The sequence below is a fragment of the Schistocerca americana genome, unplaced genomic scaffold (assembly GCF_021461395.2).
Source record: "Schistocerca americana isolate TAMUIC-IGC-003095 unplaced genomic scaffold, iqSchAmer2.1 HiC_scaffold_13, whole genome shotgun sequence".
Lineage (NCBI taxonomy): Eukaryota > Metazoa > Arthropoda > Insecta > Orthoptera > Acrididae > Schistocerca > Schistocerca americana.
In genome coordinates, this window is record NW_025725371.1 from 10,825,070 (window position 1) to 10,897,158 (window position 72,089).

The following is a 72,089-nucleotide window of genomic DNA, read 5'->3' on the forward strand; positions in this document are numbered from 1 at the left end:
TCGCATCGGAGTCAAATACAAAAGGCACAATGCCGCCTTAAGTACAAGAATAGAGACTCTCCTTACAGTCGGTGCTTTGAGCATTCCCTTTGAGACCAGTATTAGTTTCCGATACACCACTGCAGGTTCAATGTATTCCTTGGAACTTCACATTGACGATGAAACACAGAAATCGCATCGGAGTCAAATACAAAAGGCACAATGCCGCCTTAAGTACAAGAATAGAGACTCTTCTAACAGTCGGTGCTTTGAGCATTCCCTGTGAGACCAGTATTAGTTTCCGATACACCTCTGCAGGTTCAGTTTATTCCTTGGACCTTCACATTGACGATGATACACAGAAATGGCATCGGAATAAAATACAAAAGGCACAATGCCCCCTTAAGTACACGAATAGAGACTCTTCTTACAGTCGGTGCTTTGAGCATTCCCTGTGAGACCAGTATTAGTTTCCGCTACACCTCAGCAGGTTCAGTTTATTCCTTGGACCTTCACATTGACGATGAAACACAGAAATGGCATCGGAATGAAATACAAAAGGCACAATGCCGCCGTAAGTACAAGAATAGAGACTCTTCTTACAGTCGGTGCTTTGAGCATTCCCTGTGAGACCAGTATTAGTTTCCGCCACACCTCAGCAGGTTCAGTTTATTCCTTGGACCTTCACATTGACGATGAAGCACAGAAATGGCATCGGAATTAAATACAAAAGGCACAATGGTGCCATAAGTACAAGAATAGAGACTCTTCTTACAGTCTGTGCTTTGAGCATTCCCTGTGAGAACAGTATTAGTTTCCGATACACCACTGCAGGTTCAATGTATTCCTTGGAACTTCACATTGACGATGAAACACAGAAATCGCATCGGAATTTAATACAAAAGGCACAATGCCGCCTTAAGTACAAGAATAGAGACTCTTCTTACAGTCGGTGCTTTGAGCATTCCCTGTGAGACCAGTATTAGATTCCGCTACACCTCTGCAGGTTCAGTTTATTCCTTGGACCTTCACATTGACGATGAAACAAAAAAATGGCATCGTAATTAAATACAAAAGGCACAATGCCGCCTTAAGTACAAGAATAGAGATTCTTCTTACAGTCGGTGCTTTGAGCATTCCCTGTGAGACCAGTATTAGTTTCCGCTACACCTCAGCAGGTTCAGTTTTTTTCCTTGGACCTTCACATTGACGATGAAACACAGAAATGGCATCGGAATTAAATACAAAAGGCACAATGCCGCCTTATGTACAAGAATAGAGACTCTTCTTACAGTCGGTGCTATGAGCATTCCCTGTGAGACCAGTATTAGTTTCCGCTACACCTCTGCAGGTTCAATGTATTCCTTGGACCATCACATTGACGATGATACACAGAAATCGCATCGGAATTAAATACAAAAGGCACAATGCCGCCTTATGTACAAGAATAGAGACTCTTCTTACAGTCGGTGCTTTGAACATTCCCTTTGAGACCAGTATTAGTTTCCGATACACCACTGCAGATTCAATGTATTCCTTGGAACTTCACATTGACGATGAAACACAGAAATCGCATCGGAGTCAAATACAAAAGGCACAATGCCGCCTTAAGTACAAGAATAGAGACTCTTCTTACAGTCGGTGCTTTGAGCATTCCCTGTGAGACCAGTATTAGTTTCCGATACACCTCTGCAGGTTCAGTTTATTCCTTGGACCTTCACATTGACGATGAAACACAGAAATGGCATCGGAATAAAATACAAAAGGCACAATGCCGCCTTAAGTACAAGAATAGAGATTCTTCTTACAATCGGTGCTTTGAGCATTCCCTGTTAGGCCAGTATTAGTTTCCGATGCACCACTGCAGGTTCAATGTATTCCTTGGACTTTCACATTGACGATGAAACACAGAAATGGCATCGGAATTAAATACAAAAGGCACAATGCCGCCTTAAGTACAAGAATAGAGCCTCTTCTTACAGTCGGTGCTTTGAGCATTCCCTGTGAGACCAGTATTAGTTTCCGATACACCACTGCAGGTTCAATGTATTCCTTGGAACTTCACATTGACGATGAAACACAGAAATCGCATCGGAATTAAATACAAAAGGCACAATGCCCCCTTAAGTACAAGAATAGAGACTCTTCTTACAGTCCGTGCTATGAGCATTCCCTGTGAGACCAGTATTAGTTTCCGCCACACCTCTGCAGGTTCAGTTTATTCCTTGGACCTTCACATTGACGATGAAACACAGAAATAGCATCGGAATTAAATTCAAATGGCACAATGCCGCCTTAAGTACTGGAATAGAGACTCTTCTTACAGTCGGGACTGAGCATTCTCTGTCAGACCAGTATTAGTTTCCCCTACACCTCTGCAGGTTCAATGTATTCCTTGGACCTTCACATTGACGATGATACACAGAAATTACATCGGAATTAAATACAAAAGGAACAATGCCGCCTTAAGTACAAGAATAGAGATTCTTCTTACAGCCGGTGCTTTGAGCATTCCCTGTGAGACCAGTAATAGTATCCGATACACCACTGCAGGTTCAATCTATTCCTTGGACATACACATTGACGATGAAACACAGAAATTACATCGGAATTAAATACAAAAGGAACAATGCCGCCTTAAGTACAAGAATAGAGATTCTTCTTACAGTCGGTGCTTTGAGCATTCCCTGTGAGACCAGTATTAGTTTCCGCTACACCTCAGCAGGTTCAGTTTTTTTCCTTAGACCTTCACAATGACGATGGAACACAGAAATGGCAACGGAATTAAATACAAAAGGCACAATGCCGCCTTAAGTACAAGAATAGAGACTCTTCTTACAGTCGGTGCTTTGAGCATTCCCTGTGAGACCAGTATTAGTTTCCGATAAACCACTGCAGGTTGAATGTATTCCTTGGAACTTCACATTGACGATGAAACACAGAAATCGCATCGGAATTAAATACAAATGGCACAATGCCGCCTTAAGTACAAGAATAGAGACTCTTCTTACAGTCGGTGCTTTGAATATTCCCTGTAAGACCAGTATTAGTTTCCGCTACACCTCTGCAGGTTCAGTTTATTCCTTGGACCTTCACATTGACGATGAAACACAGAAATGGCATCGGAATTAAATACAAATGGCACAATGCCGCCTTAAGTACAAGAATAGAGACTCTTCTTACAGTCGGTGTTTTGAGCATTCCCTGTGAGACCAGTATTAGTTTCCGATACACCACTGCAGATTCAATGTATTCCTTGGACCTTCGCATTGATGATGAAACACAGAAATCGCATCGGAATTAAATACAAAAGGCACAATGCCGCCTTAAGTACAAGAATAGAGACTCTTCTTACAGTCGGTGATTTGAGCATTCCCTGTGAGACCAGTATTAGTTTCCGCTACACCTCTGCAGGTTCAGTTTATTCCTTGGACCTTCACATTGACGATGAAACACAGAAATGGCATCGTCATTAAATACAAAAGGCACAATGCCGCCTTAGGTACAAGAATAGAGACTCTTCTTACAGTCGGTGCTTTGGGCATTCCCTGTGAGACCAGTATTAGTTTCCGATACACCACTGCAGGTTGAATGTATTCCTTGGATCTTCACATTGACAATGAAACACAGAAATCGCATCGGAATTAAATACAAAACGCACAATGCCGCCATAAGTACAGAGATAGAGACTCTTCTTATAGTCGGTGCTTTGAGCATTCCCTGTGAGACCAGTATTAGTTTCCGCTACACCTCTGCAGGTTCAATGTATTCCTTGGACCATCACATTGATGATGATACACAGAAATCGCATCGGAATTAAATACAAAAGGCACAATGCTGCCATAAGTACAAGAATAGAGACTCTCCTTACAGTCGGTGCTTTGAGCATTCCCTTTGAGACCAGTATTAGTTTCCGATACACCACTGCAGGTTCAATCTATTCCTTGGAACTTCACATTGCCGATGAAACACAGAAATCGCATCGGAGTCAGATACAAAAGGCACAATGCCGCCTTAAGTACAAGAATAGAGACTCTTCTAACAAACGGTGCTTTGAGCATTAGCTGTGAGACCAGTATTAGTTTCCGATACACCTCTGCAGGTTCAGTTTATTCCTTGGACCTTCACATTGACGATGATACACAGAAATGGCATCGGAATAAAATACAAAAGGCACAATGCCCCCTTAAGTACACGAATAGAGACTCTTCTTACAGTCGGTGCCTTGAGCATTCCCTGTGAGACCAGTATTAGTTTCCGCTACACCTCAGCAGGTTCAGTTTATTCCTTGGACCTTCACATTGACGATGAAGCACAGAAATGGCATCGGAATTAAATACAAAAGGCACAATGGTGCCATAAGTACAAGAATAGAGACTCTTCTTACAGTCTGTGCTTTGAGCATTCCCTGTGAGACCAGTATTAGTTTCCGATACACCACTGCAGGTTCAATGTATTCTTTGGAACTTCACATTGACGATGAAACACAGAAATCGCATCGGAATTAAATACAAAACGCACAATGCCGCCTTAAGTACAAGAATAGAGACTCTTCTTACAGTCGGTGCTTTGAGCATTCCCTGTGAGACCAGTATTAGATTCCGCTACACCTCTGCAGGTTCAGTTTATTCCTTGGACCTTCACATTGACGATGAAACAAAAAAATGGCATCGTAATTAAATACAAAAGGCACAATGCCGCCTTAAGTACAAGAATAGAGATTCTTCTTACAGTCGGTGCTTTGAGCATTCCCTGTGAGACCAGTATTAGTTTCCGCTACACCTCAGCAGGTTCAGTTTTTTTCCTTGGACCTTCACATTGACGATGAAACACAGAAATGGCATCGGAATTAAATACAAAAGGCACAATGCCGCCTTATGTACAAGAATAGAGACTCTTCTTACAGTCGGTGCTTTGAGCATTCCCTGTGAGACCAGTATTAGTTTCCGCTACACCTCTGCAGGTTCAATGTATTCCTTGGACCATCACATTGACGATGATACACAGAAATCGCATCGGAATTAAATACAAAAGGCACAATGCTGCCTTATGTACAAGAATAGAGACTCTTCCTACAGTCGGTGCTTTGAGCATTCCCTTTGAGACCAGTATTAGTTTCCGATACACCACTGCAGGTTCAATGTATTCCTTGGAACTTCACATTGACGATGAAACACAGAAATCGCATCGGAGTCAAATACAAAAGGCACAATGCCGCCTTAAGTACAAGAATAGAGACTCTTCTTACAGTCGGTGCTTTGAGCATTCCCTGTGAGACAAGTATTAGTTTCCGATACACCTCTGCAGGTTCAGTTTATTCCTTGGACCTTCACATTGACGATGAAACACAGAAATGGCATCGGAATAAAATACAAAAGGCACAATGCCGCCTTAAGTACAAGAATAGAGACTCTTCTTACAATCGGTGCTTTGAGCATTCCCTGTTAGGCCAGTATTAGTTTCCGATGCACCACTGCAGGTTCAATGTATTCCTTGGACTTTCACATTGACGATGAAACACAGAAATGGCATCGGAATTAAATACAAAAGGCACAATGCCGCCCTAAGTACAAGAATAGAGCCTCTTCTTACAGTCGGTGCTTTGAGCATTCCCTGTGAGACCAGTATTAGTTTCCGATACACCACTGCAGGTTCAATGTATTCCTTGGAACTTCACATTGACGATGAAACACAGAAATCGCATCGGAATTAAATACAAAAGGCACAATGCCCCCTTAAGTACAAGAATAGAGACACTTCTTACAGTCTGTGCTATGAGCATTCCCTGTGAGACCAGTATTAGTTTCCGCCACACCTCTGCAGGTTCAGTTTATTCCTTGGACCTTCACATTGACGATGAAACACAGAAATAGCATCGGAATTAAATTCAAATGGCACAATGCCGCCTTAAGTACTGGAATAGAGACTCTTCTTACAGTCGGGACTGAGCATTCTCTGTCAGACCAGTATTAGTTTCCCCTACACCTCTGCAGTTTCAATGTATTCCTTGGACCTTCACATTGACGATGATACACAGAAATTACATCGGAATTAAATACAAAAGGAACAATGCCGCCTTAAGTACAAGAATAGAGATTCTTCTTACAGTCGGTGCTTTGAGCATTCCCTGTGAGACCAGTAATAGTATCCGATACACCACTGCAGGTTCAATCTATTCCTTGGACATACACATTGACGATGAAACACAGAAATTACATCGGAATTAAATACAAAAGGAACAATGCCGCCTTAAGTACAAGAATAGAGATTCTTCTTACAGTCGGTGCTTTGAGCATTCCCTGTGAGACCAGTATTAGTTTCCGCTACACCTCAGCAGGTTCAGTTTTTTTCCTTAGACCTTCACAATGACGATGGAACACAGAAATGGCAACGGAATTAAATACAAAAGGCACAATGCCGCCTTAAGTACAAGAATAGAGACTCTTCTTACAGTCGGTGCTTTGAGCATTCCCTGTGAGACCAGTATTAGTTTCCGATAAACCACTGCAGGTTGAATGTATTCCTTGGAACTTCACATTGACGATGAAACACAGAAATCGCATCGGAATTAAATACAAATGGCACAATGCCGCCTTAAAAACAAGAATAGAGACTCTTCTTACAGTCGGTGCTTTGAATATTCCCTGTAAGACCAGTATTAGTTTCCGCTACACCTCTGCAGGTTCAGTTTATTCCTTGGACCTTCACATTGACGATGAAACACAGAAATGGCATCGGAATTAAATACAAATGGCACAATGCCGCCTTAAGTACAAGAATAGAGACTCTTCTTACAGTCGGTGTTTTGAGCATTCCCTGTGAGACCAGTATTAGTTTCCGATACACCACTGCAGATTCAATGTATTCCTTGGACCTTCGCATTGATGATGAAACACAGAAATCGCATCGGAATTAAATACAAAAGGCACAATGCCGCCTTAAGTACAAGAATAGGGACTCATCTCACAGTCGGTGATTTGAGCATTCCCTGTGAGACCAGTATTAGTTTCCGCTACACCTCTGCAGGTTCAGTTTATTCCTTGGACCTTCACATTGACGATGAAACACAGAAATGGCATCGTCATTAAATACAAAAGGCACAATGCCGCCTTAGGTACAAGAATAGAGACTCTTCTTACAGTCGGTGCTTTGGGCATTCCCTGTGAGACCAGTATTAGTTTCCGATACACCACTGCAGGTTGAATGTATTCCTTGGATCTTCACATTGACAATGAAACACAGAAATCGCATCGGAATTAAATACAAAACGCACAATGCCGCCATAAGTACAGAAATAGAGACTCTTCTTATAGTCGGTGCTTTGAGCATTCCCTGTGAGACCAGTATGCGTTTCCGCTACACCTCTGCAGGTTCAATGTATTCCTTGGACCATCACATTGATGATGATACACAGAAATCGCATCGGAGTTAAATACAAAAGGCACAATGCCGCCTTAAGTACAAGAATAGAGACTCTCCTTACAGTCGGTGCTTTGAGCATTCCCTTTGAGACCAGTATTAGTTTCCGATACACCACTGCAGGTTCAATGTATTCCTTGGAACTTCACATTGACGATGAAACACAGAAATCGCATCGGAGTCAAATACAAAAGGCACAATGCCGCCTTAAGTACAAGAATAGAGACTCTTCTAACAAACGGTGCTTTGAGCATTCCCTGTGAGACCAGTATTAGTTTCCGATACACCTCTGCAGGTTCAGTTTATTCCTTGGACCTTCACATTGACGATGATACACAGAAATGGCATCGGAATAAAATACAAAAGGCACAATGCCCCCTTAAGTACACGAATAGAGACTCTTCTTACAGTCGGTGCTTTGAGCATTCCCTGTGAGACCAGTATTAGTTTCCGCTACACCTCAGCAGGTTCAGTTTATTCCTTGGACCTTCACATTGACGATGAAACACAGAAATGGCATCGGAATGAAATACAAAAGGCACAATGCGCCTTAAGTACAAGAATAGAGACTCTTCTTACAGTCTGTGCTTTGAGCATTCCCTGTGAGACCAGTATTAGTTTCCGATACACCACTGCAGGTTCAATGTATTCCTTGGAACTTCACATTGACGATGAAACACAGAAATCGCATCGGAATTAAATACAAAAGGCACAATGCCGCCTTAAGTACAAGAATAGAGACTCTTCTCACAGTCGGTGCTTTGAGCATTCCCTGTGAGACCAGTATTAGATTCCGCTACACCTCTGCAGGTTCAGTTTATTCCTTGGACCTTCACATTGACGATGAAACAAAAAAATGGCATCGTAATTAAATACAAAAGGCACAATGCCGCCTTAAGTACAAGAATAGAGATTCTTCTTACAGTCGGTGCTTTGAGCATTCCCTGTGAGACCAGTATTAGTTTCCGCTACACCTCAGCAGGTTCAGTTTTTTTCCTTGGACCTTCACATTGACGATGAAACACAGAAATGGCATCGGAATTAATTACAAAAGGCACAATGCCGCCTTATGTACAAGAATAGAGACTCTTCTTACAGTCGGTGCTTTGAGCATTCCCTGTGAGACCAGTATTAGTTTCCGCTACACCTCTGCAGGTTCAATGTATTCCTTGGACCATCACATTGACGATGATACACAGAAATCGCATCGGAATTAAATACAAAAGGCACAATGCCGCCTTATGTACAAGAATAGAGACTCTTCTTACAGTCGGTGCTTTGAGCATTCCCTTTGAGACCAGTATTAGTTTCCGATACACCACTGCAGGTTCAATGTATTCCTTGGAACTTCACATTGACGATGAAACACAGAAATCGCATCGGAGTCAAATACAAAAGGCACAATGCCGCCTTAAGTACAAGAATAGAGACTCTTCTTACATTCGGTGCTTTGAGCATTCCCTGTGAGACCAGTATTAGTTTCCGATACACCTCTGCAGGTTCAGTTTATTCCTTGGACCTTCACATTGACGATGAAACACAGAAATGGCATCGGAATAAAATACAAAAGGCACAATGCCGCCTTAAGTACAAGAATAGAGACTCTTCTTACAATCGGTGCTTTGAGCATTCCCTGTTAGGCCAGTATTAGTTTCCGATGCACCACTGCAGGTTCAATGTATTCCTTGGACTTTCACATTGACGATGAAACACAGAAATGGCATCGGAATTAAATACAAAAGGCACAATGCCGCCTTAAGTACAAGAATAGAGCCTCTTCTTACAGTCGGTGCTTTGAGCATTCCCTGTGAGACCAGTATTAGTTTCCGATACACCACTGCAGGTTCAATGTATTCCTTGGAACTTCACATTGACGATGAAACACAGAAATCGCATCGGAATTAAATACAAAAGGCACAATGCCCCCTTAAGTACAAGAATAGAGACTCTTCTTACAGTCCGTGCTATGAGCATTCCCTGTGAGACCAGTATTAGTTTCCGCCACACCTCTGCAGGTTCAGTTTATTCCTTGGACCTTCACATTGACGATGAAACACAGAAATCGCATCGGAGTCAAATACAAAAGGCACAATGCCGCCTTAAGTACAAGAATAGAGACTCTTCTAACAAACGGTGCTTTGAGCATTCCCTGTGAGACCAGTATAGTTTCCGATACACCTCTGCAGGTTCAGTTTATTCCTTGGACCTTCACATTGACGATGATACACAGAAATGGCATCGGAATAAAATACAAAAGGCACAATGCCCCCTTAAGTACACGAATAGAGACTCTTCTTACAGTCGGTGCTTTGAGCATTCCCTGTGAGACCAGTATTAGTTTCCGCTACACCTCAGCAGGTTCAGTTTATTCCTTGGACCTTCACATTGACGATGAAACACAGAAATGGCATCGGAATGAAATACAAAAGGCACAATGCGCCTTAAGTACAAGAATAGAGACTCTTCTTACAGTCGGTGCTTTGAGCATTAGCTGTGAGACCAGTATTTGTTTCCGCTACACGTCTGCAGGTTCTTTTAATTCCTTGGACCTTCACATTGACGATGAAACACAGAAATCCCATCGGAATTAAATACAAAAGGCACAATGCCGCCTTAAGTACAAGAATAGAGACTCTTCTTACAGTCGGTGCTTTGAGCATTCCCTGTGAGACCAGTATTAGTTTCCGCCACACCTCAGCAGGTTCAGATTATTCCTTGGACCTTCACATTGACGATGAAACAAAAAAATGGCATCGTAATTAAATACAAAAGGCACAATGCCGCCTTAAGTACAAGAATAGAGATTCTTCTTACAGTCGGTGCTTTGAGCATTCCCTGTGAGACCAGTATTAGTTTCCGCTACACCTCAGCAGGTTCAGTTTTTTTCCTTGGACCTTCACATTGACGATGAAACACAGAAATGGCATCGGAATTAAATACAAAAGGCACAATGCCGCCTTATGTACAAGAATAGAGACTCTTCTTACAGTCGGTGCTTTGAGCATTCCCTGTGAGACCAGTATTAGTTTCCGCTACACCTCAGCAGGTTCAGTTTATTCCTTGGACCTTCACATTGACGATGAAACACAGAAATGGCATCGGAATGAAATACAAAAGGCACAATGCGCCTTAAGTACAAGAATAGAGACTCTTCTTACAGTCGGTGCTTTGAGCATTAGCTGTGAGACCAGTATTTGTTTCCGCTACACGTCTGCAGGTTCTTTTAATTCCTTGGACCTTCACATTGACGATGAAACACAGAAATCCCATCGGAATTAAATACAAAAGGCACAATGCCGCCTTAAGTACAAGTATAGAGACTCTTCTTACAGTCGGTGCTTTGAGCATTCCCTGTGAGACCAGTATTAGTTTCCGCCACACCTCAGCAGGTTCAGATTATTCCTTGGACCTTCACATTGACGATGAAGCACAGAAATGGCATCGGAATTAAATACAAAAGGCACAATGGTGCCATAAGTACAAGAATAGAGACTCTTCTTACAGTCTGTGCTTTGAGCATTCCCTGTGAGACCAGTATTAGTTTCCGATACACCACTGCAGGTTCAATGTATTCCTTGGAACTTCACATTGACGATGAAACACAGAAATCGCATCGGAATTAAATACAAAAGGCACAATGCCGCCTTAAGTACAAGAATAGAGACTCTTCTTACAGTCGGTGCTTTGAGCATTCCCTGTGAGACCAGTATTAGATTCCGCTACACCTCTGCAGGTTCAGTTTATTCCTTGGACCTTCACATTGACGATGAAACAAAAAAATGGCATCGTAATTAAATACAAAAGGCACAATGCCGCCTTAAGTACAAGAATAGAGATTCTTCTTACAGTCGGTGCTTTGAGCATTCCCTGTGAGACCAGTATTAGTTTCCGCTACACCTCAGCAGGTTCAGTTTTTTTCCTTGGACCTTCACATTGACGATGAAACACAGAAATGGCATCGGAATTAAATACAAAAGGCACAATGCCGCCTTATGTACAAGAATAGAGACTCTTCTTACAGTCGGTGCTTTGAGCATTCCCTGTGCGACCAGTATTAGTTTCCGCTACACCTCTGCAGGTTCAATGTATTCCTTGGACCATCACATTGACGATGATACACAGAAATCGCATCGGAATTAAATACAAAAGGCACAATGCCGCCTTATGTACAAGAATAGAGACTCTTCTTACAGTCGGTGCTTTGAGCATTCCCTTTGAGACCAGTATTAGTTTCCGATACACCACTGCAGGTTCAATGTATTCCTTGGAACTTCACATTGACGATGAAACACAGAAATCGCATCGGAGTCAAATACAAAAGGCACAATGCCGCCTTAAGTACAAGAATAGAGACTCTTCTTACAGTCGGTGCTTTGAGCATTCCCTGTGAGACCAGTATTAGTTTCCGATACACCTCTGCAGGTTCAGTTTATTCCTTGGACCTTCACATTGACGATGAAACACAGAAATGGCATCGGAATAAAATACAAAAGGCACAATGCCGCCTTAAGTACAAGAATAGAGACTCTTCTTACAATCGGTGCTTTGAGCATTCCCTGTTAGGCCAGTATTAGTTTCCGATGCACCACTGCAGGTTCAATGTATTCCTTGGACTTTCACATTGACGATGAAACACAGAAATGGCATCGGAATTAAATACAAAAGGCACAATGCCGCCTTAAGTACAAGAATAGAGCCTCTTCTTACAGTCGGTGCTTTGAGCATTCCCTGTGAGACCAGTATTAGTTTCCGATACACCACTGCAGGTTCAATGTATTCCTTGGAACTTCACATTGACGATGAAACACAGAAATCGCATCGGAATTAAATACAAAAGGCACAATGCCCCCTTAAGTACAAGAATAGAGACTCTTCTTACAGTCCGTGCTATGAGCATTCCCTGTGAGACCAGTATTAGTTTCCGCCACACCTCTGCAGGTTCAGTTTATTCCTTGGACCTTCACATTGACGATGAAACACAGAAATAGCATCGGAATTAAATTCAAATGGCACAATGCCGCCTTAAGTACTGGAATAGAGACTCTTCTTACAGTCGGGACTGAGCATTCTCTGTCAGACCAGTATTAGTTTCCCCTACACCTCTGCAGGTTCAATGTATTCCTTGGACCTTCACATTGACGATGATACACAGAAATCGCATTGGAATTAAATACAAATGGCACAATGCCGCCTTAAGTACAAGAATAGAGACTCTTCTTACAGTCGGTGCTTTGAGCATTCCCTTTGAGACCAGTATTAGTTTCCGATTCACCACTGCAGGTTCAATGTATTCCTTGGAATTTCACATTGACGATGAAACACAGAAATCGCATGGGAATCAAATACAAAAGGCACAAAGCCGCCTTAAGTAAAAGAATAGAGACTCTTCTTACAGTCGGTGTTTTGAGCATTCCCTGTGAGACCAGTATTAGTTTCCGCTACACCTCTGCAGGTTCAGTTTATTCCTTGGACCTTTACATTGACGATGAAACACAGAAATGGCATCGGAATTAATACAAAAGGCACAATGCGCCTTAAGTACAAGAATAGAGACTCTTCTTATAGTCGGTGCTTTGAGCATTCCCTGTGAGACCAGTATTAGTTTCCGCTACACCTCTGCAGGTTCTTTTTATTCCTTGGACCTTCAAATTGTCGATGAAACACAGAAATCCCATCGGAATTAAATACAAAAGGCACAATGCCGCCTTAAGTACAAGAATAGAGACTCTTCTTACAGTCGGTGCTTTGAGCATTGACTGTGAGACCAGTATTAGTTTCCGCTACACCTCTGCAGGTTCAGTTTATTCCTTGGACCTTCACATTGATGATGAAACGAAGAAATGGCATCGGAATTAAATACAAAAGGCACAATGCCGCCTTAAGTACAAGAATAGAGACTCTTCTTACAGTCGGTGCTTTGAGCATTCCCTGTGAGACCAGTATTAGTTTCCGATACACCACTGCAGGTTCAATGTATTCCTTGGAACTTCACATTGACGATGAAACACAGAAATCGCATCGGAATTAAATACAAAAGGCACAATGCCGCCTTAAGTACAAGAATAGAGACTCTTCTTGCAGTCGGTGCTTTGAGCATTCCCTGTGAGACCAGTATTAATTTCCGCTACACCTCTGCAGGTTCAGTTTATTCCTTGGACCTTCACATTGACGATGAAACACAGAAATGGCATCGGAATTAAATACAAAAGGCACAATGCCGCCTTAAGTACAAGAATAGTGACTCTTCTTACACCGGTGCTTTGAGCATTCCCTGTGGGACCAGTATTAGTTTCCGATACACCACTGCTGGTTCAATGTATTCCTTGGACCTTCGCATTGACGATGAAACACAGAAACCGCATCGGAATTAAATACAAAAGACACAATGCCGCCTTAAGTACAAGAATAGAGACTCTTCTTACAGTCGGTGATTTAAGCATTCCCTGTGAGACCAGTATTAGTTTCCGCTACACCTCTGCAGGTTCAGTTTATTCCTTGGACCTTCACATTGACGATAAAACACAGAAATGGCATCGGAATTAAATACAAAAGGCACAATGCCGAGTTAAGTACAAGAATAGAGACTCTTCTTACAGTCGGTGCTTTGAGCATTCCCTGTGAGACCAGTATTAGTTTCCGCTACACCTCTGCAGGTTCAGTTTATTCTTTGGACCTTGACATAGACGATGAAACACAGAAATGGCATCGGAATTAAATACAAAAGGCACAATGCCGCCTTAAGTACAAGAATAGAGACTCTTCTTACAGTCGGTGCTTTGAGCATTCCCTGTGAGACCAGTATTAGTTTCCGATACACCACTGCCGGTTCAATGTATTCCTTGGAACTTCAAATTGACGATGAAACACAGAAATCGCTCGGAATTAAATACAAAAGCACAATGCCGATTTATGTACAAGAATAGAGAATCTTCTTACAGTCGGTGCTTTGAGCATTCCCTGTGAGACCAGTATTAGTTTCCGATACTCCTCTGCAGGTTCACTTTACGCCTTGGACCTTCACATTGACGATGAAACACAGAAATGGCATCGGAATTAAATACAAATGGCACAATGCCGCCTTAAGTACAAGAATAGAGACTCATTTAACAGTCGGTGCTTTGAGCATTCCCTGTGAGACCAGTATTAGTATCCGATACACCACAGCAGATTCAATGTATTCCTTGGAACTTCACATTGACGATGAAACACAGAAATCGCATGGGAATCAAATACAAAAGGCACAATGCCTCCTTAAGTACAAGAATAGTGACTCTTCTTACAGTCGGTGCTTTGAGCATTCCCTGTGAGACCAGTATTAGTTTCCGATACTCCTCTGCAGGTTCACTTTATTCCTTGGACCTTCAAATTGACGATGAAACTCAGAAATGGCATCGGAATTAAATACAAAAAGCACAATGCCGCCTTAAGTACAAGAATAGAGACTCTTCTTACCGTCGGTGCTTTGAGCATTCCCTGTGAGACCAGTATTAGTTTCCGCTACACCACTGCAGGTTCAGTTTATTCCTTAGACATACACATTGACGATGAAACACCGAAATGGCATCGTAATTAAATACAAAAGGCACAATACCGCCTTAAGTACAAGGTTGGAGACTCTTCTCACAGTCGGTGCTTTGAGCATTCCCTGTGAGACCCGTATTAGTTTCCGCCACACCTCTGCAGGTGCAGTTTATTCCTTGGACCTTCACATTGACGATGAAACACAGAAATGGCATCGGAATTAAATACAAAAGGCACAATGCCGCCTTAAGTACAAGAATAGAGACTCTTCTTACAGTCAGTGCTTTGAGCATTCCCTGTGAGACCAGTATTAGTTTCCGCTACACCACTGCAGGTTCAATGTATTCCTTGGAACTTCACACTGACGATGAAACACAGAAATCGCATCGGAATCAAATACAAAAGGCACAATGCCGCCTTAAGTACAAGAATAGAGACTCTTCTTACAGTCGGTGCTTTGAGCATTCCCTGTGAGACCAGTATTAGTTTCCGATACACCACTGCAGGTTCAATGTATTCCTTGGACCTTCACATTGACGATGAAACACAGAAATCGCATCGGAATTAAATACAAAACGCACAATGCCGCCTTAAGTACAAGAATAGAGACTCTTCTTACAGTCGATGCTTTGAGCATTCCCTGTGAGACCAGTATTAGTTTCCGCTACACCTCTGCAGGTTCAATGTATTCCTTGGACCTTCACATTGACGATGATACACAGAAATCGCATCGGAATTAAGTACAAAAGGCTCAATGCCGCCTTAAGTACAAGAATAGAGACTCTCCTTACAGTCGGTGCTTTGAGCATTCCCTGTGAGACCAGTATTAGTTTCCGCTACACCTCTGCAGGTTCAGTATATTCCTTGGACCTTCACATTGACGATGAAACACAGAAATCGCATCGGAATTAAATACAAAAGGCACAATGCCACCTTAAGTACAAGAATAGAGACTCTTCTTACAGTCGGTGCTTTGAGCATTCCCTGTGAGACCAGTATTAGTTTCCGCTACACCTCTGCAGGTTCAATGCATTCCTTGGAACTTCACATTGACGATGAAACACAGAAATGGCATCGGAAATAAATACAAAAAGCACAATGAAGCCTTAAGTACAAGAATAGAGACTCTTCTAACAGTCGGTGCTTTGAGCATTCCCTGTGAGACCAGTATTAGTTTCCGATACACCACTGCAGGTTCAATGTATTCCTTGGACCTTCACATTGACAATGAAACACAGAAATGGCATCGTAATTAAATACAAAAGGCACAATGCCGCCTTAAGTACAAGAATAGAGACTCTTTTTACAGTCGGTGCTTTGGGCATTCCTTGTAAGACCAGTATTAGTTTCCGATACACCACTGCAGGTTCAATGTATTCTATGGACTTTCACATTGACGATGAAACACAGAAATGGCATCGGAATTAAATACAAAAGACACAATACCGCCTTAAGTACAAGAATAGAGACTCTTCTTACAGTCGGTGCTATGAGCATTCCCTGTGAGACCAGTATTAGTTTCCGCCACACCTCTGCAGGTTCAGTTTATTCCTTGGACCTTCACATTGACGATGAAACACAGAAATAGCATCGGAATTAAATACAAATGGCACAATGCCGCCTTAAGTACTGGAATAGAGACTCTTCTTACAGTCGGGACTTTGAGCATTCTCTGTCAGACCAGTATTAGTTTCCCCTACACCTCTGCAGGTTCAATGTATTCCTTGGACCTTCACATTGACGATGATACACAGAATTCACATCGGAATTAAATACAAATGGCACAATGCCGCCTTAAGTACAAGAATAGAGACTCTTCTTACAGTCGGTGCTTTGAGCATTCCCTTTGAGACCAGTATTAGTTTCCGATTCACCACTGCAGGTTCAATGTATTCCTTGGAATTTCACATTGACAACGAAACACAGAAATCGCATGGGAATCAAATACAAAAGGCACAAAACCGCCTTAAGTAAAAGAATAGAGACTCTTCTTACAGTCGGTGTTTTGAGCATTCCCTGTGAGACCAGTATTAGTTTCCGCTACACCTCTGCAGGTTCAGTTTATTCCTTGGACCTTCACATTGACGATGAAACACAGAAATGGCATCGGAATTAAATACAAAAGGCACAATGCGCCTTAAGTACAAGAATAGAGACTCTTCTTATAGTCGGTGCTTTGAGCATTCCCTATGAGACCAGTATTAGTTTCCGCTACACCTCTGCAGGTTCTTTTTATTCCTTGGACCTTCACATTGTCGATGAAACACAGAAATCCCATCGGAATTAAATACAAAAGGCACAATGCCGCCTTAAGTACAAGAATAGAGACTCTTCTTACAGTCGGTGCTTTGAGCATTCCCTGTGAGACCAGTATTTGTTTCCGCTACACCTCTGCAGGTTCAGTTTATTCCTTGGACCTTCACATTGATGATGAAACGAAGAAATGGCATCGGAATTAAATACAAAAGGCACAATGCCGCCTTAAGTACAAGAATAGAGACTCTTCTTACAGTCGGTGCTTTGAGCATTCCCTGTGAGACCAGTATTAGTTTCCGATACACCACTGCAGGTTCAATGTATTCCTTGGAACTTCACATTGACGATGAAACACAGAAATCGCATCGGAATTAAATACAAAAGGCACAATGCCGCCTTAAGTACAAGAACAGAGACTCTTCTTGCAGTCGGTGCTTTGAGCATTCCCTGTGAGACCAGTATTAATTTCCGCTACACCTCTGCAGGTTCAGTTTATTCCTTGGACCTTCACATTGACGATGAAACACAGAAATGGCATCGGAATTAAATACAAAAGGCACAATGCCGCCTTAAGTACAAGAATAGAGACTCTTCTTACACCGGTGCTTTGAGCATTCCCTGTGAGACCAGTATTAGTTTCCGATACACCACTGCTGGTTCAATGTATTCCTTGGACCTTCGCATTGACGATGAAACACAGAAACCGCATCGGAATTAAATACAAAAGACACAATGCCGCCTTAAGTACAAGAATAGAGACTCTTCTTACAGTCGGTGATTTGAGCATTCCCTGTGAGACCAGTATTAGTTTCCGCTACACCTCTGCAGGTTCAGTTTATTCCTTGGACCTTCACATTGACGATAAAACACAGAAATGGCATCGGAATTAAATACAAAAGGCACAATGCCGCCTTAAGTACAAGAATAGAGACTCTTCTCACAGTCGGTGCTTTGAGCATTCCCTGTGAGACCAGTATTAGTTTCCGCTACACCTCTGCAGGTTCAGTTTATTCTTTGGACCTTCACATAGACGATGAAACACAGAAATGGCATCGGAATTAAATACAAAAGGCACAATGCCGCCTTAAGTACAAGAATAGAGACTCTTCTTACAGTCGGTGCTTTGAGCATTCCCTGTGAGACCAGTATTAGTTTCCGATACGCCACTGCCGGTTCAATGTATTCCTTGGAACTTCAAATTGACGATGAAACACAGAAATCGCTCGGAATTAAATACAAAACCACAATGCCCATTTATGTACAAGAATAGAGAATCTTCTTACAGTCGGTGCTTTGAGCATTCCCTGTGAGACCAGTATTAGTTTCCGATACTCCTCTGCAGGTTCACTTTACTCCTTGGCCTTCACATTGACGATGAAACACAGAAATGGCATCGGAATTAAATACAAATGGCACAATGCCGCCTTAAGTACAAGAATAGCGACTCATTTAACAGTCGGTGCTTTGAGCATTCCCTGTGAGACCAGTATTAGTATCCGATACACCACAGCAGGTTCAATGTATTCCTTGGAACTTCACATTGACGATGAAACACAGAAATCGCATGGGAATCAAATACAAAAGGCACAATGCCTCCTTAAGTACAAGAATAGTGACTCTTCTTACAGTCGGTGCTTTGAGCATTCCCTGTGAGACCAGTATTAGTTTCCGATACTCCTCTGCAGGTTCACTTTATTCCTTGGACCTTCAAATTGACGATGAAGCACAGAAATGGCATCGGAATTAAATACAAAAGGCACAATGCCGCCTTAAGTACAAGAATAGAGACTCATCTTACAGTCGGTGCTTTGAGCATTCCCTGTGAGACCAGTATTAGTTTCCGCTACAACTCTGCAGGTTCAGATTATTCCTTGGACCTTCACATTGACGATGAAACACAGAAATGGCATCGGAAGTAAATACAAAAAGCACAATGCCGCCTTAAGTACAAGAATAGAGACTCTTCTTACCGTCGGTGCTTTGAGCATTCCCTGTGAGACCAGTATTAGTTTCCGCTACACCACTGCAGGTTCAGTTTATTCCTTAGACCTTCACATTGACGATGAATAACCGAAATGGCATCGTAATTAAATACAAAAGGCACAATGCCGCCTTAAGTACAAGAATGGAGACTCTTCTCACAGTCGGTGCTTTGAGCATTCCCTGTGAGACCCGTATTAGTTTCCGCCACACCTCTGCAGGTGCAGTTTATTCCTTGGACCTTCACATTGACGATGAAACACAGAAATGGCATCGGAATTAAATACAAAAGGCACAATGCCGCCTTAAGTACAAGAATAGAGACTCTTCTTACAGTCAGTGCTTTGAGCATTCCCTGTGAGACCAGTATTAGTTTCCGCTACACCACTGCAGGTTCAATGTATTCCTTGGAACTTCACACTGACGATGAAACACAGAAATCGCATCGGAATCAAATACAAAAGGCACAATGCCGCCTTAAGTACAAGAATAGAGACTCATCTTACAGTCGGTGCTTTGAGCATTCCCTGTGAGACCACTATTAGTTTCCGATACACCACTGCAGGTTCAATGTATTCCTTGGACCTTCACATTGACGATGAAACACAGAAATCGCATCGGAATTAAATACAAAACGCACAATGCCGCCTTAAGTACAAGAATAGAGACTCTTCTTACAGTCGATGCTTTGAGCATTCCCTGTGAGACCAGTATTAGTTTCCGCTACACCTCTGCAGGTTCAATGTATTCCTTGGACCTTCACATTGACGATGATACACAGAAATCGCATCGGAATTAAGTACAAAATTCTCAATGCCGCCTTAAGTACAAGAATAGAGACTCTCCTTACAGTCGGTGCTTTGAGCATTCCCTGTGAGACCAGTATTAGTTTCCGCTACACCTCTGCAGGTTCAGTATATTCCTTGGACCTTCACATTGACGATGAAACACAGAAATGGCATCGGAATTAAATACAAAAAGCACAATGAAGCCTTAAGTACAAGAATAGAGACTCTTCTAACTGTCGGTGCTTTGAGCATTCCCTGTGAGACCAGTATTAGTTTCCGATACACCACTGCAGGTCAATGTATTCCTTGGACCTTCACATTGACAATGAAACACAGAAATGGCGTCGTAATTAAATACAAAAGGCACAATGCCGCCTTAAGTACAAGAATAGAGACTCTTTTTACAGTCGGTGCTTTGGGCATTCCTTGTAAGACCAGTATTAGTTTCCGATACACCACTGCAGGTTCAATGTATTCTATGGACTTTCACATTGACGATGAAACACAGAAATGGCATCGGAATTAAATACAAAAGACACAATACCGCCTTAAGTACAAGAATAGTGACTCTTCTTGCAGTCGGTGCTTTGAGCATTCCATGTGAGACCAGTATTAGTTTCCGATACACCACTGCAGGTTCAATGTATTCCTTGCACCTTCGCATTGACGATGAAACACAGAAATCGCATCGGAATGAAATACAAAAGGCACAATGCCGCCTTACGTACAAGAATAGAGACTCTTCTTGCAGTCGGTGCTTTGAGCATTCCCTGTGAGACCAGTATTAGTGTCCGATACACCACTGCAGGTTCAATGTATTCCTTGGACCTTCACATTGACGATGAAACACAGAAATCGCATCGGAATTAAATACAAAACGCACAATGCCGCCTTATGTACAAGAATAGAGACTCTTCTTACAGTCGGTGATTTAAGCATTCCCTGTGAGACCAGTATTAGTTAACGCTACACCTCTGCAGGTTCAATGAATTCCTTGGACCTTCACATTGACGATGATACACAGAAATCGCATCGGAAATAAGTACAAAAGGCACAATGCCGCCTTAAGTACAAGAATAGAGACTCTTCTTACAGTCGGTGCTTTGAACATTCCCTGTGAGACCAGTATTAGTTACCGCTACACCTCTGCAGGTTCAATGTATTCCTTGGACCTTCACATTGACGATGATACACAGAAATCGCATCGGAAATAAGTACAAAAGGCACATTGCCGCCTTAAGTACAAGAATAGAGACTCTTCTTACAGCCGGTGATTTGAGCATTCCCTGTGAGCCCAGTATTAGTTTCCGATACACCACTGCAGGTTCAATGTATTCCTTGGACCGTCACATTGACGATGAAACACAGAAATGGCATCGGAATTAAATACAAAAGGCACAATGCCGCCTTAAGTACAAGTATAGAGACTCTTCTTACAGTCGGTGCTTTGAGCATTCCATGTGAGACCAGTATTAGTTTCCGATACACCACTGCAGGTTCAATGTATTCCTTGGAACTTCACACTGACGATGAAACACAAAAATCGCAACGGAATCAAATACAAAAGGCACAATGCCGTCTTACGTACAAGAATAGAGACTCTTCTTACAGTCGGTGCTTTGAGCATTCCCTGTGAGACCAGTATTAGTTTCCGATACACCTCTGCAGGTACAGTTTATTCCTTGGACCTTCACATTGACGATGAAACACAGAAATCGCATCGAAATTAAATACAAAAGGCACAATGCCGCCTTAAGTACAAGAATAGAGACTCTTCTTACAGTCGGTGCTTTCAGCATTCCCTGTGAGACCAGTATTAGTTTCCGCTACACCACTGCAGGTTCAATGTATTCCTTGGAACTTCACACTGACGATGAAACACAGAAATCGCATCGGAATCAAATACAAAAGGCACAATGCCGCCTTAAGTACAAGAATAGAGACTCTTCTTACAGTCGGTGCTTTGAGCATTCCCTGTGAGACCAGTATTAGTTTCCGATACACCACTGCAGGTTCAATGTATTCCTTGGACCTTCACATTGACGATGAAACACAGAAATCGCATCGGAATTAAATACAAAACGCACAATGCCGCCTTAAGTACAAGAATAGAGACTCTTCTTACAGTCGATGCTTTGAGCATTCCCTGTGAGACCAGTATTAGTTTCCGCTACACCTCTGCTGGTTCAATGTATTCCTTGGACCTTCACATTGACGATGATACACAGAAATCGCATCGGAATTAAGTACAAAAGGCTCAATGCCGCCTTAAGTACAAGAATAGAGACTCTCCTTACAGTCGGTGCTTTGAGCATTCCCTGTGAGACCAGTATTAGTTTCCGCTACACCTCTGCAGGTTCAGTATATTCCTTGGACCTTCACATTGACGATGAAACACAGAAATCGCATCGGAATTAAATACAAAAGGCACAATGCCACCTTAAGTACAAGAATAGAGACTCTTCTTACAGTCGGTGCTTTGAGCATTCCCTGTGAGACCAGTATTAGTTTCCGCTACACCTCTGCAGGTTCAATGCATTCCTTGGAACTTCACATTGACGATGAAACACAGAAATGGCATCGGAATTAAATACAAAAAGCACAATGAAGCCTTAAGTACAAGAATAGAGACTCTTCTAACAGTCGGTGCTTTGAGCATTCCCTGTGAGACCAGTATTAGTTTCCGATACACCACTGCAGGTTCAATGTATTCCTTGGACCTTCACATTGACAATGAAACACAGAAATGGCATCGTAATTAAATACAAAAGGCACAATGCCGCCTTAAGTACAAGAATAGAGACACTTTTTACAGTCGGTGCTTTGGGCATTCCTTGTAAGACCAGTATTAGTTTCCGATACACCACTGCAGGTTCAATGTATTCTATGGACTTTCACATTGACGATGAAACACAGAAATGGCATCGGAATTAAATACAAAAGTCACAATACCGCCTTAAGTACAAGAATAGAGACTCTTCTTACAGTCGGTGCTATGAGCATTCCCTGTGAGACCAGTATTAGTTTCCGCTACACCTCTGCAGGTTCAGTTTATTCCTTGGACCTTCACATTGACGATGAAACACAGAAATGGCATCGGAATTAAATACAAAAGGCACAATGCGCCTTAAGTACAAGAATAGAGACTCTTCTTATAGTCGGTGCTTTGAGCATTCCCTGTGAGACCAGTATTAGTTTCCGCTACACCTCTGCAGGTTCTTTTTATTCCTTGGACCTTCACATTGTCGATGAAACACAGAAATCCCATCGGAATTAAATACAAAAGGCACAATGCCGCCTTAAGTACAAGAATAGAGACTCTTCTTACAGTCGGTGCTTTGAGCATTCCCTGTGAGACCAGTATTAGTTTCCGCTACACCTCTGCAGGTTCAGTTTATTCCTTGGACCTTCACATTGATGATGAAACGAAGAAATGGCATCGGAATTAAATACAAAAGGCACAATGCCGCCTTAAGTACAAGAATAGAGACTCTTCTTACAGTCGATGCTTTGAGCATTCCCTGTGAGACCAGTATTAGTTTCCGCTACACCTCTGCAGGTTCAATGTATTCCTTGGACCTTCACATTGACGATGATACACAGAAATCGCATCGGAATTAAGTACAAAATTCTCAATGCCGCCTTAAGTACAAGAATAGAGACTCTCCTTACAGTCGGTGCTTTGAGCATTCCCTGTGAGACCAGTATTAGTTTCCGCTACACCTCTGCAGGTTCAGTATATTCCTTGGACCTTCACATTGACGATGAAACACAGAAATGGCATCGGAATTAAATACAAAAAGCACAATGAAGCCTTAAGTACAAGAATAGAGACTCTTCTAACTGTCGGTGCTTTGAGCATTCCCTGTGAGACCAGTATTAGTTTCCGATACACCACTGCAGGTCAATGTATTCCTTGGACCTTCACATTGACAATGAAACACAGAAATGGCGTCGTAATTAAATACAAAAGGCACAATGCCGCCTTAAGTACAAGAATAGAGACTCTTTTTACAGTCGGTGCTTTGGGCATTCCTTGTAAGACCAGTATTAGTTTCCGATACACCACTGCAGGTTCAATGTATTCTATGGACTTTCACATTGACGATGAAACACAGAAATGGCATCGGAATTAAATACAAAAGACACAATACCGCCTTAAGTACAAGAATAGTGACTCTTCTTGCAGTCGGTGCTTTGAGCATTCCATGTGAGACCAGTATTAGTTTCCGATACACCACTGCAGGTTCAATGTATTCCTTGCACCTTCGCATTGACGATGAAACACAGAAATCGCATCGGAATGAAATACAAAAGGCACAATGCCGCCTTACGTACAAGAATAGAGACTCTTCTTGCAGTCGGTGCTTTGAGCATTCCCTGTGAGACCAGTATTAGTGTCCGATACACCACTGCAGGTTCAATGTATTCCTTGGACCTTCACATTGACGATGAAACACAGAAATCGCATCGGAATTAAATACAAAACGCACAATGCCGCCTTATGTACAAGAATAGAGACTCTTCTTACAGTCGGTGATTTAAGCATTCCCTGTGAGACCAGTATTAGTTAACGCTACACCTCTGCAGGTTCAATGAATTCCTTGGACCTTCACATTGACGATGATACACAGAAATCGCATCGGAAATAAGTACAAAAGGCACAATGCCGCCTTAAGTACAAGAATAGAGACTCTTCTTACAGTCGGTGCTTTGAACATTCCCTGTGAGACCAGTATTAGTTACCGCTACACCTCTGCAGGTTCAATGTATTCCTTGGACCTTCACATTGACGATGATACACAGAAATCGCATCGGAAATAAGTACAAAAGGCACATTGCCGCCTTAAGTACAAGAATAGAGACTCTTCTTACAGCCGGTGATTTGAGCATTCCCTGTGAGCCCAGTATTAGTTTCCGATACACCACTGCAGGTTCAATGTATTCCTTGGACCGTCACATTGACGATGAAACACAGAAATGGCATCGGAATTAAATACAAAAGGCACAATGCCGCCTTAAGTACAAGTATAGAGACTCTTCTTACAGTCGGTGCTTTGAGCATTCCATGTGAGACCAGTATTAGTTTCCGATACACCACTGCAGGTTCAATGTATTCCTTGGAACTTCACACTGACGATGAAACACAAAAATCGCAACGGAATCAAATACAAAAGGCACAATGCCGTCTTACGTACAAGAATAGAGACTCTTCTTACAGTCGGTGCTTTGAGCATTCCCTGTGAGACCAGTATTAGTTTCCGATACACCTCTGCAGGTACAGTTTATTCCTTGGACCTTCACATTGACGATGAAACACAGAAATCGCATCGAAATTAAATACAAAAGGCACAATGCCGCCTTAAGTACAAGAATAGAGACTCTTCTTACAGTCGGTGCTTTCAGCATTCCCTGTGAGACCAGTATTAGTTTCCGCTACACCACTGCAGGTTCAATGTATTCCTTGGAACTTCACACTGACGATGAAACACAGAAATCGCATCGGAATCAAATACAAAAGGCACAATGCCGCCTTAAGTACAAGAATAGAGACTCTTCTTACAGTCGGTGCTTTGAGCATTCCCTGTGAGACCAGTATTAGTTTCCGATACACCACTGCAGGTTCAATGTATTCCTTGGACCTTCACATTGACGATGAAACACAGAAATCGCATCGGAATTAAATACAAAACGCACAATGCCGCCTTAAGTACAAGAATAGAGACTCTTCTTACAGTCGATGCTTTGAGCATTCCCTGTGAGACCAGTATTAGTTTCCGCTACACCTCTGCTGGTTCAATGTATTCCTTGGACCTTCACATTGACGATGATACACAGAAATCGCATCGGAATTAAGTACAAAAGGCTCAATGCCGCCTTAAGTACAAGAATAGAGACTCTCCTTACAGTCGGTGCTTTGAGCATTCCCTGTGAGACCAGTATTAGTTTCCGCTACACCTCTGCAGGTTCAGTATATTCCTTGGACCTTCACATTGACGATGAAACACAGAAATCGCATCGGAATTAAATACAAAAGGCACAATGCCACCTTAAGTACAAGAATAGAGACTCTTCTTACAGTCGGTGCTTTGAGCATTCCCTGTGAGACCAGTATTAGTTTCCGCTACACCTCTGCAGGTTCAATGCATTCCTTGGAACTTCACATTGACGATGAAACACAGAAATGGCATCGGAATTAAATACAAAAAGCACAATGAAGCCTTAAGTACAAGAATAGAGACTCTTCTAACAGTCGGTGCTTTGAGCATTCCCTGTGAGACCAGTATTAGTTTCCGATACACCACTGCAGGTTCAATGTATTCCTTGGACCTTCACATTGACAATGAAACACAGAAATGGCATCGTAATTAAATACAAAAGGCACAATGCCGCCTTAAGTACAAGAATAGAGACACTTTTTACAGTCGGTGCTTTGGGCATTCCTTGTAAGACCAGTATTAGTTTCCGATACACCACTGCAGGTTCAATGTATTCTATGGACTTTCACATTGACGATGAAACACAGAAATGGCATCGGAATTAAATACAAAAGTCACAATACCGCCTTAAGTACAAGAATAGAGACTCTTCTTACAGTCGGTGCTATGAGCATTCCCTGTGAGACCAGTATTAGTTTCCGCTACACCTCTGCAGGTTCAGTTTATTCCTTGGACCTTCACATTGACGATGAAACACAGAAATGGCATCGGAATTAAATACAAAAGGCACAATGCGCCTTAAGTACAAGAATAGAGACTCTTCTTATAGTCGGTGCTTTGAGCATTCCCTGTGAGACCAGTATTAGTTTCCGCTACACCTCTGCAGGTTCTTTTTATTCCTTGGACCTTCACATTGTCGATGAAACACAGAAATCCCATCGGAATTAAATACAAAAGGCACAATGCCGCCTTAAGTACAAGAATAGAGACTCTTCTTACAGTCGGTGCTTTGAGCATTCCCTGTGAGACCAGTATTAGTTTCCGCTACACCTCTGCAGGTTCAGTTTATTCCTTGGACCTTCACATTGATGATGAAACGAAGAAATGGCATCGGAATTAAATACAAAAGGCACAATGCCGCCTTAAGTACAAGAATAGAGACTCTTCTTACAGTCGGTGCTTTGAGCATTCCCTGTGAGACCAGTATTAGTTTCCGATACACCACTGCAGGTTCAATGTATTCCTTGGAACTTCACATTGACGATGAAACACAGAAATCGCATCGGAATTAAATACAAAAGGCACAATGCCGCCTTAAGTACAAGAATAGAGACTCTTCTTGCAGTCGGTGCTTTGAGCATTCCCTGTGAGACCAGTATTAATTTCCGCTACACCTCTGCAGGTTCAGTTTATTCCTTGGACCTTCACATTGACGATGAAACACAGAAATGGCATCGGAATTAAATACAAAAGGCACAATGCCGCCTTAAGTACAAGAATAGAGACTCTTCTTACACCGGTGCTTTGAGCATTCCCTGTCAGACCAGTATTAGTTTCCGATACACCACTGCTGGTTCAATGTATTCCTTGGACCGTCGCATTGACGATGAAACACAGAAACCGCATCGGAATTAAATACAAAAGACACAATGCCGCCTTAAGTACAAGAATAGAGACTCTTCTTACAGTCGGTGATTTGAGCATTCCCTGTGAGACCAATATTAGTTACCGCTACACCTCTGCAGGTTCAGTTTATTCCTTGGACCTTCACATTGACGATAAAACACAGAAATGGCATCGGAATTAAATACAAAAGGCACAATGCCGCCTTAAGTACAAGAATAGAGACTCTTCTTACAGTCGGTGCTTTGTGCATTCCCTGTGAGACCAGTATTAGTTTCCGCTACACCTCTGCAGGTTCAGTTTATTCTTTGGACCTTCACATAGACGATGAAACACAGAAATGGCATCGGAATTAAATACAAAAGGCACAATGCCGCCTTAAGTACAAGAATAGAGACTCTTCTTGCAGTCGGTGCTTTGAGCATTCCCTGTGAGACCAGTATTAGTTTCCGATACACCACTGCCGGTTCAATGTATTCCTTGGAACTTCAAATTGACGATGAAACACAGAAATCGCTCGGAATTAAATACAAAACCACAATGCCCATTTATGTACAAGAATAGAGAATCTTCTTACAGTCGGTGCTTTGAGCATTCCCTGTGAGACCAGTATTAGTTTCCGATACTCCTCTGCAGGTTCACTTTACTCCTTGGCCTTCACATTGACGATGAAACACATAAATGGCATCGGAATTAAATACAAATGGCACAATGCCGCCTTAAGTACAAGAATAGCGACTCATTTAACAGTCGGTGCTTTGAGCATTCCCTGTGAGACCAGTATTAGTATCCGATACACCACAGCAGGTTCAATGTATTCCTTGGAACTTCACATTGACGATGAAACACAGAAATCGCATGGGAATCAAATACAAAAGGCACAATGCCTCCTTAAGTACAAGAATAGTGACTCTTCTTACAGTCGGTGCTTTGAGCATTCCCTGTGAGACCAGTATTAGTTTCCGATACTCCTCTGCAGGTTCACTTTATTCCTTGGACCTTCAAATTGACGATGAAGCACAGAAATGGCATCGGAATTAAATACAAAAGGCACAATGCCGCCTTAAGTACAAGAATAGAGACTCATCTTACAGTCGGTGCTTTGAGCATTCCCTGTGAGACCAGTATTAGTTTCCGCTACAACTCTGCAGGTTCAGATTATTCCTTGGACCTTCACATTGACGATGAAACACAGAAATGGCATCGGAAGTAAATACAAAAAGCACAATGCCGCCTTAAGTACAAGAATAGAGACTCTTCTTACCGTCGGTGCTTTGAGCATTCCCTGTGAGACCAGTACTAGTTTCCGCTACACCACTGCAGGTTCAGTTTATTCCTTAGACCTTCACATTGACGATGAATAACCGAAATGGCATCGTAATTAAATACAAAAGGCACAATGCCGCCTTAAGTACAAGAATGGAGACTCTTCTCACAGTCGGTGCTTTGAGCATTCCCTGTGAGACCCGTATTAGTTTCCGCCACACCTCTGCAGGTGCAGTTTATTCCTTGGACCTTCACATTGACGATGAAACACAGAAATGGCATCGGAATTAAATACAAAAGGCACAATGCCGCCTTAAGTACAAGAATAGAGACTCTTCTTACAGTCAGTGCTTTGAGCATTCCCTGTGAGACCAGTATTAGTTTCCGCTACACCACTGCAGGTTCAATGTATTCCTTGGAACTTCACACTGACGATGAAACACAGAAATCGCATCGGAATCAAATACAAAAGGCACAATGCCGCCTTAAGTACAAGAATAGAGACTCTTCTTACAGTCGGTGCTTTGAGCATTCCCTGTGAGACCAGTATTAGTTTCCGATACACCACTGCTGGTTCAATGTATTCCTTGGACCTTCACATTGACGATGAAACACAGAAATCGCATCGGAATTAAATACAAAACGCACAATGCCGCCTTAAGTACAAGAATAGAGACTCTTCTTACAGTCGATGCTTTGAGCATTCCCTGTGAGACCAGTATTAGTTTCCGCTACACCTCTGCAGGTTCAATGTATTCCTTGGACCTTCACATTGACGATGATACACAGAAATCGCATCGGAATTAAGTACAAAAGGCTCAATGCCGCCTTAAGTACAAGAATAGAGACTCTCCTTACAGTCGGTGCTTTGAGCATTCCCTGTGAGACCAGTATTAGTTTCCGCTACACCTCTGCAGGTTCAGTATATTCCTTGGACCTTCACATTGACGATGAAACACAGAAATGGCATCGGAATTAAATACAAAAAGCACAATGAAGCCTTAAGTACAAGAATAGAGACTCTTCTAACTGCCGGTGCTTTGAGCATTCCCTGTGAGACCAGTATTAGTTTCCGATACACCACTGCAGGTCAATGTATTCCTTGGACCTTCACATTGACAATGAAACACAGAAATGGCATCGTAATTAAATACAAAAGGCACAATGCCGCCTTAAGTACAAGAATAGAGACTCTTTTTACAGTCGGTGCTTTGGGCATTCCTTGTAAGACCAGTATTAGTTTCCGCTACACCTCTGCAGGTTCAATGTATTCCTTGGACCTTCACATTGACGATGATACACAGAAATCGCATCGGAATTAAGTACAAAAGGCACAATGCCGCCTTAAGTACAAGAATAGAGACTCTTCTTGCAGTCGGTGCTTTGAGCATTCCCTGTGAGACCAGTATCAGTTTCCGATACACCACTGCAGGTTCAATGTATTACTTGGACCTTCACATTGACGATGAAACACAGAAATCGCATCGGCATTAAATACCAAACGCTAAATGCCGCCTTATGTACAAGAATAGAGACTCTTCTTACAGTCGGTGCTTTGAGCATTCCCTGTGAGACCAGTATTAGTTACCGCTACACCTCTGCAGGTTCAATGTATTCCTTGGACCTTCACATTGACGATGATACACAGAAATCGCATCGGAAATAAGTACAAAAGGCACATTGCCGCCTTAAGTACAAGAATAGAGACTCTTCTTACAGCCGGTGATTTGAGCATTCCCTGTGAGCCCAGTATTAGTTTCCGATACACCACTGCAGGTTCAATGTATTCCTTGGACCGTCACATTGACGATGAAACACAGAAATGGCATCGGAATTAAATACGAAAGGCACAATGCCGCCTTAAGTACAAGTATAGAGACTCTTCTTACAGTCGGTGCTTTGAGCATTCCATGTGAGACCAGTATTAGTTTCCGATACACCACTGCAGGTTCAATGTATTCCTTGGAACTTCACACTGACGATGAAACACAAAAATCGCATCGGAATCAAATACAAAAGGCACAATGCCGCCTTACGTACAAGAATAGAGACTCTTCTTACAGTCGGTGCTTTGAGCATTCCCTGTGAGACCAGTATTAGTTTCCGATACACCTCTGCAGTTTCAGTTTATTCCTTGGACCTTCACATTGACGATGAAACAAAGAAATTGCATCGAAATTAAATACAAAAGGCACAATGCCGCCTTAAGTACAAGAATAGAGACTCTTCTTACAGTCGGTGCTTTCAGCATTCCCTGTGAGACCAGTATTAGTTTCCGATACACCACTGCAGGTTCAATGTATTCCTTGGACCTTCACATTGACGATGAAACACAGAAATCGCATCGGAATTAAATACAAAACGCACAATGCCGCCTTAAGTACAAGAATAGAGACTCTTCTTACAGTCGATGCTTTGAGCATTCCCTGTGAGACCAGTATTAGTTTCCGCTACACCTCTGCAGGTTCAATGTATTCCTTGGACCTTCACATTTAAGATGATACACAGAAATCGCATCGGAATTAAGTACAAAAGGCACAATGCCGCCTTAAGTACAAGAATAGAGACTCTCCTTACAGCCGGTGCTTTGAGCATTCCCTGTGAGACCAGTATTAGTTTCCGCTACACCTCTGCAGGTTCAGTATATTCCTTGGACCTTCACATTGACGATGAAACACAGAAATCGCATCGGCATTAAATACAAAAGGCACAATGCCACCTTAAGTACAAGAATAGAGACTCTTCTTACAGTCGGTGCTTTGAGCATTCATTGTGAGACCAGTATTACTTTCCGCTACACCTCTGCAGGTTCAATGTATTCCTTGGAACTTCACATTGACGATGAAACACAGAAATGGCATCGGAATTAAATACAAAAAGCACAATGAAGCCTTAAGTACAAGAATAGAGACTCTTCTAACAGTCGGTGCTTTGAGCATTCCCTGTGAGACCAGTATTAGTTTCCGATACACCACTGCAGGTTCAATGTATTCCTTGGACCTTCACATTGACAATGAAACACAGATATGGCATCGGAATTAAATACAAAAAGCACAATGCCGCCTTAAGTACAAGAATAGAGACTCTTCTTGCAGTCGGTGCTTTGAGCATTCCATGTGAGACCAGTATTAGTTTCCGATACACCACTGCAGGTTCAATGTATCCCTTGGACCTTCGCATTGACGATGAATCACAGAAATCGCATCGGAATTAAATACAAAAGGCACAATGCCGCCTTAAGTACAAGAATAGAGACTCATCTTACAGTCGGTGCTTTGAGCATTCCCTGTCAGACCAGTATTAGTTTCCGATACTCCTCTGCAGGTTCAGTTTATTCCTTGGACCTTCACATTGACGATGAAACACAGACATGGCATCGGAATTAAGTACAAAACGCACAATGCCGCCTTAAGTACAAGAATAGAGCCTCTTCTTACAGTCGGTGCTTTGAGCATTCCCTGTGAGACCAGTATTAGTTTCCGATACACCACTGCAGGTTCAATGTATTCCATGGACCTTCACATTGACGATGAAACACAGAAATCGCATCGGAATTAAATACAAAAGGCACAATGCCGCCTTAAGTACAAGAATAGAGACTCTTCTTACAGTCGGTGCTTTGAGCATTCCCTGTGAGACAAGTATTAGTTTCCGATACACCTCTGCAGGTTCAGATTATTCCTTGGACCTTCACATTGACGATGAAACACAGAAATGGCATCGGAAGTAAATACAAAAGGCACAATGCCGCCTTAAGTACAAGAATAGAGACTCTTCTTACCGTCGGTGCTTTGAACATTCCCTGTGAGACCAGTATTAGTTTCCGCTACACCACTGCAGGTTCAGTTTATTCCTTAGACCTTCACATTGACGATGAAACACCGAAATGGCATCGGCATTAAATACAAAAGGCACAGTGCCGCCTTAAGTACAAGAATGGAGACTCTTCTTACAGTCGGTGCTTTGAGCATTCCCTGTGAGACCCGTATTAGTTTCCGCTACACCTCTGCAGGTGCATTTTATTCCTTGGACCTTCACATTGACGATGAAACACAGAAATGGCATCGGAATTAAATACAAAAGGCACAATGCCGCCTTAAGTACAATGATAGAGACTCTTCTTACAGTCGGTGCTTTGAGCATTCCCTGTGAGACCAGTATTAGTTTCCGATACACCACTGCAGGTTCAATGTATTCCTTGGAACTTCACACTGACGATGAAACACAGAAATCGCATCGGAATGAAATACAAAAGGCACAATGCCGCCTTAAGTACAAGAATAGAGACTCTTCTTGCAGTCGGTGCTTTGAGCATTCCCTGTGAGACCAGTATTAGTTTCCGATACACCACTGCAGATTCAATGTATTCCTTGGACCTTCACATTGACGATGAAACACAGAAATCGCATCGGAATCAAATACAATTGGCGCAATGCCGCCTTAAGTACTAGGATAGAGACTCTTCTTACAGTCGGTGCTTTGAGCATTCCCTGTGAGACCAGTATTAGTTACCGCTACACCTCTGCAGGTTCAATGTATTCCTTGGGCCTTCACATTGACGATGATACACAGAAATCGCATCGGAAATAAGTACAAAAGGCACAATGCCGCCTTACATACAAGAATTGAGACTCTTCTTACAGTCGGTGCTTTGAACATTCCCTGTGAGACCAGTATTAGTTTCCGCTACACCTCTGCAGGTTCAGTATGTTCCTTGGACCTTCACATTGACGATGAAACACAGAAATGGCATCGGAATTAAATACAAAAGGCACAATGCCGCCTTAAGTACAAGAATAGAGACTCTACTTACAGTCGATGCTTTGAGCATTCCCTGTGAGACCAGTATTAGTTTCCGCTACACCTCTGCAGGTTCAGTTTATTCCTTGGACCTTCACATTGACGATGAAACACAGAAATGGCATCGGAATTAAATACAAAAGGCACCATGCCGCCTTCAGTACAAGAATAGTGACTCTTCTTACAGTCGTTGCTTTGAGCATTCCCTGTGAGACCAGTATTAGTTTTCGATACACCACTGCAGGTTCCATGTATTACTTGGAACTTCACACTGACGATGAAACACAGAAATCGCATCGGAATCAAATACAAATGGCGCAATGCCGCCTTAAGTACTAGGATAGAGACTCTTCTTACAGTCGGTGCTTTGAGCATTCCCTGTGAGACCAGTATTAGTTTCCGATGCACCACTGCAGGTTCAATGTATTCCTTGGAACTTCACACTGACGATGAAACACAAAAATCGCATCGAAATGAAATACAAAAGGCACAATGCCGCCTTAAGTACAAGAAGAGAGACTCTTCTTGCAGTCGGTGCTTTGAGCATTCCCTGTGAGACCAGTATTAGTTTCCGATACACCACTGCAGGTTCAATGTATTCCTTGGACCTTCACATTGACGATGAAACACAGAAATCGCATCGGAATTAAATACAAAACGCACAATGCCGCCTTATGTACAAGAATAGAGACTCTTCTTTCAGTCGGTGCTTTGAGCATTCCCTGTGAGACCAGTATTAGTTACCGCTACACCTCTGCAGGTTCAATGTATTCCTTGGGCCTTCACATTGACGATGATACACAGAAATCGCATCGGAAATAAGTACAAAAGGCACAATGCCGCCTTAAGTACAAGAATAGAGACTCTTCTTACAGTCGGTGCTTTGAGCATTCCCTGTCAGACCAGTATTACTTTCCGCTACACATCTGCAGGTTCAGTATATTCCTTGGACCTTCACATTGACGATGAAACACAGAAATGGCATCGGAATTAAATACAAAAGGCACAATGCCGCCTTAAGTACAAGAATAGAGACTCTTCTTACAGTCGATGCTTTGAGCATTACCTGTGAGACCAGTATTAGTTTCCGCTACAGCTCTGCAGGTTCAGTTTATTCCTTGGACCTTCACATTGACGATGAAACACAGAAATGGCATCGGAATTAAATACAAAAGGAACAATACCGCCTTAAGTACAAGAATAGAGACTCTTCTTACAGGCGGTGCTTTGAGCATTCCCTGTGAGACCAGTATTAGTTTCTGATACACCACTGCAGGTTCCATGTATTCCTTGGACCTTCGCATTGACGATGAATCACAGAAATCGCATCGCAATTAAATACAAAATGCACAATGCCGCCTTAAGTACAAGAATAGAGACTCTTCTTACAGTCGGTGCTTTGAGCATTCCCTGTGAGACCAGTATTAGTTTCCGGTACACCTCTGCAGGTTCAGTTTATTCCTAGGACCTTCACATTGACGATAAAACACAGAAATGGCATCGGAATTAAATACAAAACGCACAATGCCGCCTTAAGTACAAGAATAGAGACTCGTCTTACAGTCGGTGCTTTGAGCATTCCCTGTGAGACCAGTATTAGTTTCCGATACACCACTGAAGGTTCAATGTATTCCTTGGACCTTCACATTGACGATGAAACTCAGAAATCGCATCGGAATTAAATACAAAAGGCACAATGCCGCCTGAAGTACAAGAATAGAGACTCTTCTTACAGTCGGTGCTTTGAGCATTCCCTGTGAGACCAGTATTAGTTTCCGCTACACCTCTGCAGGTTCAGATTATTCCTTGGACCTTCACATTGACGATGAAACACAAAAATGGCATCGGAAGTAAATACAAAAGGCACAATGCCGCCTTAAGTACGAGAATGGAGACTCTTCTTACCGTCGGTGCTTTGAGCATTCCCTGTGAGACCAGTATTAGTTTCCGCTACACCACTGCAGGTTCAGTTTATTCCTTAGACCTTCACATTGACGATGAAACACAGAAATGGCATCGGAATTAAATACAAAAGGCACAATGCCGCCTTAAGTACAAGAATGGAGACTCTTCTTACAGTCGGTGCTTTGAGCATTCCCTGTGAGACCCGTATTAGTTTCCGCTACACCTCTGCAGGTGCAGTTTATTCCTTGGACCTTCACATTGACGATGAAACACAGAAATGGCATCGGAATTACATACAAAAGGCACAATGCCGCCTTAAGTACAAGAATAGAGACTCTTCTTACAGTCGGTGCTTTGAGCATTCCCTGTGAGACCAGTATTAGTTTCCGATACACCACTGCAGGTTCAATGTATTGCTTGGACCTTCGCATTGACGATGAAAGACAGAAATCGCATCGGAATTAAATACAAAAGGCACAATGCCGCCTTAAGTACAAGAATAGAGACTCATCTTACAGTCGGTGCTTTGAGCATTCCCTGTCAGACCAGTATTAGATTCCGATACTCCTCTGCAGGTTCAGTTTATTCCTTGGACCTTCACATTGACGATGAAACACAGAAATGGCATCGGAATTAAATACAAAACGCACAATGCCGCCTTAAATACAAGAATAGAGCCTCTTCTTACAGTCGGTGCTTTGAGCATTCCCTGTGAGACAAGTATTAGTTTCCGATACACCTCTGCAGGTTCAGATTATTCCTTGGACCTTCACATTGACGATGAAACACAGAAATGGCATCGGAAGTAAATACAAAAGGCACAATGCCGCCTTAAGTACAAGAATAGAGACTCTTCTTACCGTCGGTGCTTTGAACATTCCCTGTGAGACCAGTATTAGTTTCCGCTACACCACTGCAGGTTTAGTTTATTACTTAGACCTTCACATTGACGATGAAACACCGAAATGGCATCGGAATTAAATACAAAAGGCACAGTGCCGCCTTAAGTACAAGAATGGAGACTCTTCTTACAGTCGGTGCTTTGAGCATTCCCTGTGAGACCCGTATTAGTTTCCGCTACACCTCTGCAGGTGCAGTTTATTCCTTGGACCTTCACATTGACGATGAAACACAAAAATGGCATCGGAATTAAATACAAAAGGCACAATGCCGCCTTAAGTACAAGGATAGAGACTCTTCTTACAGTCGGTGCTTTGAGCATTCCCTGTGAGACCAGTATTAGTTTCCGATACACCACTGCAGGTTCAATGTATTCCTTGGAACTTCACACTGACGATGAAACACAGAAATCGCATCGGAATGAAATACAAAAAGCACAATGCCGCCTTAAGTACAAGAATAGAGACTTATCTTGCAGTCGGTGCTTTGAGCATTCCCTGTGAGACCAGTATTAGTTTCCGATACACCACTGCAGGTTCAATGTATTCCTTGGACCTTCACATTGACGATGATACACAGAAATCGCATCGGAAATAAGTACAAAAGGCACAATGCCGCCTTAAGTACAAGAATAGAGACTCTTCTTACAGTCGGTGCTTTGAACATTCCCTGTGAGACCAGTATTAGTTTCCGCTACTCCTCTGCAGGTTCAATGCATTCCTTGGACCTTCACATTGACGATGAAACACAGAAATGGCATCGGAATTAAATACAAAAGGCACAATGCCGCCTTAAGTACAAGAATAGAGACTCTTCTTACAGTCGATGCTTTGAGCATTCCCTGTGAGACCAGTATTAGTTTCCGCTATACCTCTGCAGGTTCAGTATATTCCTTGGACCTTCACATTGACGATGAAACACAGAAATGGCATCGGAATTAAATACAAAAGGCACCATGCCGCCTTAAGTACAAGAATAGAGACTCTTCTTACAGTCGGTGCTTTAAGCATTCCCTGTGAGACCAGTATTAGTTTCCGATACACCACTGCAGGTTCCATGTATTCCTTGGAACTTCACACTGACGATGAAACACAGAAATCGCATCGGAATCAAATACAAAAGGCGCAATGACGCCTTAAGTACTAGGATAGAGACTCTTCTTACAGTCGGTGCTTTGAGCATTCCCTGTGAGACCAGTATTAGTTTCCGATACACCACTGCAGGTTCAATGTATTCCTTGGAACTTCACTCTGACGATGAAACACAAAAATCGCATCGGAATGAAATACAAAAGGCACAATGCCGCCTTAAGTACAAGAATAGAGACTCTTCTCACAGTCGGTGCTTTGAGCATTCCCTGTGAGACCAGTATTAGTTTCCGATACACCACTGCAGGTTCAATGTATTCCTTGGACCTTCACATTCACGATGAAACACAGAAATCGCATCGGAATTAAATACAAAACGCACAATGCCGCCTTATGTACAAGAATAGAGACTCTTCTTTCAGTCGGTGCTTTGAGCATTCCCTGTGAGACCAGTATTAGTTACCGCTACACCTCTGCAGGTTCAATGTATTCCTTGGCCTTCACATTGACGATGATACACAGAAATCGCATCGGAAATAAGTACAAAAGGCACAATGCCGCCTTAAGTACAAGAATGGAGACTCTTCTTACAGTCGGTGCTTTGAGCATTCCCTGTCAGACCAGTATTAGTTTCCGCTACACATCTGCAGGTTCAGTATATTCCTTGGACCTTCACATTGACGATGAAACACAGAAATGGCATCGGAATTAAATACAAAAGGCACAATGCCGCCTTAAGTACAAGAATAGAGACTCTTCTTACAGTCGATGCTTTGAGCATTCCCTGTGAGACCAGTATTAGTTTCCGCTACACCTCTGCAGGTTCAGTTTATTCCTTGGACCTTCACATTGACGATGAAACACAGAAATGGCATCGGAATTAAATACAAAAGGCACAATGCCGCCTTAAGTACAAGAATGGAGACTCTTCTTACAGTCGGTGCTTTGAGCATTCCCTGTGAGACCCATATTAGTTTCCGCTACACCTCTGCAGGTGCAGTTTATTCCTTGGACCTTCACATTGACGATGAAACACAGAAATGGCATCGGAATTAAATACAAAAGGCACAATGCCGCCTTAAGTACAAGAATAGAGACTCTTCTTACAGTCGGTGCTTTGAGCATTCCCTGTGAGACCAGTATTAGTTTCCGGTACACCTCTGCAGGTTCAGTTTATTCCTTGGACCTTCACATTGACGATGAAACACAGAAATGGCATCGGAATTAAATACAAAAGGCACAATGCCGCCTTAAGTACAAGAATAGAGACCCTTCTTACAGTCGGTGCTTTGAGCATTCCCTGTGAGACCAGTATTAGTTTCCGATACACCACTGCAGGTTCAATGTATTCCTTGGAACTTCACACTGACGATGAAACACAGAAATCGCATCGGAATCAAATACAAAAGGCGCAATGCCGCCTTAAGTACAAGAATAGAGACTCTTCTTGCAGTCGGTGCTTTGAGCATTCCCTGTGAGACCAGTATTAGTTTCCGATACACCACTGCAGGTTCAAAGTATTCCTTGGACCTTCACATTGAGGATGAAACACAGAAATCGCATCGGAATTAAATAGAAAACGCACAATGCCGCCTTATGTACAAGAATAGAGACTCTTCTTACAGTCGGTGCTCTGAGCATTCCCTGTGAGACCAGTATTAGTTACCGCTACACCTCTGCAGGTTCAATGTATTCCTTGGATCTTCACATTGACGATGATACACAAAAATCGCATCGGAATTAAGTACAAAAGGCACAATGCCGCCTTAAGTACAAGAATAGAGACTATTCTTACAGTCGGTGCTTTGAGCATTCCCTGTGAGACCAGTATTAGTTTCCGCTACACCTCTGCAGGTTCAGTATATTCCTTGGATCTTCACATTGACGATGAAACACAGAAATCGCATCGGAATTAAATACAAAAGGCACAATGCTACCTTAAGTACCAGAATAGAGACTCTTCTTACAGTCGGTGCTTTGAGCATTCCCTGTGAGACCAGTATTAGTTTCCGCTACACCTCTGCAGGTTCAATGAATTCCTTGGACCTTCACATTGACGATGAAACACAGAAATGGCATCGGAATTAAATACAAAAGGCACAATGCCGCCTTAAGTGCAAGAGTAGAGACTCTTCTTAGAGTCGGTGCTTTGAGCATTCCCTGTGAGACCAGTATTAGTTTCCGATCCACCACTGCAGGTTCAATGTATTCCTTGGACCTTCACATTGACGATGAAACACAGAAATGGCATCGGAATTAAATACAAAAGGCACAATGCCGCCTTAAGTACAAGAATAGAGACTCTTCTTACAGTCGGTGCTTTGAGCATTCCCTGTGAGACCAGTATTAGTTTCCGATACACCACTGCAGGTTCAGTATATTCCTTAGACCTTCACATTGACGATGAAACACCGAAATGGCATCGGAATTAAATACAAAAGGCACAATGCCGCCTTAAGTACAAGAATGGAGACTCTCCTTACAGTCGGTGCTTTGAGCATTCCCTGTGAGACCCGTATTAGTTTCCGCTACACCTCTGCAGGTGCACTTTATTCCTTGGACCTTCACATTGACGATGAAACACAGAAATGGCATCGGAATTAAATACAAAAGGCACAATGCCGCCTTAAGTACAAGAATAGAGACTCTTCTTACAGTCGGTGCTTTCAGCATTCCCTGTGAGACCAGTATTAGTTTCCGATACACCACTGCAGGTTCAATGTATTCCTTGGAACTTCACACTGACGATGAAACACAGAAATCGCATCGGAATCAAATACAAAAGGCGCAATGCCGCCTTAAGTACAAGAATAGAGACCTTTCTTGCAGTCGGTGCTTTGAGCATTCCCTGTGAGACCAGTATTAGTTTCCGATACACCACTGCAGGTTCAAAGTATTCCATGGACCTTCACATTGACGATGAAACACAGAAATCGCATCGGAATTAAATACAAAACGCACAATGCCGCCTTATGTACAAGAATAGAGACTCTTCTTACAGTCGGTGCTTTGAGCATTCCCTGTGAGACCAGTATTAGTTACCGCTACACCTCTGCAGGTTCAATGTATTCCTTGGATCTTCACATTGACGATGATACACAGAAATCGCATCGGAATTAAGTACAAAAGGCACAATGCCGCCTTAAGTACAAGAATAGAGACTCTTCTTACAGTCGGTGCTTTGAGCATTCCCTGTGAGACCAGTATTAGTTTCCGCTACACCTCTGCAGGTTCAGTATATTCCTTGGATCTTCACGTTGACGATGAAACACAGAAATCGCATCGGAATTAAATACAAAAGGCACAATGCCACCTTAAGTACAAGAGTAGAGACTCTTCTTACAGTCGGTGCTTTGAGCATTCCCTGTGAGACCAGTATTAGTTTCCGCTACATCTCTGCAGGTTCAATGTATTCCTTGGACCTTCACATTGACGATGAAACACAGAAATGGCATCGGAATTAAATACAAAAGGCACAATGCCGCCTTAAGTTCAAGAATGGAGACTCTTCTTACAGTCGGTGCTTTGAGCATTCTCAGTGAGACCAGTATTAGTTTCCGATACACCACTGCAGGTTCAATGTATTCCTTGGACCTTCACATTGACGATGAAACACAGAAATGGCATCGGAATTAAATACAAAAGGCACAATGCCGCCTTAAGTACAAGAATAGAGACTCTTCCTACAGTCGGTGCTTTGAGCATTCCCTGTGAGACCAGTATTAGTTTCCGGTACACCTCTGCAGGTTCAGTTTATTCCTAGGACCTTCACATTGACGATAAAACACAGAAATGGCATCGGAATTAAATACAAAACGCACAATGCCGCCTTAAGTACAAGAATAGAGACTCGTCTTACAGTCGGTGCTTTGAGCATTCCCTGTGAGACCAGTATTAGTTTCCAATACACCACTGCAGGTTCAATGTATTCCTTGGACCTTCACATTGAAGATGAAACTCAGTAATCGCATCGGAATTAAATACAAAAGGCACAATGCCGCCTTAAGTACAAGAATAGAGACTCATCTTACAGTCGGTGCATTGAGCATTCCCTGTGAGACCAGTATTAGTTTCCGCTACACCTCTGCAGGTTCAGATTATTCCTTGGACCTTCACATTGACGATGAAACACAGAAATGGCATCGGAAGTAAATACAAAAGGCACAATGCCGCCTTAAGTACAAGAATGGAGAATCTTCTTACCGTCGGTGCTTTGAGCATTCCCTGTGAGACCAGTATTAGTTTCCGCTACACCACTGCAGGTTCAGTTTATTCCTTAGACCTTCATATTGACGATGAAACACCGAAATGGCATCGGAATTAAATACAAAAGGCACAATGCCGCCTTAAGTACAAGAATGGAGACTCTTCTTACAGTCGGTGCTTTGAGCATTCCCTGTGAGACCCGTATTAGTTTCCGCTACACCTCTGCAGGTGCAGTTTATTCCTTGGACCTTCACATTGACGATGAAACACAGAAATGGCATCGGAATTAAATACAAAAGGCACAATGCCGCCTTAAGTACAAGAATAGAGACCCTTCTTACAGTCGGTGCTTTGGGCATTCCCTGTGAGACCAGTATTAGTTTCCGATACACCACTGCAGGTTCAATGTATTCCTTGGAACTTCACACTGACGATGAAACACAGAAATCGCATCGGAATCAAATACAAAAGGCGCAATGCCGCCTTAAGTACAAGAATAGAGACTCTTCTTGCAGTCGGTGCTTTGAGCATTCCCTATGAGACCAGTATTAGTTTCCGATACACCACAGCAGGTTCAAAGTATTCATTGGACCTTCACATTGACGATGAAACACAGAAATCGCATCGAAATTAAATACAAAACGCACAATGCCGCCTTATGTACAAGAATAGAGACTCTTCTTACAGTCGGTGCTTTGAGCATTCCCTGTGAGACCAGTATTAGTTACCGCTACACCTCTGCAGGTTCAATGTATTCCTTGGATCTTCACATTGACGATGATACACAGAAATCGCATCGGAATTAAGTACAAAAGGCACAATGCCGCCTTAAGTACAAGAATAGAGACTCTTCTTACAGTCGGTGCTTTGAGCATTCCCTGTGAGACCAGTATTAGTTTCCGCTACACCTCTGCAGGTTCAGTATATTCCTTGGATCTTCACATTGACGATGAAACACAGAAATCGCATCGGAATTAAATACAAAAGGCACAATGCCACCTTAAGTACAAGAATAGAGACTCTTCTGACAGTCGGTGCTTTGAGCATTCCCTGTGAGACCAGTATTAGTTTCCGCTACACCTCTGCAGGTTCAATGTATTCCTTGGACCTTCACATTGACGATGACACACAGAAATGGCATCGGAATTAAATACAAAAGGCACAATGCCGCCTTAAGTACAAGAATGGAGACTCTTCTTACAGTCGGTGCTTTGAGCATTCCCTGTGAGACCAGTATTAGATTCCGCTACACCTCTGCAGGTGCAGTTTATTCCTTGGACCTTCACATTGACGATGAAACACAGAAATGGCATCGGAATTAAATACAAAAGGCACAATGCCGCCTTAAGTACAAGAATAGAGACCCTTCTTACAGTCGGTGCTTTGAGCATTCCCTGTGAGACCAGTATAATTTTCCGATACACCACTGCAGGTTCAATGTATTCCTTGGAACTTCACACTGACGATGAAACACAGAAATCGCATCGGAATCAAATACAAAAGGCGCAATGCCGCCTTAAGTACAAGAATAGAGACTCTTCTTGCAGTCGGTGCTTTGAGCATTCCCTGTGAGACCAGTATTAGTTTCCGATACACCACTGCAGGTTCGAAGTATACCTTGGACCTTCAAATTGACGATGAAACACAGAAATGGCATCGGAATTAAATACAAAAGGCACAATGCCGCCTTAAGTACAAGAATAGAGACTCTTCTTACAGTCGGTGCTTTGAGCATTCCCTGTGAGACCAGTATTAGTTTCCGGTACACCTCTGCAGGTTCAGTTTATTCCTAGGACCTTCACATTGACGATAAAACACAGAAATGGCATCGGAATTAAATACAAAACGCACAATGCCGCCTTAAGTACAAGAATAGAGACTCGTCTTACAGTCGGTGCTTTGAGCATTCCCTGTGAGACCAGTATTAGTTTCCAATACACCACTGCAGGTTCAATGTATTCCTTGGACCTTCACATTGACGATGAAACTCAGAAATCGCATCGGAATTAAATACAAAAGGCACAATGCCGCCTTAAGTACAAGAATAGAGACTCATCTTACAGTCGGTGCATTGAGCATTCCCTGTGAGACCAGTATTAGTTTCCGCTACACCTCTGCAGGTTCAGATTATTCCTTGGATCTTCACATTGACGATGAAACACAGAAATGGCATCGGAAGTAAATACAAAAGGCACAATGCCGCCTTAAGTACAAGAATGGAGAATCTTCTTACCGTCGGTGATTTGAGCATTCCCTGTGAGACCAGTATTAGTTTCCGCTACACCACTGCAGGTTCAGTTTATTCCTTAGACCTTCACATTGACGATGAAACACCGAAATGGCATCGGAATTAAATACAAAAGGCACAATGCCGCCTTAAGTACAAGAATGGAGACTCTTCTTACAGTCGGTGCTTTGAGCATTCCCTGTGAGATTCGTATTAGTTTCCGCTACACCTCTGCAGGTGCAGTTTATTCCTTGGACCTTCATATTGACGATGAAACACAGAAATGGCATCGGAATTAAATACAAAAGGCACAATGCCGCCTTAAGTACAAGAATAGAGACCCTTCTTACAGTCGGTGCTTTGAGCATTCCCTGTGAGACCAGTATTAGTTTCCGATACACCACTGCAGGTTCAATGTATTCCTTGGAACTTCACACTGACGATGAAACACAGAAATCGCATCGGAATCAAATACAAAAGGCGCAATGCCGCCTTAAGTACAAGAATAGAGACTCTTCTTGCAGTCGGTGCTTTGAGCATTCCCTGTGAGACCAGTATTAGTTTCCGATACACCACTGCAGGTTCAAAGTATTCCTTGGACCTTCACATTGACGATGAAACACAGAAATCGCATCGGAATTAAATACAAAACGCACAATGCCACCTTATGTACAAGAATAGAGACTCTTCTTACAGTCGGAGCTTTGAGCATTCCCTGTGAGACCAGTATTAGTTACCGCTACACCTCTGCAGGTTCAATGTATTCCTTGGATCTTCACATTGACGATGATACACAGAAATCGCATCGGAATTAAGTACAAAAGGCACAATGCCGCCTTAAGTACAAGAATAGAGACTCTTCTTACAGTCGGTGCTTTGAGCATTCTCTGTGAGACCAGTATAAGTTTCCGCTACACCTCTGCAGGTTCAGTATATTCCTTGGATCTTCACATTGACGATGAAACACAGAACTCGCATCGGAATTAAATACAAAAGGCACAATGCCACCTTAAGTACAAGAATAGAGACTCTTCTTACAGTCGGTGCTTAGAGCATTCCCTGTAACACCAGTATTAGTTTCCGCTACACCTCTGCAGGTTCAGATTATTCCTTGGATCTTCACATTGACGATGAAACACAGAAATGGCATCGGAAGTAAATACAAAAGGCACAATGCCGCCTTAAGTACAAGAATGGAGAATCTTCTTACCGTCGGTGATTTGAGCATTCCCTGTGAGACCAGTATTAGTTTCCGCTACACCACTGCAGGTTCAGTTTATTCCTTAGACCTTCACATTGACGATGAAACACCGAAATGGCATCGGAATTAAATACAAAAGGCACAATGCCGCCTTAAGTACAAGAATGGAGACTCTTCTTACAGTCGGTGCTTTGAGCATTCCCTGTGAGATTCGTATTAGTTTCCGCTACACCTCTGCAGGTGCAGTTTATTCCTTGGACCTTCATATTGACGATGAAACACAGAAATGGCATCGGAATTAAATACAAAAGGCACAATGCCGCCTTAAGTACAAGAATAGAGACCCTTCTTACAGTCGGTGCTTCGAGCATTCCCTGTGAGACCAGTATTAGTTTCCGATACACCACTGCAGGTTCAATGTATTCCTTGGAACTTCACACTGACGATGAAACACAGAAATCGCATCGGAATCAAATACAAAAGGCGCAATGCCGCCTTAAGTACAAGAATAGAGACTCTTCTTGCAGTCGGTGCTTTGAGCATTCCCTGTGAGACCAGTATTAGTTTCCGATACACCACTGCAGGTTCAAAGTATTCCTTGGACCTTCACATTGACGATGAAACACAGAAATCGCATCGGAAGTAAATACAAAAGGCACAATGCCGCCTTAAGTACAAGAATGGAGAATCTTCTTACCGTCGGTGATTTGAGCATTCCCTGTGAGACCAGTATTAGTTTCCGCTACACCACTGCAGGTTCAGTTTATTCCTTAGACCTTCACATTGACGATGAAACACCGAAATGGCATCGGAATTAAATACAAAAGGCACAATGCCGCCTTAAGTACAAGAATGGAGACTCTTCTTACAGTCGGTGCTTTGAGCATTCCCTGTGAGACCAGTATTAGATTCCGCTACACCTCTGCAGGTGCAGTTTATTCCTTGGACCTTCACATTGACGATGAAACACAGAAATGGCATCGGAATTAAATACAAAAGGCACAATGCGCCTTAAGTACAAGAATAGAGACCCTTCTTACAGTCGGTGCTTTGAGCATTCCCTGTGAGACCAGTATTAGTTTCCGATACACCACTGCAGGTTCAATGTATTCCTTGGAACTTCACACTGACGATGAAACACAGAAATCGCATCGGAATCAAATACAAAAGGCGCAATGCCGCCTTAAGTACAAGAATAGAGACTCTTCTTACAGTCGGTGCTTTGAGCATTCCCTGTGAGACCAGTATTAGTTTCCGATACACCACTGCAGGTTCAGTTTATTCCTTAGACCTTCACATTGACGATGAAACACCGAAATGGCATCGGAATTAAATACAAAAGGCACAATGCCGCCTTAAGTACAAGAATGGAGACTCTTCTTACAGTCGGTGCTTTGAGCATTCCCTGTGAGACCCGTATTAGTTTCCGCTACACCTCTGCAGGTGCAGTTTATTCCTTGGACCTTCACATTGACGATGAAACACAGAAATGGCATCGGAATTAAATACAAAAGGCACAATGCCGCCTTAAGTACAAGAATAGAGACTCTTCTTACAGTCGGTGCTTTCAGCATTCCCTGTGAGACCAGTATTAGTTTCCGATACACCACTGCAGGTTCAATGTATTCCTTGGAACTTCACACTGACGATGAAACACAGAAATCGCATCGGAATCAAATACAAAAGGCGCAATGCCGCCTTAAGTACAAGAATAGAGACTCTTCTTGCAGTCGGTGCTTTGAGCATTCCCTGTGAGACCAGTATTAGTTTCCGATACACCACTGCAGGTTCAAAGTATTCCATGGACCTTCACATTGACGATGAAACACAGAAATCGCATCGGAATTAAATACAAAACGCACAGTGCCGCCTTATGTACAAGAATAGAGACTCTTCTTACAGTCGGTGCTTTGAGCATTCCCTGTGAGACCAGTATTAGTTACCGCTACACCTCTGCAGGTTCAATGTATTCCTTGGATCTTCACATTGACGATGATACACAGAAATCGCATCGGAATTAAGTACAAAAGGCACAATGCCGCCTTAAGTACAAGAATAGAGACTCTTCTTACAGTCGGTGCTTTGAGCATTCCCTGTGAGACCAGTATTAGTTTCCGCTACACCTCTGCAGGTTCAGTATATTCCTTGGATCTTCACGTTGACGATGAAACACAGAAATCGCATCGGAATTAAATACAAAAGGCACAATGCCACCTTAAGTACAAGAGTAGAGACTCTTCTTACAGTCGGTGCTTTGAGCATTCCCTGTGAGACCAGTATTAGTTTCCGCTACACCTCTGCAGGTTCAATGTATTCCTTGGACCTTCACATTGACGATGAAACACAGAAATGGCATCGGAATTAAATACAAAAGGCACAATGCCGCCTTATGTTCAAGAATGGAGACTCTTCTTACAGTCGGTGCTTGGAGCATTCCCAGTGAGACCAGTATTAGTTTCCGATACACCACTGCAAGTTCAATGTATTCCTTGGACCTTCACATTGACGATGAAATACAGAAATGGCATCGGAATTAAATACAAAAGGCACAATGCCGCCTTAAGTACAAGAATAGAGACTCTTCTTACAGTCGGTGCTTTGAGCATTCCCTGTGAGACCAGTATTAGTTTCCGGTACACCTCTGCAGGTTCAGTTTATTCCTAGGACCTTCACATTGACGATAAAACACAGAAATGGCATCGGAATTAAATACAAAACGCACAATGCCGCCTTAAGTACAAGAATAGAGACTCGTCTTACAGTCGGTGCTTTGAGCATTCCCTGTGAGACCAGTATTAGTTTCCAATACACCACTGCAGGTTCAATGTATTCCTTGGACCTTCACATTGACGATGAAACTCAGAAATCGCATCGGAATTAAATACAAAAGGCACAATGCCGCCTTAAGTACAAGAATAGAGACTCATCTTACAGTCGGTGCATTGAGCATTCCCTGTGAGACCAGTATTAGTTTCCGCTACACCTCTGCAGGTTCAGATTATTCCTTGGACCTTCACATTGACGATGAAACACAGAAATGGCATCGGAAGTAAATACAAAAGGCACAATGCCGCCTTAAGTACAAGAATGGAGAATCTTCTTACCGTCGGTGCTTTGAGCATTCCCTGTGAGGCCAGTATTAGTTTCCGCTACACCACTGCAGGTTCAGTTTATTCCTTAGACCTTCACATTGACGATGAAACACCGAAATGGCATCGGAATTAAATACAAAAGGCACAATGCCGCCTTAAGTACAAGAATGGAGACTCTTCTTACAGTCGGTGCTTTGAGCATTCCCTGTGAGACCCGTATTAGTTTCCGCTACACCTCTGCAGGTGCAGTTTATTCCTTGGACCTTCACATTGACGATGAAACCCAGAAATGGCATCGGAATTAAATACAAAAGGCACAATGCCGCCTTAAGTACAAGAATAGAGACCCTTCTTACAGTTGGTGCTTTGGGCATTCCCTGTGAGACCAGTATTAGTTTCCGATACACCACTGCAGGTTCAATGTAGTCCTTGGAACTTCACACTGACGATGAAACACAGAAATCGCATCGGAATCAAATACAAAAGGCGCAATGCCGCCTTAAGTACAAGAATAGAGACTCTTCTTGCAGTCGGTGCTTTGAGCATTCCCTATGAGACCAGTATTAGTTTCCGATACACCACAGCAGGTTCAAAGTATTCATTGGACCTTCACATTGACGATGAAACACAGAAATCGCATCGGAATTAAATACAAAACGCACAATGCCGCCTTATGTACAAGAATAGAGACTCTTCTTACAGTCGGTGCTTTGAGCATTCCCTGTGAGACCAGTATTAGTTACCGCTACACCTCTGCAGGTTCAATGTATTCCTTGGATCTTCACATTGACGATGATACACAGAAATCGCATCGGAATTAAGTACAAAAGGCACAATGCCGCCTTAAGTACAAGAATAGAGACTCTTCATACAGTCGGTGCTTTGAGCATTCCCTGTGAGACCAGTATTAGTTTCCGCTACACCTCTGCAGGTTCAGTATATTCCTTGGATCTTCACATTGACGATGAAACACAGAAATCGCATCGGAATTAAATACAAAAGGCACAATGCCATCTTAAATACAAGAATAGAGACTCTTCTTACAGTCGGTGCTTTGAGCATTCCCTGTGAGACCAGTATTAGTTTCCGCTACACCTCTGCAGGTTCAATGTATTCCTTGGACCTTCACATTGGCGATGAAACACAGAAATGGCATCGGAATTAAATACAAAAGGCACAATGCCGCCTTAAGTACAAGAATGGAGACTCTTCTTACAGTCGGTGCTTTGAGTATTCCCTGTGACACCAGTATTAGATTCCGCTACACCTCTGCAGGTGCAGTTTATTCCTTGGACCTTCACATTGACGATGAAACACAGAAATGGCATCGGAATTAAATACAAAAGGCACAATGCCGCCTTAAGTACAAGAATAGAGACCCTTCTTACAGTCGGTGCTTTGAGCATTCCCTGTGAGACCAGTATTATTTTCCGATACACCACTGCAGGTTCAATGTATTCCTTGGAACTTCACACTGACGATGAAACACAGAAATCGCATCGGAATCAAATACAAAAGGCGCAATGCCGCCTTAAGTACAAGAATAGAGACTCTACTTGCAGTCGGTGCTTTGAGCATTCCCTGTGAGACCAGTATTAGTTTCCGCTACACCTCTGCAGGTTCAATGTATTCCTTGGACCTTCACATTGGCGATGAAACACAGAAATGGCATCGGAATTAAATACAAAAGGCACAATGCCGCCTTAAGTACAAGAATGGAGACTCTTCTTACAGTCGGTGCTTTGAGCATTCCCTGTGAGACCAGTATTAGATTCCGCTACACCTCTGCAGGTGCAGTTTATTCCTTGGACCTTCACATTGACGATGAAACACAGAAATGGCATCGGAATTAAATACAAAAGGCACAATGCCGCCTTAAGTACAAGAATAGAGACCCTTCTTACAGTCGGTGCTTTGAGCATTCCCTGTGAGACCAGTATTATTTTCCGATACACCACTGCAGGTTCAATGTATTCCTTGGAACTTCACACTGACGATGAAACACAGAAATCGCATCGGAATCAAATACAAAAGGCGCAATGCCGCCTTAAGTACAAGAATAGAGACTCTTCTTGCAGTCGGTGCTTTGAGCATTCCCTGTGAGACCAGTATTAGTTTCCGATACACCACTGCAGGTTCAAAGTATTCCTTGGACCTTCAAATTGACGATGAAACACAGAAATGGCATCGGAATTAAATACAAAAGGCACAATGCCGCCTTAAGTACAAGAATAGAGACTCTTCTTACAGTCGGTGCTTTGAGCATTCCCTGTGAGACCAGTATTAGTTTCCGGTACACCTCTGCAGGTTCAGTTTATGCCTAGGACCTTCACATTGACGATAAAACACAGAAATGGCATCGGAATTAAATACAAAACGCACAATGCCGCCTTAAGTACAAGAATAGAGACTCGTCTTACAGTCGGTGCTTTGAGCATTCCCTGTGAGACCAGTATTAGTTTCCAATACACCACTGCAGGTTCAATGTATTCCTTGGACCTTCACATTGACGATGAAACTCAGAAATCGCATCGGAATTAAATACAAAAGGCACAATGCCGCCTTAAGTACAAGAATAGAGACTCATCTTACAGTCGGTGCATTGAGCATTCCCTGTGAGACCAGTATTATTTTCCGCTACACCTCTGCAGGTTCAGATTATTCCTTGGATCTTCACATTGACGATGAAACACAGAAATGGCATCGGAAGTAAATACAAAAGGCACAATGCCGCCTTAAGTACAAGAATGGAGAATCTTCTTACCGTCGGTGATTTGAGCATTCCCTGTGAGACCAGTATTAGTTTCCGCTACACCACTGCAGGTTCAGTTTATTCCTTAGACCTTCACATTGACGATGAAACACCGAAATGGCATCGGAATTAAATACAAAAGGCACAATGCCGCCTTAAGTACAAGAATGGAGACTCTTCTTACAATCGGTGCTTTGAGCATTCCCTGTGAGATTCGTATTAGTTTCCGCTACACCTCTGCAGGTGCAGTTTATTCCTTGGACCTTCATATTGACGATGAAACACAGAAATGGCATCGGAATTAAATACAAAAGGCACAATGCCGCCTTAAGTACAAGAATAGAGACCCTTCTTACAGTCGGTGCTTTGAGCATTCCCTGTGAGACCAGTATTAGTTTCCGATACACCACTGCAGGTTCAATGTATTCCTTGGAACTTCACACTGACGATGAAACACAGAAATCGCATCGGAATCAAATACAAAAGGCGCAATGCCGCCTTAAGTACAAGAATAGAGACTCTTCTTGCAGTCGGTGCTTTGAGCATTCCCTTTGAGACCAGTATTAGTTTCCGATACACCACTGCAGGTTCAAAGTATTCCTTGGACCTTCACATTGACGATGAAACACAGAAATCGCATCGGAATTGAATACAAAACGCACAATGCCGCCTTATGTACAAGAATAGAGACTCTTCTTACAGTCGGTGCTTTGAGCATTCCCTGTGAGACCAGTATTAGTTACCGCTACACCTCTGCAGGTTCAATGTATTCCTTGGATCTTCACATTGACGATGATACACAGAAATCGCATCGGAATTAAGTACAAAAGGCACAATGCCGCCTTAAGTACAAGAATAGAGACTCTTCTTACAGTCGGTGCTTTGAGCATTCCCTGTGAGACCAGTATTAGTTTCCGCTACACCTCTGCAGGTTCAGTATATTCCTTGGATCTTCACATTGACGATGAAACACAGAACTCGCATCGGAATTAAATACAAAAGGCACAATGCCACCTTAAGAACAAGAATAGAGACTCTTCTTACAGTCGGTGCTTAGAGCATTCCCTGTAAGACCAGTATTAGTTTCCGCTACACCTCTGCAGGTTCAATGTATTCCTTGGACCTTCACAGTGACGATGAAACACAGAAATGGCATCGGAATTAAATACAAAAGGCACAATGCCGCCTTAAGTACAAGAATGGAGACTCTTCTTACAGTCGGTGCTTTGAGCATTCCCTGTGAGACCAGTATTAGATTCCGCTACATCTCTGCAGGTGCAGTTTATTCCTTGGACCTTCACATTGACGATGAAACACAGAAATGGCATCGGAATTAAATACAAAAGGCACAATGCGCCTTAAGTACAAGAATAGAGACCCTTCTTACAGTCGGTGCTTTGAGCATTCCCTGTGAGACCAGTATTAGTTTCCGATACACCACTGCAGGTTCAATGTATTCCTTGGAACTTCACACTGACGATGAAACACAGATATCGCATCGGAATCAAATACAAAAGGCGCAATGCCGCCTTAAGTACAAGAATAGAGACTCTTCTTGCAGTCGGTGCTTTGAGCATTCCCTGTGAGACCAGTATTAGTTTCCGATACACCACTGCAGGTTCAAAGTATTCCTTGGACCTTCAAATTGACGATGAAACACAGAAATCGCTCGGAATTAAATACAAAAACACAATGCCGATTTATGTACAAGAATAGAGAATCTTCTTACAGTCGGTGCTTTGAGCATTCCCTGTGAGACCAGTATTAGTTTCCGATACTCCTCTGCAGGTTCACTTTACTCCTTGGACCTTCACATTGACGATGAAACTCAGAAATGGCATCGGAATTAAATACAAATGTCACAATGCCGCCTTAAGTACAAGAATAGAGACTCATTTGACAGTCGGTGCTTTGAGCATTCCCTGTGAGACCAGTATTAGTTTCCCATACACCACAGCAGGTTCAATGTATTCCTTGGAACTTCACATTGACGATGAAACACAGAAATCGCATGGGAATCAAATACAAAAGGCACAATGCCGCCTAAAGTACAAGAATAGAGACTCTTCTTACAGTCGGTGCTTTGAGCATTCCCTGTGAGACCAGTATTAGTTTCCGATACTCCTCTGCAGGTTCACTTTATTCCTTGGACCTTCAAATTGACGATGAAACACTGAAATGGCATCGGAATCAAATACAAACGCACAATGCCGCCTTAAGTACAAGAATAGAGCCTCTTCTTACAGTCGGTGCTTTGAGCATTCCCTGTGAGACCAGTATTAGTTTCCGATACACCACTGTAGGTTCAATGTATTCCTTGGACCTTCACATTGACGATGAAACACAGAAATCGCATCGGAATTAAATACAAAAGGCACAATGCAGCCTTAAGTACAAGAATAGAGACTCTTCTTACAGTCGGTGCTTTGAGCATTCCCTGTGAGACCAGTATTAGTTTCCGCTACACCTCTGCAGGTTCAGATTATTCCTTGGACCTTCACATTGACGATGAATCACAAAAATGGCATCGGAAGTAAATACAAAAGGCACAATGCCGCCTTAAGTTTAAGAATAGAGACTCTTCTTACCGTCGGTGCTTTGAGCATTCCCTGTGAGACCAGTATTAGTTTCCGCTACACCACTGCAGGTTCAGTTTATTCCTTAGACCTTCACATTGACGATGAAACACCGAAATGGCATCGTAATTAAATACAAAAGGCACAATGCCGCCTTAAGTACAAGAATGGAGACTCTTCTTACAGTCGGTGCTTTGAGCATTCCCTGAGAGACACGTATAAGTTTCCGCTACACCTCTGCAGGTGCAGTTTATTCCTTGGACCTTCACATTGACGATGAAACACAGAAATGGCATCGGAATTAAATACAAAAGGCACAATGCCGCCTTAAGTACAAGAATAGAGACTCTTCTTACAGTCGGTGCTTTGAGCATTCCCTGTGAGACCAGTATTAGTTTCCGATACACCACTGCAGGTTCAATGTATTCCTTGGAACTTCACACTGACGATGAAACACAGAAATTGCATCGGAATCAAATACAAAAGGCACAATGCCGCCTTAAGTACAAGAATAGAGACTCTTCTTACAGTCGGTGCTTTGAGCATTCCCTGTGAGACCAGTATTAGTTTCCGATCCACCACTGCAGGTTCAGTGTATTCCTTGGACCTTCACATTGACGATGAAACACAGAAATCGCATCGGAATTAAATACAAACCGCACAATGCCGCCTCATGTACTAGAATAGAGACTCTTCTTACAGTCGGTGCTTTGAGCATTCCCTGTGAGACCAGTATCAGTTTCCGCTACACCTTTGCAGGTTAAATCTATTCCTTGGACCTTCACATTGACGATGATACACAGAAATCGCATCGGAAATAAGTACAAAAGGCACAATGCCGCCTTAAGTACAATAATAGAGACTCTTCTTACAGCCGGTGCTTTGAGCATTCCCTGTGAGACCAGTATTAGTTTCCGATACACCACTGCAGGTTCAATGTATTCCTTGGACCTTCACATTGACGATGAAACACAGAAATGGCATCGGAATTAAATACAAAAGGCACAATGCCGCCTTAAGTACAAGAATAGAGACTCTTCTTACAGTCGGTGCTTTGAGCATTCCCTGTGAGACCAGTATTAGTTTCCGATTCACCACTGCAGGTTCAATGTATTCCTTGGAACTTCACACTGACGATGAAACACAGAAATCGCATCGGAATCAAATACAAAAGGCACAATGCCGTCTTAAGTACAAGAATAGAGACTCTTCTTACAGTCGGTGCTTTGAGCATTCCCTGTGAGACCAGTATTAGTTTCCGATACACCTCTGCAGGTTCAGTTTATTCCTTGGACCTTCACATTGACGATGAAACACAGAAATCGCATCGAAATTAAATACAAAAGGCACAATGCCGCCTTAAGTACAAGAATAGAGACTCTTATAAACAGTCGGTGCTTTCAGCATTCCCTGTGAGACCAGTATTAGTTTCCGATACACCACTGCAGGTTCAATGTATTCCCTGGACCTTCACATTGACGATGAAACACAGAAATGGCATCGGAATTAAATACAAAAGGCACAATGCCGCCTTAAGTACAAGAATAGAGACTCTTCTTACAGTCGGTGCTTTGGGCATTCCTTGTAAGACCAGTATTAGTTTCCGATACACCACTGCAGGTTCAATGTATTCCTTGGACTTTCACATTGACGATGAAACACAGAAATGGCATCGGAATTAAATACAAAAGACACAATACCGCCTTAAGTACAAGAATAGAGACTCTTCTTGCAGTCGGCTTTTAAACATTCCATGTGAGACCAGTATTAGTTTCCGATACACCACTGCAGGTTCAATGTATTCTTTGGACCTTCGCATTGACGATGAAACACAGAAATCGCATCGGAATTAAATACAAAAGGCACAATGCCGCCTTAAGTACAAGAATAGAGACTCATCTTACAGTCGGTGCTTTGAGCATTCCCTGTCAGACCAGTATCCGATACTCCTCTGCAAGTTCAGTTTATTCCTTGGACCTTCACATTGACGATGAAACACAGAAATGGCTTAGGAATTAAATACAAAACGCACAATGCCGCCTTAAGTACAAGAATGGAGCCTCTTCTTACAGTCGGTGCTTTGAGCATTCCCTGTGAGACCAGTATTAGTTTCCGATACACCACTGCAGGTTCAATGTATTCCTTGGACCTTCACATTGACGATGAAACACAGAAATCGCATCGGAATTAAATACAAAAGGCACAATGCCGCCTTAAGTACAAGAATAGAGACTCTTCTTACAGTCGGTGCTTTGAGCATTCCCTGTGAGACCAGTATTAGTTTCCGATACACCTCTGCAGGTTCAGATTATTCCTTTGACCTTCACATTGACGATGAAACACAGAAATGGCATCGGAAGTAAATACAAAAGGCACAATGCCGCCTTAAGTACAAGAATAGAGACTCTTCTTACCGTCGGTGCTTTGAACATTCCCTGTGAGACCAGTATTAGTTTCCGCTACACCACTGCAGGTTCTGTTTATTCCTTAGACCTTCACATTGACGATGATACACAGAAATCGCATCGGAAATAAGTACAAAAGGCACAATGCGGCCTTAAGTACAAGAATAGAGACTCTTCTTACAGTCGGTGCTTTGAACATTCCCTGTGAGACCAGTATTAGTTTCCGCTACACCTCTGCAGGTTCAGTATATTCCTTGGACCTTCACATTGACGATGAAACACAGAAATGGCATCGGAATTAAATGCAAAAGGCACAATGCCGCCTTAAGTACAAGAATAGAGACTCTTCTTACAGGCGATGCTTTGAGCATTCCCTGTGAGACCAGTATTAGTTTCCGCTACACTTCTGCAGGTTCAGTTTATTCCTTCTACCTTCACATTGACGATGAAACACAGAAATGGCATCGGAATTAAATACAAAAGGCACAATGCCGCCTTAAGTACAAGAATTGAGACTCTTCTTACAGTCGGTGCTTTGAGCATTCCCTGTGAGACCAGTATTAGTTTCCGATACACCACTGCAGGTTCCATGTATTCCTTGGAACTTCACACTGACGATGAAACACTGAAATCGCATCGGAATCAAATACAAAAGGCGCAATGCCGCCTTAAGTACTAGGATAGAGACTCTTCTTACAGTCGGTGCTTTGAGCATTCCCTGTGAGACCAGTATTAGTTTCCGATACACCACTGCAGGTTCAATGTATTCCTTGGACCTTCACATTGACGATGAAACACAGAAATCGCATCGGAATTAAATACAAAACCCACAATGACGCCTTATGTACAAGAATAGAGACTCTTTTTTCAGTCGGTGCTTTGAGCATTCCCTGTGAGACCAGTATTAGTTACCGCTACACCTCTGCAGGTTCAATGTATTCCTTGGACCTTCACATTGACGATGATACACAGAAATCGCATCGGAAATAAGTACAAAAGGCACAATGCCGCCTTAAGTACAATAATAGAGACTCTTCTTACAGCCGGTGCTTTGAGCATTCCCTGTGAGACCAGTATTAGTTTCCGATACACCACTGCAGGTTCAATGTATTCCTTGGAACTTCACACTGACGATGAAACACAGAAATCGCATCGGAATCAAATACAAAAGGCACAATGCCGTCTTAAGTACAAGAATAGAGACTCTTCTTACAGTCGGTGCTTTGAGCATTCCCTGTGAGACCAGTATTAGTTTCCGATACACCTCTGCAGGTTCAGTTTATTCCTTGGACCTTCACATTGACGATGAAACACAGAAATCGCATCGAAATTAAATACAAAAGGCACAATGCCGCCTTAAGTACAAGAATAGAGACTCTTCTTACAGTCGGTGCTTTCAGCATTCCCTGTGAGACCAGTATTAGTTTCCGATACACCACTGCAGGTTCAATGTATTCCTTGGACCTTCACATTGACGATGAAACACAGAAATCGCATCGGAATTAAATACAAAACGCACAATGCCGCCTTAAGTACAAGAATAGAGACTCTTCTTACAGTCGATGCTTTGAGCATTCCCTGTGAGACCAGTATTAGTTTCCGCTACACCTCTGCAGGTTCAATGTATTCCTTGGACCTTCACATTGACGATGATACACAGAAATCGCATCGGAATTAAGTACAAAAGGCACAATGCCGCCTTAAGTACAAGAATAGAGACTCTCCTTACAGTCGGTGCTTTGAGCATTCCCTGTGAGACCAGTATTAGTTTCCGCTACACCTCTGCAGGTTCAGTATTTTCCTTGGACCTTCACATTGACGATGAAACACAGAAATGGCATCGGAATTAAATACAAAAGGCACAATGCCGCCTTAAGTACAAGAATAGAGACTCTTCTTACAGTCGGTGCTTTGGTCATTCCTTGTAAGACCAGTATTAGTTTCCGATACACCACTGCAGGTTCAATGTATTCCTTGGACTTTCACATTGACGATGAAACACAGAAATGGCATCGGAATTAAATACAAAAGACACAATACCGCCTTAAGTACAAGAATAGAGACTCTTCTTGCAGTCGGTTTTTTAAACATTCCATGTGAGACCAGTATTAGTTTCCGATACACCACTGCAGGTTCAATGTATTCTTTGGACCTTCGCATTGACGATGAAACACAGAAATCGCATCGGAATTAAATACAAAAGGCACAATGCCGCCTTAAGTACAAAAATAGAGACTCATCTTACAGTCGGTGCTTTGAGCATTCCCTGTCAGACCAGTATTAGTTTCCGATACTCCTCTGCAGGTTCAGTTTATTCCTTGGACCTTCACATTGATGATGAAACACAGAAATGGCTTCGGAATTAAATACAAAACGCACAATGCCGCCTTAAGTACAAGAATAGAGACTCTTCTTACAGTCGGTGCTTTGAGCATTCCCTGTGAGACCAGTATTAGTCTCCGATACACCACTGCAGATTCAATGTATTCCTTGGACCTTCACATTGACGATGAAACACAGAAATCGCATCGGAATTAAATACAAAAGGCACAATGCCGCCTTAAGTACAAGAATAGAGACTCTTCATACAGTCGGTGCTTTGAGCATTCCCTGTGAGACAAGTATTAGTTTCCGATACACCTCTGCAGGTTCAGATTATTCCTTTGACCTTCACATTGACGATGAAACACAGAAATGGCATCGGAAGTAAATACAAAAGGCACAATGCCGCCTTAAGTACAAGAATAGAGACTCTTCTTACCGCCGGTGCTTTGAACATTCCCTGTGAGACCAGTATTAGTTTCCGCTACACCACTGCAGGTTCAGTTTATTCCTTAGACCTTCACATTGACGATGATACACAGAAATCGCATCGGAAATAAGTACAAAAGGCACAATGCGGCCTTAAGTACAAGAATAGAGACTCTTCTTACAGTCGGTGCCTTGAGCATTCCCTGTGAGACCAGTATTAGTTTACGCTACACCTCTGCAGGTTCAGTTTATTCCTTGGACCTTCACATTGACGATGAAACACAGAAATCGCATCAGAATTAAATACGAAAGGCACAATGCAGCCTTAAGTACAAGAATAGAGACTCTTCTTACAGTCGGTGCTTTGAGCATTCCCTGTGAGACCAGTATTAGTTTCCGCTACACCTCTGCAGGTTCAATTTATTCCTTGGACCTTCACATTGACGATGAAACGCAGAAATCGCATCGGAATTAAATGCAAAAGGCACAATGCCGCCCTAAGTACAAGAATAGAGACTCTTCTTACAGTCGGTGCTTTGAGCATTCCCTGTGAGACCAGTACTAGTTTCCGCTACACCTCTGCAGGTTCAGTTTATTCCTTGGACCTTCACATTGACGATGAAACACAGAAATGGCATCGGAATTAAATAGAAAAGGCACAATGCCGCCTTAAGTACAAGAATAGAGACTCTTCTTACAGTCGGTCCTTTGAGCTTTCCCTGTGAGACCAGTATTAGTTTCCGATACACCACTGCAGGTTCAATGTATTCCTTGGAACTTCACACTGACGATGAAACACAAAATCGCATCGGAATGAAATACAAAAGGCACAATGCCGCCTTAAGTACAAGAATAGAGACTCTTCTTGCAGTCGGTGCTTTGAGCATTCCCTGTGAGACCAGTATTAGTTTCCGATACACCACTGCAGGTTCAATGTATTCCTTGGACCTTCACATTGACGATGAAACACAGAAATCGCATCGGAATTAAATACAAAACCCACAATGACGCCTTATGTACAAGAATAGAGACTCTTTTTTCAGTCGGTGCTTTGAGCATTCCCTGTGAGACCAGTATTAGTTACCGCTCCACCTCTGCAGGTTCAATGTATTCCTTGGACCTTCACATTGACGATGATACACAGAAATCGCATCGGAAATAAGTACAAAAGGCACAATGCCGCCTGAAGTACAAGAATAGAGACTCTTCTTACAGTCGGTGCTTTGAGCATTCCCTATCAGACCAGTATTAGTTTCCGCTACACTTCTGCAGGTTCAGTATATTCCTTGGACCTTCACATTGACGATGAAACACAGAAATGGCATCGGAATTAAATACAAAATGCACAATGCCGCCTTAAGTACAAGAATAGAGACTCTTCTTACAGTCGATGCTTTGAGCATTCCCTGTGAGACCAGTATTAGTTTCCGCTACACCTCTGCAGGTTCAGTATATTCCTTGGACCTTCACATTGACGATGAAACACAGAAATGGCATCGGAATTAAATACAAAAGGCACAATGCCGCCTTAAGTACAAGAATAGAGACTCTTCTTACAGTCGGTGCTTTGAGCATTCCCTGTGAGACCAGTATTAGTTTCCGATACACCACTGCAGGTTCAGTTTATTCCTTAGACCTTCACATTGTCGATGAAACACCGAAATGGCATCGGAATTAAATACAAAAGGCACAATGCCGCCTTAAGTACAAGAATGGAGACTCTTCTTACAGTCGGTGCTTTGAGCATTCCCTGTGAGACCCGTATTAGTTTCCGCTACACCTCTGCAGGTGCAGTTTATTCCTTGGACCTTCACATTGACGATGAAACACAGAAATGGCATCGGAATTAAATACAAAAGGCACAATGCCGCCTTAAGTACAAGAATAGAGACTCTTCTTACAGTCGGTGCTTTGAGCATTCCCTGTGAGACCAGTATTAGTTTCCGATACACCACTGCAGGTTCAATGTATTCCTTGGAACTTCACACTGACGATGAAACACAGAAATCGCATGGGAATCAAATACAAAAGGCGCAATGCCGCCTTAAGTACAAGAATAGAGACTTTTCTTGCAGTCGATGGTTTGAGCATTCCCTGTGAGACCAGCATTAGTTTCCGATACACCACTGCAGGTTCAAAGTATTCCTTGGACCTTCACATTGACGATGAAACAAAGAAATCGCATCGGATTTAAATACAAAACGCACAATGCCGCCTTATGTACAAGAATAGAGACTCTTCTTACAGTCGGTGCTTTGAGCATTCCTTGTGAGACCAGTATTAGTTACTGCTACACCTCTGCAGGTTCAATGTATTCCTTGGATCTTCACATTGACGATGATACACAGAAATCGCATCGGAATTAAGTACAAAAGGCACAATGTCGCCTTAAGTACAAGAATAGAGACTCTTCTTACAGTCGGTGCTTTGAGCATTCCCTGTGAGACCAGTATTAGTTTCCGCTACACCTCTGCAGGTTCAGTATTTTCCTTGGATCTTCACGTTGACGATGAAACACAGAAATCGCATCGGAATGAAATACAAAAGGCACAATGCCACCTTAAGTACAAGAATAGAGACTCTTCTTACAGTCGGTGCTTTGAGCATTCCCTGTGAGACCAGTATTAGTTTCCGCTACACCTCTGCAGGTTCAATGTATTCCTTGGACCTTCACCTTGACGATGAAACACAGAAATCGCATCGGAATTAAGTACAAAAGGCACAATGTCGCCTTAAGTACAAGAATAGAGACTCTTCTTACAGTCGGTGCTTTGAGCATTCCCTGTGAGACCAGTATTAGTTTCCGCTACACCTCTGCAGGTTCAGATTATTTCTTGGACCTTCACATTGACGATGAAACACAGAAATGGCATCGGAAGTAAATACAAAAGGCACAATGCCGCCTTAAGTACAAGAATGGAGAATCTTCTTACCGTCGGTGCTTTGAGCATTCCCTGTGAGACCAGTATTAGTTTCCGCTACACCACTGCATGTTCAGTTTATTCCTTAGACCTTCACATTGACGATGAAACACCGAAATGGCATCGGAATTAAATACAAAAGGCTCAATGCCGCCTTAAGTACAAGAATGGAGACTCTTCTTACAGTCGGTGCTTTGAGCATTCCCTGTGAGACCCGTATTAGTTTCCGCTACACCTCTGCAGGTGCAGTTTATTCCTTGGACCTTCACATTGACGATGAAACACAGAAATGGCATCGGAATTAAATACAAAAGGCACAATGCCGCCTTAAGTACAAGAATAGAGACCCTTCTTACAGTCGGTGCTTTGAGCATTCGCTGTGAGACCAGTATTAGTTTCCGATACACCACTGCAGGTTCAATGTATTCCTTGGAACTTCACACTGACGATGAAACACAGAAATCGCATCGCAATCAAATACAAAAGGCGCAATGCGCCTTATGTACAAGAATAGAGACTCTTCTTGCAGTCGGTGCTTTGTGCATTCCCTGTAAGACCAGTATTAGTTTCCGATACACCACTGCAGGTTCAAAGTATTCCTTGGACCTTCACATTGAGGATGAAACACAGAAATCGCATCGGAATTAAGTACAAAAGGCACAATGCCGCCTTAAGTACAAGAATAGAGACTCTTCTTACAGTCGGTGCTTTGAGCATTCCCTGTGAGACCAGTATTAGTTTCCGCTACACCTCTGCAGGTTCAGTATATTCCTTGGATCTTCACATTGACGATGAAACACAGAAATCGCATCGGAATCAAATACAAAAGGCACAATGCCACCTTAAGTACAAGAATAGAGACTCTTCTTACAGTCGGTGCTTTGAGCATTCCTGTGAGACCAGTATTAGTTTCCGCTACACCTCTGCAGGTTCAATGTATTCCTTGGACCTTCACATTGACGATGAAACACAGAAATGGCATCGGAATTACATACAAAAGGCACAATGCCGCCTTAAGTACAAGAATGGAGACTCTTCTTACAGTTGGTGCTTTGAGCATTCCCTGTGAGACCAGTATTAGTTTCCGATACACCACTGCAGGTTCAATGTATTCCTTGGACCTTCACATTGACGATGAAACACAGAAATGGCATCGGAATTAAATACGAAAGGCACAATGCCGCCTTAAGTACAAGAATAGAGACTCTTCTTACAGTCGGTGCTTTGAGCATTCCCTGTGTGACCAGTATTAGTTTCCGATACACCACTGCAGGTTCAATGTATTCCTTGGACTTTCACATTAACGATGAAACACAGAAATGGCATCGGAATTAAATACAAAAGACACAATGCCGCCTTAAGTACAAGAATAGAGACTCTTCTTGCAGTCGGTGCTTTGAGCATTCCCTGTGAGACCAGTATTAGTTTCCGATACACCACTGCAGGTTCAATGTATGCCTTGGACCTTCACATTGACGATAAAACACCGAAATGGCATCGGAATTAAATACAAAACGCACAATGCTGCCTTATGTACAAGAATAGAGACTCTTCTTACAGTCGGTGCTTTGAGCATTCCCTGTGAGACCCGTATTAGTTTCCGCTACACCTCTGCAGGTGCAGTTTATTCCTTGGACCTTCACATTGACGATGAAACACAGAAATGACATCGGAATTAAATACAAAAGGCACAATGCCGCCTTAAGTACAAGAATAGAGACTCTTCTTACAGTCGGTGCTTTGAGCATTCCCTGTGAGACCAGTATTAGTTTCCGATACACCACTGCAGGTTCAATGTATTCCTTGGAACTTCACACTGACGATGAAACACAGAAATCGCATCGGAATCAAATACAAAAGGCGCAATGCCGCCTTAAGTACAAGAATAGAGACTCTTCTTGCAGTCGGTGCTTTGAGCATTCCCTGTGAGACCAGTATTAGTTTCCGATACACCACTGCAGGTTCAATGTATTCCTTGGACCTTCACATTGACGATGAAACACAGAAATCGCATCGGAATTAAATACAAAACCCACAATGACGCCTTATGTACAAGAATAGAGACTCTTTTTTCAGTCGGTGCTTTGAGCATTCCCTGTGAGACCAGTATTAGTTACCGCTCCACCTCTGCAGGTTCAATGTATTCCTTGGACCTTCACATTGACGATGATACACAGAAATCGCATCGGAAATAAGTACAAAAGGCACAATGCCGCCTGAAGTACAAGAATAGAGACTCTTCTTACAGTCGGTGCTTTGAGCATTCCCTATCAGACCAGTATTAGTTTCCGCTACACTTCTGCAGGTTCAGTATATTCCTTGGACCTTCACATTGACGATGAAACACAGAAATGGCATCGGAATTAAATACAAAATGCACAATGCCGCCTTAAGTACAAGAATAGAGACTCTTCTTACAGTCGATGCTTTGAGCATTCCCTGTGAGACCAGTATTAGTTTCCGCTACACCTCTGCAGGTTCAGTATATTCCTTGGACCTTCACATTGACGATGAAACACAGAAATGGCATCGGAATTAAATACAAAAGGCACAATGCCGCCTTAAGTACAAGAATAGAGACTCTTCTTACAGTCGGTGCTTTGAGCATTCCCTGTGAGACCAGTATTAGTTTCCGATACACCACTGCAGGTTCAGTTTATTCCTTAGACCTTCACATTGTCGATGAAACACCGAAATGGCATCGGAATTAAATACAAAAGGCACAATGCCGCCTTAAGTACAAGAATGGAGACTCTTCTTACAGTCGGTGCTTTGAGCATTCCCTGTGAGACCCGTATTAGTTTCCGCTACACCTCTGCAGGTGCAGTTTATTCCTTGGACCTTCACATTGACGATGAAACACAGAAATGGCATCGGAATTAAATACAAAAGGCACAATGCCGCCTTAAGTACAAGAATAGAGACTCTTCTTACAGTCGGTGCTTTGAGCATTCCCTGTGAGACCAGTATTAGTTTCCGATACACCACTGCAGGTTCAATGTATTCCTTGGAACTTCACACTGACGATGAAACACAGAAATCGCATGGGAATCAAATACAAAAGGCGCAATGCCGCCTTAAGTACAAGAATAGAGACTTTTCTTGCAGTCGATGGTTTGAGCATTCCCTGTGAGACCAGCATTAGTTTCCGATACACCACTGCAGGTTCAAAGTATTCCTTGGACCTTCACATTGACGATGAAACAAAGAAATCGCATCGGATTTAAATACAAAACGCACAATGCCGCCTTATGTACAAGAATAGAGACTCTTCTTACAGTCGGTGCTTTGAGCATTCCTTGTGAGACCAGTATTAGTTACTGCTACACCTCTGCAGGTTCAATGTATTCCTTGGATCTTCACATTGACGATGATACACAGAAATCGCATCGGAATTAAGTACAAAAGGCACAATGTCGCCTTAAGTACAAGAATAGAGACTCTTCTTACAGTCGGTGCTTTGAGCATTCCCTGTGAGACCAGTATTAGTTTCCGCTACACCTCTGCAAGTTCAGTATTTTCCTTGGATCTTCACGTTGACGATGAAACACAGAAATCGCATCGGAATGAAATACAAAAGGCACAATGCCACCTTAAGTACAAGAATAGAGACTCTTCTTACAGTCGGTGCTTTGAGCATTCCCTGTGAGACCAGTATTAGTTTCCGCTACACCTCTGCAGGTTCAATGTATTCCTTGGACCTTCACCTTGACGATGAAACACAGAAATCGCATCGGAATTAAGTACAAAAGGCACAATGTCGCCTTAAGTACAAGAATAGAGACTCTTCTTACAGTCGGTGCTTTGAGCATTCCCTGTGAGACCAGTATTAGTTTCCGCTACACCTCTGCAGGTTCAGATTATTTCTTGGACCTTCACATTGACGATGAAACACAGAAATGGCATCGGAAGTAAATACAAAAGGCACAATGCCGCCTTAAGTACAAGAATGGAGAATCTTCTTACCGTCGGTGCTTTGAGCATTCCCTGTGAGACCAGTATTAGTTTCCGCTACACCACTGCATGTTCAGTTTATTCCTTAGACCTTCACATTGACGATGAAACACCGAAATGGCATCGGAATTAAATACAAAAGGCTCAATGCCGCCTTAAGTACAAGAATGGAGACTCTTCTTACAGTCGGTGCTTTGAGCATTCCCTGTGAGACCCGTATTAGTTTCCGCTACACCTCTGCAGGTGCAGTTTATTCCTTGGACCTTCACATTGACGATGAAACACAGAAATGGCATCGGAATTAAATACAAAAGGCACAATGCCGCCTTAAGTACAAGAATAGAGACCCTTCTTACAGTCGGTGCTTTGAGCATTCGCTGTGAGACCAGTATTAGTTTCCGATACACCACTGCAGGTTCAATGTATTCCTTGGAACTTCACACTGACGATGAAACACAGAAATCGCATCGCAATCAAATACAAAAGGCGCAATGCGCCTTATGTACAAGAATAGAGACTCTTCTTGCAGTCGGTGCTTTGTGCATTCCCTGTAAGACCAGTATTAGTTTCCGATACACCACTGCAGGTTCAAAGTATTCCTTGGACCTTCACATTGAGGATGAAACACAGAAATCGCATCGGAATTAAGTACAAAAGGCACAATGCCGCCTTAAGTACAAGAATAGAGACTCTTCTTACAGTCGGTGCTTTGAGCATTCCCTGTGAGACCAGTATTAGTTTCCGCTACACCTCTGCAGGTTCAGTATATTCCTTGGATCTTCACATTGACGATGAAACACAGAAATCGCATCGGAATCAAATACAAAAGGCACAATGCCACCTTAAGTACAAGAATAGAGACTCTTCTTACAGTCGGTGCTTTGAGCATTCCTGTGAGACCAGTATTAGTTTCCGCTACACCTCTGCAGGTTCAATGTATTCCTTGGACCTTCACATTGACGATGAAACACAGAAATGGCATCGGAATTACATACAAAAGGCACAATGCCGCCTTAAGTACAAGAATGGAGACTCTTCTTACAGTTGGTGCTTTGAGCATTCCCTGTGAGACCAGTATTAGTTTCCGATACACCACTGCAGGTTCAATGTATTCCTTGGACCTTCACATTGACGATGAAACACAGAAATGGCATCGGAATTAAATACGAAAGGCACAATGCCGCCTTAAGTACAAGAATAGAGACTCTTCTTACAGTCGGTGCTTTGAGCATTCCCTGTGTGACCAGTATTAGTTTCCGATACACCACTGCAGGTTCAATGTATTCCTTGGACTTTCACATTAACGATGAAACACAGAAATGGCATCGGAATTAAATACAAAAGACACAATGCCGCCTTAAGTACAAGAATAGAGACTCTTCTTGCAGTCGGTGCTTTGAGCATTCCCTGTGAGACCAGTATTAGTTTCCGATACACCACTGCAGGTTCAATGTATGCCTTGGACCTTCACATTGACGATAAAACACCGAAATGGCATCGGAATTAAATACAAAACGCACAATGCTGCCTTATGTACAAGAATAGAGACTCTTCTTACAGTCGGTGCTTTGAGCATTCCCTGTGAGACCCGTATTAGTTTCCGCTACACCTCTGCAGGTGCAGTTTATTCCTTGGACCTTCACATTGACGATGAAACACAGAAATGACATCGGAATTAAATACAAAAGGCACAATGCCGCCTTAAGTACAAGAATAGAGACTCTTCTTACAGTCGGTGCTTTGAGCATTCCCTGTGAGACCAGTATTAGTTTCCGATACACCACTGCAGGTTCAATGTATTCCTTGGAACTTCACACTGACGATGAAACACAGAAATCGCATCGGAATCAAATACAAAAGGCGCAATGCCGCCTTAAGTACAAGAATAGAGACTCTTCTTGCAGTCGGTGCTTTGAGCATTCCCTGTGAGACCAGTATTAGTTTCCGATACACCACTGCAGGTTCAAAGTATTCCTTGGACCTTCACATTGAAGATGAAACACAGAAATCGCATCGGAATTAAATCCAAAAGCACAATGCCGCCTTATGTGCAAGAATAGAGACTCTTCTTACAGTCGGTGCTTTGAGCATTCCCTGTGAGACCAGTATTAGTTACCGCTACACCTCTGCAGGTTCAATGTATTCCTTGGATCTTCACATTGACGATGATACACAGAAATCGCATCGGAATTAAATACAAAAGGCACAATGCCGCCTTAAGTACAAGAATAGAGACTCTTCTTACAGTCGGTGCTTTGAGCATTCCCTGTGAGACCAGTATTAGTTTCCGGTACACCTCTGCAGGTTCAGTATATTCCTTGGATCTTCACGTTGACGATGAAACACAGAAATCGCATCGGAATTAAATACAAAAGGCACAATGCCACCTTAAGTACAAGAATAGAGACTCTTCCTACAGTCGGTGCTTTAAGCATTCCCTGTGAGACCAGTATTAGTTTCCGCTACACCTCTGCAGGTTCAATGTATTCCTTGGACCTTCACATTGACGATGAAACACAGAAATGGCATCGGAATTAAATACAAAAGACACAATGCCGCCTTAAGTACAAGAATGGAGACTCTTCTTACAGTCGGTGCTTTGAGCATTCCCAGTGAGACCAGTATTAGTTTCCGATACACCACTGCAGGTTCAAAGTATTCCTTGGACCTTCACATTGACGATGAAACACAGAAATGGCACCGGAATTAAATACAAAAGGCACAATGCCGCCTTAAGTACAAGAATAGAGACTCTTCTTACAGTCGGTGCTTTGAGCATTCCCTGTGAGACCAGTATTAGTTTCCGGTACACCTCTGCAGGTTCAGTTTATTCCTAGGACCTTCACATTGACGATAAAACACAGAAATGGCATCGGAATTAAATACAAAACGCACAATGCCGCCTTAAGTACAAGAATAGAGACTCGTCTTACAGTCGGTGCTTTGAGCATTCCCTGTGAGACCAGTATTAGTTTCCGATACACCACTGCAGGTTCAATGTATTCCTTGGACCTTCACATTGACGATGAAACTCAGAAATCGCATCGGAATTAAATACAAAAGGCTCAATGCCGCCTTAAGTACAAGAATAGAGACTCTTCTTACAGTCGGTGCATTGAGCATTCCCTGTGAGACCAGTATTAGTTTCCGCTACACCTCTGCAGGTTCAATGTATGCCTTGGACCTTCACATTGACGATAAAACACAGAAATGGCATCGGAATTAAATACAAAACGCACAATGCTGCCTTATGTACAAGAATAGAGACTCTTCTTACAGTCGGTGCTTTGAGCATTCCCTGTGAGACCCGTATTAGTTTCCGCTACACCTCTGCAGGTGCAGTTTATTCCTTGGACCTTCACATTGACGATGAAACACAGAAATGACATCGGAATTAAATACAAAAGGCACAATGCCGCCTTAAGTACAAGAATAGAGACTCTTCTTACAGTCGGTGCTTTGAGCATTCCCTGTGAGACCAGTATTAGTTTCCGATACACCACTGCAAGTTCAATGTATTCCTTGGAACTTCACACTGACGATGAAACACAGAAATCGCATCGGAATCAAATACAAAAGGCGCAATGCCGCCTTAAGTACAAGAATAGAGACTCTTCTTGCAGTCGGTGCTTTGAGCATTCCCTGTGAGACCAGTATTAGTTTCCGATACACCACTGCAGGTTCAAAGTATTCCTTGGACCTTCACATTGAAGATGAAACACAGAAATCGCATCGGAATTAAATCCAAAAGCACAATGCCGCCTTATGTGCAAGAATAGAGACTCTTCTTACAGTCGGTGCTTTGAGCATTCCCTGTGAGACCAGTATTAGTTACCGCTACACCTCTGCAGGTTCAATGTATTCCTTGGATCTTCACATTGACGATGATACACAGAAATCGCATCGGAATTGAATACAAAAGGCACAATGCCGCCTTAAGTACAAGAATAGAGACTCTTCTTACAGTCGGTGCTTTGAGCATTCCCTGTGAGACCAGTATTAGTTTCCGGTACACCTCTGCAGGTTCAGTATATTCCTTGGATCTTCACGTTGACGATGAAACACAGAAATGGCATCGGAATTAAATACAAAAGGCACAATGCCACCTTAAGTACAAGAATAGAGACTCTTCCTACAGTCGGTGCTTTAAGCATTCCCTGTGAGACCAGTATTAGTTTCCGCTACACCTCTGCAGGTTCAATGTATTCCTTGGACCTTCACATTGACGATGAAACACAGAAATGGCATCGGAATTAAATACAAAAGACACAATGCCGCCTTAAGTACAAGAATGGAGACTCTTCTTACAGTCGGTGCTTTGAGCATTCCCAGTGAGACCAGTATTAGTTTCCGATACACCACTGCAGGTTCAAAGTATTCCTTGGACCTTCACATTGACGACGAAACACAGAAATGGCACCGGAATTAAATACAAAAGGCACAATGCCGCCTTAAGTACAAGAATAGAGACTCTTCTTACAGTCGGTGCTTTGAGCATTCCCTGTGAGACCAGTATTAGTTTCCGGTACACCTCTGCAGGTTCAGTTTATTCCTAGGACCTTCACATTGACGATAAAACACAGAAATGGCATCGGAATTAAATACAAAACGCACAATGCCGCCTTAAGTACAAGAATAGAGACTCGTCTTACAGTCGGTGCTTTGAGCATTCCCTGTGAGACCAGTATTAGTTTCCGATACACCACTGCAGGTTCAATGTATTCCTTGGACCTTCACATTGACGATGAAACTCAGAAATCGCATCGGAATTAAATACAAAAGGCACAATGCCGCCTTAAGTACAAGAATAGAGACTCTTCTTACAGTAGGTGCATTGAGCATTCCCTGTGAGACCAGTATTAGTTTCCGCTACACCTCTGCAGGTTCAGATTATTCCTTGGACCTTCACATTGACGATGAAACACAGAAATGGCATCGGAAGTAAATACAAAAGGCACAATGCCGCCTTATGTACAAGAATGGAGAATCTTCTTACCGTCGGTGCTTTGAGCATTCCCTGTGAGACCAGTATTAGTTTCCGCTACACCACTGCAGGTTCAGTTTATTCCTTAGACCTTCACATTGACGATGAAACACCGAAATGGCATCGGAATTAAATACAAAAGGCACAATGCCGCCTTAAGTACAAGAATGGAGACTCTTCTTACAGTCGGTGCTTTGAGCATTCCCTGTGAGACCCGTATTAGTTTCCGCTACACCTCTGCAGGTGCAGTTTATTCCTTGGACCTTCACATTGACGATGAAACACAGAAATGGCATCGGAATTAAATACAAAAGGCACAATGCCGCCTTAAGTACAAGAATAGAGACCCTTCTTACAGTCGGTGCTTTGAGCATTCCCTGTGAGACCAGTATTAGTTTCCGATACACCACTGCAGGTTCATTGTATTCCTTGGAACTTCACACTGACGATGAAGCACAGAAATCGCATCGGAATCAAATACAAAAGGCGCAATGCCGCCTTAAGTACAAGAATAGAATCTCTTCTTGCAGTCGGTGCTTTGAGCATTCCCTGTGAGACCAGTATTAGTTTCCGATACACCACTGCCGGTTCAAAGTATTCCTTGGACCTTCACATTGACGATGAAACACAGAAATCGCATCGGAATTAAATACAAAACGCACAATGCCGCCTTATGTACAAGAATAGAGGCTCTTCTTACAGTCGGTGCTTTGAGCATTCCCTGTGAGACCAGTATTAGTTACCGCTACTCCTCTGCAGGTTCAATGTATTCCTTGGATCTTCACATTGACGATGATACACAGAAATCGCATCGGAATTAAGTACAAAAAGCACAATGCCGCCTTAAGTACAAGAATAGAGACTCTTCTTACAGTCGGTGCATTGAGCATTCCCTGTGAGACCAGTATTAGTTTCCGCTACACCTCTGCAGGTTCAATGTATTCCTTGGACCTTCACATTGACGATGAAACACAGAAATGGCATCGGAATTAAATACAAAAGGCACAATGCCGCCTTAAGTACAAGAATGGAGACTCTTCTTACAGTCGGTGCTTTGAGCATTCCCTGTGAGACCAGTATTAGTTTCCGATACACCACTGCAGGTTCATTGTATTCCTTGGACCTTCACATTGACGATGAAACACAGAAATGGCATGGGAATTAAATACAAAAGGCACAATGCCACCTTAAGTACAAGAATAGAGACTCTTCTTACAGTCGGTGCTTTGAGCATTTCCTGTGAGGCCAGTATTAGTTTCCGATACACCACTGCAGGTTCAATGTATTCCGTGGACTTTCACATTAACGATGAAACACAGAAATGGCATCTGAATTAAATACAAAAGTCACAATGCCGCCTTAAGTACAAGAATAGAGACTCTTCTTACAGTCGGTGCTTTGAGCATTCCCTGTGAGACCAGTATTAGTTTCCGCTACACTTCTGCAGGTTCAGTTTATTCCTTGGACCTTCACATTGACGATGAAACCTAGAAGTCGCATCGGAATTAAATACAAAAGGCACGATGCCGCCTTAAATACAAGAATAGAGACTCTTC